Genomic DNA, 72,089 nt, shown 5'->3' on the forward strand with positions numbered 1-72,089 from the left:
CATCGATCCGTCCTTCTTTCGAACAAATAATACCGGAGCACCCCAAGGGGAAACACTCGGTCTGATATATCCCTTGGCCAACAAATCTTCAAGTTGGTCCTTCAGTTCTTTCAATTCAATTGGTGCCATTCGGTACGGTGCTTTCGATATCGGTTGTGTACCTGGCATCAATTCAATACCGAAATCTACCTCTCTGTATGGTGGCAATCCTGGAATCTCGTCAGGGAATACATCTGCAAACTCGCTCACCACCGGTATATCATTCAATGTCGGACTAGTCTTCAGTATATCGACTGCATAAATAAGGAATCCTACTGCCCCTTTCTGTAACAAGTCAGTCATAGAAAGAACATATATCAAAGGAATTCTGGCTCGTGATCCCTTACCATAGAATTTCCACTCATCAGTCATATCAGGTCTGAACTTCACAATCTTCTGAAAATAGTCAACTGTTGCTCTGTACTTGGTTAGCATATCGATACCGATTATGCAATCAAAATCAGATAAACCAAGAACAATACAGTCAAGCTCAACTTCATTACCTTTGTATTGTAGTACACAATTTTTAACAGACTTCACTGATACTATACCTTTTCCCAACGGTGAAGATATAGACACTACAGTAGCTAATGACTCAATAAGAAATGAATACAACGTAACAAATTGTTCAGATATGAAGGTATGTGACGCACCAGTATCGAATAAGACATAGGCAGGATAACCAGAAAGAAAAAAGTTTCCTGCAATCACATCGTCCAGTGCTGCTTGTGCTTGCTCTTCTGTCAATGCAAACACTCGTGCTTGTTGCCTGGGAGGTTGATTCACTGTCTGACCTCCTCCTCTACTCGTTGCTGCAGGCTGTGGTTGAAAAGAGTGAACAGAAGATGTAGATTGACCTACTGGTCTCGATGATCCTGCACCCTGTGCACCTTCAGAACCTCGTTGTGGACACACTCGTGCAAAGTGTCCCATCTTGTTGCAAATGTGGCAGCTTCCAAATACACCTCGGCATTGTTCATTGGTATGGCGACCACCACACTTGGTGCAATATACATCAGACTTCTGTCTAGCTCTAGACTGTCGGGAACTACCTGAACTCGAAGAGCTACTACCACCAGATCTCTTGAACTGTTTACTCTTGCCCTTGAAGAAGTTCTTCTTTCCACTACTGCTACCTCCAGCTTCGAATCGAGGTGGCGGTGGAATCTGTGACTATTCTTGGGACTGTCTCACTGGCTGTGGCACAAACTGTGCTCCTCGTTGTTTCAGTATCCCTGCTTCTGCACCCTTTGCTCGATTCAGAGCATCAACAAAAGTATTCGGTCTTCCCGAATTCACAAGTGTAAACACATCAGGATTCAAGCCATTGATGAATTGATCGGCTTGAGCTTCATCACTAACAACGATATGTGGAGCAAAATTCAACAAGCTATTGAATTTGGCAACATATTCCTCGATATTTAACTATCCCTGTTGCAAACTCGCAAACTCTGCTCCTTTGTCCTTGCGATAAGACACAGGAAAGAAACGCTGATAGAAAGCAGTTCGAAATATAGACCAGGTAATAACAGTACCTTGGTTCTCCAATGCTTTCTTCGTCGCTATCCACCAACTCTTGGCAAGGCCATGCAGTTGATGAATAATCAGTCTCACACGACGATCATCTGAATAGTCAATAGACTCAAATAACTGCTCAATATCTTCCAGCCAATTCTCACATTCCACAGCATTCTCAGTTCCTTGCAACTTTGGTGGTTGAAATGACTGGAATCGTTTCAGAAGTTTCTCCATCGGATTAGCATCACTAAACTCATCAGTAGACGTACTACCCTGTCCATGTTCAGACACTGTCACTGGGACCTGTGCAACATTTGTCTGTTCAGGTTGATTTGTAGCCAATGTCTGTCTAACCCTCAGTGCTGGTCGGGGAGGCATATCTGATAATCAAACAGATTAGTGTACAGTTCAATCTCAATTACAACAAGTCTGTTACAGTCCACATTGCCTTAATAAAAGATCGAGTTTCGATTCATCCACATAATACATGCTAGTACTTCAATCAAATAACCAGATAACATGTTACTAAAAACATTGTATAGCATATTCTTCGCAAATTATCACAGCATCATGTGACAATTTAATATCTGAAATCAATCAATCATATACCATACAATTATAAAAGCAATAAATAAATCAGAATAGAAGACTCGTTCTACCCCGCTCATCTAATCTCAGTCCAAGAAACTTATTCTCTGATACCACCTGTTGTTGTTGGAAAACACGGCGATCAGATCAATTAGGATTGATACCCGGTGCAGCGGAAGTTTAAAATTTTTATATGGAACGATTCCATAATGGGTATCAACATTACGATTAAATTGTGTGTGTAAAAATTAAATAACGATTATAAAATTTTTACCTTTAATCTCGAATCGAGATTTTGGACACCAACAGATTTCTCTGCTCTTGTTGTATATCCCTGGAACTGATGGACGAACTGTTCTTCAATCAGGTCCACGAACGGATATTTAATCCCTCTGATAGATTGCACTAGAAAATCTATCAGAAGTTTTCTACGAAGAGATTAACGAATTTGATCCGTTAAACCAGACTGTAATTCAAAATCACAGGCTGGATTTTTCTCGAGTAGAGGGAGAGGGGGGGGGGGGGACGGCCACCTTTAAAAATAGACTAGGGTTTTCGAAAAATCCTTGTGACCTGTTGTGGGTAATTTCTGTACTGCAATAACTTATTTATAATGTAGGCCACTAACAGCTTAGGGCCCATTAGTCATAAGTTCAAGCCCGACAAGCAAAGCCCGCATGTTCAGAAATTAATATAAAATTCATCGTGACTCCGATTGATAAACCAATTTCACCAATGTGCACAGAAACCATTTCTGCACCTTTTAAAGTCAAGATAAATTTTTCTGAATCCGAATTCAGTGATTTCCAAAAATGGCCATCCCTATGTCATTTTAGGAAATCTTACTCCTCTACTCTTAAATAAGAAGTCCAACTTCTTCGTTCATTAAATTTAACTCTCTAAATTTAACTATCTCAACGGGGATTAAAAATCCATTACACTGTGTGACCCTCAATGGTTCAGGGATACAGCTAGCCGTGGGCTCACAACTCCTTGTGACTCGGAACAACAATTTCCGACTTGCCCATCGAATCATGGTATGAGCGCCTAGCAACATCGCCCCATGATTCCCTAGGTATCACTGATAGTGCCTACAAGAACCAGTAGATTTTGGTTAGCGTACAGTACGGTCCCTTCATCCATATATCCCGATCGAATCAACAACCATTGGTATATCGAGAGTCGCTCGAGATTCGATAACTATGCAATGCATCTTGAAGATCAAATAGTGACATCGCATGTGCTACTAAGAAACCATTTTTTAAATCACATCATGTACTCTGGCCAGAGATTCGTCACACTAATATCTCCTCAGATCGCATAGGATATCCACACTCGCAAGTATGTGGTGAATCCTTGACAACAAAGCATTGACTCCTATATGTGTTGTAACTGTACCCAATCCCGACACCTGATGACCCCAATAGAGTCGGTAAACGAGTCAAAGCACAGTACTAGCATATAGAGTCTCAATGATGTCTCAAGTAGTAAGGACTAATGGTGTACAACCAAAACCGCGGACTATATCCACTCGATAAGTGATAACCACTTGGAAAGTCCGGATAGGGTAGTTCGATCATTCATCATATGAATATCCATTTGCATGCTTCGAACATCTCTATGTTCCTTACCAATGAAACGTGGTACTCTGCATCGCAAATGCTAGTCTCAAGCTCGAGCGATCCTTATCCTTATTATCGGACGGCTCAATCGACTAGGAACAGTTTAGAATATATAGTGACTATAAGATGTGTTTCATGATAGACATCTCCATGTTCTACCACATCTTACATACACTATAGTATATTCAAGGTCTTTATCAAAACAACAATAGTATATCACAATATCACAATATGAAGAAAGACAAAGTCATTGCCATTAATAAAAGTGTAAATAATATTAAACAAAAGATTGTTTATACAAAGAGTCATCAAAGCCCTTAGCCACAAGTTGGCTCACCGGGCACCCACTCTTTCAATCTCCCACTTGCCCTATAGCCAACTAGTCATACTACGTAGACCCATTGCTTCGCGATGTTTGTCAAATAATGGTCCTGGCAAGGGCTTAGTAAGTGGATCAGCGATATTGTCTGCAGAGGCCACTCTTTCGACAGTGATGTCTCCTCTTTCCACGATCTCCCGGATGATGTGATATTTCCTCAGTACGTGTTTGGATCTTTGATGAGACCTTGGTTCCTTTGCCTGAGCAACGGCACCCGTGTTGTCACAGTACACAGGACTGGACCAACAACTTCAGGAATGACGCCCAACTCTTGGACGAAATTCCTCATCCAAACAGCCTCTTTAGCAGCAGCTGATGCTGCAATGTATTCTGCTTCAGTGGTGGAATCCGCTGTGGTGTCCTGCTTGGAACTCTTCCAAGAGACAGCACCGCCATTGAGCATGAACACAAATCCAGAGGTTGACTTCGAGTCATCCACGTCACTTTGGAAGCTAGAGTCGGTATAGCCTTCCAATTTTAGTTCTCTTCCTCCATATACCATGAACATATTCTTAGTCCTTCGTAAGTACTTAAGAATGTCCTTCACGGCTTTCCAATGCATTTGACCGGGATTAGCTTGATATCTGCTCGTGACACTCAGAGCAAATGCTACATCCGGTCTGGTAGATATCATCCCATACATGATACTACCTATGGCTGACGCATATGGTACATGTGTCATTTTCTCTATCTCTTCATCTGTCTTGGGACACATAGACTTGGATAGAGAAACTCCATGACACATGGGTAGATGTCCTCTCTTGGACCCATCCATTGAAAACCGTTTCAATATGGTGTCGATGTAGGTTGACTGAGTGAGTCCTATCATTCTCTTAGATCTATCTCTATAGATCTCTATCCCTAGAATATAGGATGCCTCACCCAAATCCTTCATTGAGAATCTACCTGATAACCATATCTTTGTTGACTGCAACATCCCTACATCATTCCCAATGAGTAGGATGTCATCAACATAAAGTACTAAGAATGTCACAGCATCCTTAACTACTTTCTTGTACACGCATGGTTCCTCCGGATTCTTGATGAAACCAAAATCTTTTATTGTTTCATCAAATTTCTGGTTCCAACTTCTTGATGCTTGTTTTAGACCATAAATTGATCTCTGAAGCTTGCATACCTTATGCTCGCTTCCCATGGATGTGAACCCCTCAGGCTGCTTCATATAGATTTCTTCCTTAATGTCTCCATTAAGAAAAGCAGTCTTCACATCCATTTGCCATATCTCATAATCATACCATGCAGCTATGGCAATAAGGATTCTTATGGACTTGAACATTGCAACTGGTGAAAAGGTTTCATCATAGTCAACTCCTTGTCTTTGAGTATAACCTTTTGCCACCAATCGCGCCTTGTAGGTCAATACCTTACCATCAGGCCCAAGCTTTCTTTTGTAGATCCATTTACACCCTATTGGAACAATTCCATCGGGAGGATCTACTAGAGACCAAACTTGGTTTGTATGCATCGAATCTATTTCCGACTGCATAGCTTCAAGCCATAAATTTGAATCCGCATCAGAAATTGCTTCCTTGAAGTTTCTTGGATCACATCCAACATCGGGTTCATCTTGATCCCCTTCAAGAAGAAGACCATATCGAATAGGAGGTCTAGAAGTCCTCTCGGATCTTCTAGGTACAGGCGTGTCTAGCAATGGTTCTTGAGGTGTAGGATCGTTATTTTGTATTTCGGGTTCTTCTCGAATTTCTTCGAGTTCCATCATCTCGCCTTTCTTATCCAATAAGAACTCCTTCTCCAAGAAGGTGGCATTCCTTGAAACAAACACCTTTGTTTCAGCAGGATAATAGAAATAATATCCGATTGAATTCTTCGGATACCCTACAAAATAACATAAGCTGGATCGACTATCCAACTTATCTCCCACTGTCCGCTTCACATAAGCAGGACATCCCCAAATCCTCAAGTACGAATACTTAGGAGCTTTGCCATTCCATAACTCGTATGGTGTTTTGTCCACTGCTTTAGTGTGAACGTTGTTCAACAACAATACCGCTGTTTCAAGCGCATAGCCCCAAAACAAAGGTGGAAGCTCAGTGAAGCTCATCATGGACCGAACCATGTCCAACAAAGTTCGATTACGACGCTCCGATACAACATTAAGCTGTGGTGTCATAGGAGGAGTCCACTGAGAGAGAATCCCATTCTTTTTTAGATAGTCCAAAAACTTGGTACTCAAGTATTCTCCACCTCGATCCGATCGAAGTGCTTTAATACTTTTACCTAGCTTGTTTTCTACTTCAGCCTTGAATTCTTTGAACTTTTCAAATGCTTCAGACTTATATTTCATTAAATATAAATACCCATACCTTGAATAATCATCAGTAAAGGTAATGAAGTAGGTGTGGCCATATTGAGTCCCAACTCTAAATGGACCACAAACATCTGTATGGATCAAATCCAACAGATTTTGACTACGTTCAGGTTTCCCCTTAAAAGGAGATTTAGTCATTTTTCCTTTTAGGCAGGATTCACAAGTAGGTAGAGAGTTAATATCAGACATATCAAACATGCCCTCTCCCACTAGCTTGTTCATCCTCCTTGAGGAAATATGACCTAGCCTAGCGTGCCAAAGGTTTGCCGGGTTTTGGCTATCGATTTTCCTTTTGTTTGTTGTTGCCGGTTTATCAACATAATTTATTGGAACGTCTTTTAGTTTTAAGTTATATAGATCGTTTTCAAGTTGTCCATTTCCAATTAAACATTCATTCTTGTAAATATTGCAAATCTCATTCACAAAATTGCAAGAATAACCATCTCTATCAAGCATAGAAACAGAAATAATGTTTTTAATCAAATCCGAAACAAATAAAACATCTCTTAAAAGTAACTTAAAACCATTCTGCAAAATTAAATAAACATCTCCCACGGCTTTTGCTTCAACTCTGGAACCATTTTCGAGCCTCAGCTGGGTCTCACCCATCCTAAGCCTGCGACTTCTTGTCATCACCTGCAAATCATTGCAAATGTGAGATCCACATCCGGTATCCAATAATCAAGAAGTAGTATTAAGTGAAACATTTATTTCAATATAGAACATACCCTTCGCAGTTCGCAACTGTTCTAGATATTTCTTGCAGTTACGCTTCCAATGACCGGGCTTCTTACAGTAATGGCAAACATCCTTGGATTTTTCCATGTTTGAAGCCTTTGTCTTGTACTTCTTCTCGGGTTCAATTTTCTTGGGTGGGGCAGAACGTTTCTTACCCTTTGTACTTGGCCCCTTCTTAGCAGAAGAAGAGGAGCCCACCAAGAAAGCCGGTTTATCCTTCTTTAATGTGGATTCATATGTCACAAGCATATTGACCATCTCTTCAAGGGAGGCCTCTATCTTGTTCATATTGAAATTTACCACAAATCCGTCAAACGAAGAAGGAAGAGACAGAAGTAGTAAGTCCACGTTGAGTTCATGCTCCAACACCAAATCAAGGGTTACCAACTTCTGTATGAGCCAAATCACTCATACCCCATGATCACGGACCGAAGTCCCTTCACGCATGCGACACGTCATTAGCTCCTTTACAGTAGCGAACCTTTCAGCCCTCGATTGAGCCCCAAAAAGTTCCTTGAGTTGAACGTGAATGTCAGCAGCATTCACGGTGTCCTCAAATCGCCTCTGGAGTTCATCAGACATCGAGGCTTGCATATAGCATTTGGTCTTGATATCATGGTCCCACCATGTATCAAGCTTGGCTAACTCCTCCGGACTTACGTCAGCTGGTGCTTCCTTCGGAGGAGATTTTTCTAACACGTAGAGCATCTTCTCCGAAGTCAAGACAATCTTCAACTTACGGAACCATTCCGTATAGTTTGCGCCAGTCAACTTATTTTGTTCGAGGATCGAGAAAAGTGGATTACGCGAATTCATCTTATGAAATACTGAAAAGAAACAGACAAATATCAGTGATTGTTTAAGCAATTTACTAAGACATAAAATAGGCGAAATTTATTTTATGAATCTCACTCCCACTATTTTAACGATTTCACTACCCTCTAGTGAAAACGGGAAACTGTTTTCCTTAGTGAGAACATGGAGTCCATTTGACAAACTTATAGTCCCGAATAATATCAGCCAACCATAATTTTTAAAAGGTAGAGCCCAATTGCTTCCAAAGCAACCTCCACGTTTTTACCTCATGTCCAATAAGGGCCCAATAATATGACGCCGATTATTGTGACATGTCAAGATGACCCATCAATATTAAGTTGTGATGGACGGTCTCCATGTGGATCCCCCAATAATATGAACCGATCCCATGGGAGTTCCACCCAACTTACAACATGTGTCGATCCAATGTACAGCTTTCCGACGAACGGGCCCCCCCAATAATATGAGCCGGACCGTATCCGCGGGTAGCATCTCATACATTGATCGTTGATGGAAGGTAGGAACATTTAAACAAATTTAAATTTCCTTTATTTATCTTGATATCAATTTTAAATCATATTTAAAATGAGGGATTTTTAATTATAAAAATTTGTCTCATCATTTTTAAAATTTTGTATGCTTGTCGGATTCACACAATTATGTCTAAAACATGCATACAACTATAATATCACATATTATATAGGATGATCGATTCCATTTCTAATCGACCCGTGGTTGCCAATCACGAGTCTTAGTCCAATCCTAGGTAATATGCAGTATGCAATGCAATCCTATTACATTTGCTTCCAATTTACATTTCTTCTGTCTTTATTGTCTGCTGGGCCCACCTCCATCTTCAAATCTTGATCTCCCACTAAATCTAATGTATTTACAATAAATAACAATGACAAGTAGGGGATACATATTTAAGGGGTGGGAACGGGCCATAAACCAAGCCCACTTTTATTACATATGACATTCATATTGGGCTATAAACCAGGCCCATTAATAAAACCAACAACAATAAAAACAAATGTAAATTCCTAACATACACCTACAAAATTGGTCATGACAATCGATCATCCTTATCCAATAACATTTAATTCAAAATTAATTTATTGGATAACATGCAATGGCAATTTAAATTTAAAAGGATAAAATCATATTTCATACATAAAATCTTATTTTACATACAAAATCATATTTTATCTTTTTATCAAATAAAATCATATTTTATCTATAAAATCCAATTTTATACATAAAATCATATTTTACTCAATATATCCATAAGATCATATCTTATCATCAATTGTACCAAAAATAATTAATTTCAAAATTCAATTTAAGGATAAAATATTAAAATTTTCCAAAAATTCAAATTTATCCAAAAATCAATTTTAAAATTTTCGAACTCGAACAATTCGATCCGATGCCTCGTGGACCAATCAAAACAATTTTCGATCGGACCAAAAATAGAATTTTAACATATTAAAATTTAATTTAAAAAATTAAAAATAATTTTTCCCGCGGGCCGCCCGGGACGTTCCCGGGCCGGGCAGCCCGGCTGCCCCTAGGGCAGCGACCATCGCTGCCCGGGTTTTTGCCCGAAATTTTTTTTTTTTAATTTTTAAATATTTATTTTGTTTCAAAAAACCGAGGCCTTAAAATTTTTTTTGTACAATCGATTAATTTAATCGCTTCATCTGAGCAACCTGACTTTGATACCATTGTTGGAAAACACGGCGATCAGATCAATTAGGATTGATACCCGGTGCAGCGGAAGTTTAAAATTTTTATATGGAACGATTCCATAATGGGTATCAACCTTACGATTAAATTGTGTGTGTAAAAATTAAATAACGATTATAAAATTTTTACCTTTAATCTCGAATCGAGATTTTGGACACCAACAGATTTCTCTGCTCTTGTTGTATATCCCTGGAACTGATGGACGAACTGTTCTTCAATCAGGTCCACGAACGGATATTTAATCCCTCTGATAGATTGCACTAGAAAATCTATCAGAAGTTTTCTACGAAGAGATTAATGAATTTGATCCGTTAAACCAGACTGTAATTCAAAATCACAGGCTGGATTTTTCTCGAGTAGAGGGAGAGGGGAGGGGACGGCCACCTTTAAAAATAGACTAGGGTTTTCGAAAAATCCTTGTGACCTGTTGTGTGTAATTTCTGTACTGCAATAACTTATTTATAATGTAGGCCACTAACAGCTTAGGGCCCATTAGTCATAAGTTCAAGCCCGACAAGCAAAGCCCGCATGTTCAGAAATTAATATAAAATTCATCGTGACTCCGATTGATAAACCGATTTCACCAATGTGCACAGAAACCATTTCTGCACCTTTTAAAGTCAAGATAAATTTTTCTGAATCCGAATTCAGTGATTTCCAAAAATGGCCATCCCTATGTCATTTTAGAAAATCTTACTCCTCTACTCTTAAATAAGAAGTCCAACTTCTTCGTTCATTAAATTTAACTCTTTAAATTTAACTATCTCAACGGGGATTAAAAATCCATTGCACTGTGTGACCCTCAATGGTTCAGGGATACAGCTAGCCGTGGGCTCACAACTCCTTGTGACTCGGAACAACAATTTCCGACTTGCCCATCGAATCATGGTATGAGCGCCTAGCAACATCGCCCCATGATTCCCTAGGTATCACTGATAGTGTCTACAAGAACCAGTAGATTTTGGTTAGCGTACAGTACGGTCCCTTCATCCATATATCCCGATCGAATCAACAACCATTGGTATATCGAGAGTCGCTCGAGATTCGATAACTATGCAATGCATCTTGAAGATCAAATAGTGACATCGCATGTGCTACTAAGAAACCATTTCTTAAATCACATCATGTACTCTGGCCAGAGATTCGTCACACTAATATCTCCTCAGATCGCATAGGATATCCACACTCGCAAGTATGTGGTGAATCCTTGACAACAAAGCATCGACTCCTATATGTGTTGTAACTGTACCCAATCCCGACACCTGATGACCCCAATAGAGTCGGTAAACGAGTCAAAGCACAGTACTAGCATATAGAGTCTCAATGATGTCTCAAGTAGTAAGGACTAATGGTCTACAACCAAAACCGCGGACTATATCCACTCGATAAGTGATAACCACTTGGAAAGTCCGGATAGGGTAGTTCGATCATTCATCATATGAATATCCATTTGTATGCTTCGAACATCTCTATGTTCCTTACCAATGAAACGTGGTACTCTGCATCGCAAATGCTAGTCTCAAGCTCGAGCGATCCATATCCTTATTATCGGACGGCTCAATCGACTAGAAACAGTTTAGAATATACAGTGACTATAAGATGTGTTTCATGATAGACATCTCCATGTTCTACCACATCTTACATACACTATAGTATATTCAAGGTCTTTATCAAAACAACAATAGTATATCACAATATCACAATATGAAGAAAGACAAAGTCATTGCCATTAATAAAAGTGTAAATAATATTAAACAAAAGATTGTTTATACAAAGAGTCATCAAAGCCCTTAGCCACAAGTTGGCTCACCGGGCACCCACTCTTTCAGTTGTGGGGACCTCGGGTTGCTAATATCATCTTAGGACAATTAATGAACAATTAACATTCATTAAACATCAATTAAATAAACCAAGAGCCAAGTAAAATTTTTTTTTTTTTTTAAAAATTTCAGTGTCATGCTCGATCGGTGAAAAACACCCAATCGAGCGAGCACAATTTCTCAACTCTCGGTCTGGAAACAATTTGTCCTCGCTCGATCCGTCAACTTATGCGGATCGAGCGAGCCAAAAACTAAATTCTTTGTTTTGCAAAATACAGGGCTCGCTCGATCCGTCAACTTCTGCGGATCGAGCGGGCTTCAAATTCCAGAAATCTGTAGAAATACATTTTGCTGTCAAACTCGAGCACTATCACTTCCAATCACCAAATTCGATCCAAATCATGATATATCAAGTCCAAAACATGCATATACTCATAAACAAGGTCATAAGCATTTATACATGCATTTATTTACATCGAACAAGTCTCTAAAGATCGTAAACAACATCAATTAACTCAAACTTTATACATGAAATTCAAAACCAACTAGACTAAAGTTTCATGCTTCTAAAGTTCAAGACATCATCTACAACCCGAGTTCTCACGTGCTAGACTCTCTCCCAGCTGTCAATGATGTCGATGACTAGCTCCTGCCCCATCTGTTGTCATGCACACATACAAAACAAGACAACAGTCGGATAAACTCCGGTGAGAAAACATTCTCAGTATAACCAACATATAGAAAGCGTTAAATAAATCATCTTGACTCTATTTAAACTCGACTCAACAAATAGAGTACGTAAACGCTTTACAAATGAATTGATTCACATAACTTCAAAGCCATCAAGATTCATAACTGATCTTGACATGGATATCCATCTAACGAGTTCGTAACCGACTCGCAAATAAGTTTAACAGCAATCTTGGCATAGAATCAATTCAATATAGCATCATATCAACTCGAATATAAAGATCCACTACCTGTGATGGATCGACAACATCACAATCAAATCAAAAACATAAACAAGTATGTGGTTTTTGCGGGCCAACTCAAGATTAGTCGTTCTTGAGTTTCAAAGTCCTTACTTCGCGATGTCATCATTATACCTTCATTTATCTCGGTTCTGAACTTTTCAAATCTAAAAGATACAACCAAAATACATATATCAAACTTAATTTCAATCTATCATTTCAGAAACGAGTCAAAACCATCAAGAATTCATCAATCAATCGCATTTCAAACCTCAACTCTTTCTTTGTTAGTTCAAGTCGGCGTCTCGAGTCGTTGGCCTTCCAAACTCAACTGAAACTGAAGAATAAAATTCTATAATATTCACATGATCAAGATAAGTGTTTCAGCTTAGCTATCGAATATCAAAACAGTCCAAAAACTCGATTAAACGGCGTAGCGATTGAAAATCGTTAACCGACGTAATCCCGAAACCATTTCTAACTTCAAACCATATGTACGTGTTCTCAATCAAGAAAACCAGCTGATATATCATTCAAAACTTCATCTCAATAGCTATAACAATCGATGAACATGCTGGAATCAAGATTGGATACAAAAAACACAAACTCATCAATCCGGTTTCGATATAGAATCGTATAAACGTCGATAAACATAATCGAAAACTCAACACTGATATCTGTCCATAATGATTTCGAAATCCAAATAACATAACATAAAACTTACATGAGATCGAAGCCCTGGTCGTAAGGATTCCAGAACAATTTACGGAATCGAAATCGAATAACCGGTTCAAAAGTTACGGCAAATTGAAACTCGAACTTTCAAAGAAAAACGATGAGGGAAAGGCTTTGTTCTAAAAATCTGCATTCATTCCTCAATATACATGTTGCAAGCTGAGTGTTAGAATTAAATCAGATAACTTTCAACCAAAATTGCACTTTAGTCCCTCATCTTTTCAATAATTGCAATTTGGTCCTCGACCCCTATTTTAATTCAATTTCAATCCTAAATAATTTAAGAATATTAGAATTTAAATCAAAACTCTAAATATTCCCAAATTAAATATACTCGGATTAAAATCAAATTAAATTCGGATTAATTTCTAATTAATCCCGGGCCTTACAAGTTCCCTTGTCCACCTTCACCCACTTGAGAAATTTTCCAGTTAATTTCGTCTCATGCTTCCTCTGCTTTGATTTCTTGGGGATTCCTTTTAATCGATCCGAAGGAAGTTTCGGCACAGTTTTAGATGCCTGCAAATCAGAGAAAAATTTCAGCAATAGAATTTTTATCAAGTTTTGCAATAAATTCCTTCAACTTACACTCATTCACATCTTTCGTGTATTCTTGTGACAAGTGATCATTATCATCAATATTATTAACAACACTTTCACAACCATGAATTTTCAGGGTATCAAAAATATGAAACTTAACAATCTTCCCATCAAACTCCATAGTGAGAGTGCCATTGCTAACATCGATAATGGACTTTGAAGTTTTCAAAAATGGACTCCTGAGCAAAGTTGGGCTATTCAAATCATTATTTTTCATATCAAGCACATAGAAATCAGCAGAAAAAATCAAATTACCCACTTGCCCAAGAACATCATCTAACACACCTCTAGGAAAAATAGTAGATCTATAAGCCATTTAAATAGCAATTGCAGTTTTAGTCAAAGACCCAAGATTTAAGGAAGCATAAACAGAGTATGTCATGACATTAATCGATGCTCCTAAATCTAGCATGGCCATATCAAGCTGAACATCTCCTATCTTACAAGGAATTGAAAACATATCTGGGTCCTTGCATTTTGTAGGTACCTTTCTTTGAATGACAGCAGAGACCTGCTCTCCCAATTCAACTTTTTGACACCCCTTCAGTTTTTGTTTTCTCTTCACAATACACAATTCTTTTAAAAATTTAGCATAACGAGGTAATTGTTTAATAGCATGTAATAGTGGAATATTGACCTCACATCTACGAAAAATTTCATACATTCCCTTAATTCCTTCATCCCTCATAGATTCTTTCAATGCTAAGGGAAAAGGGGCTACAGTTTTATATTCAGAGAGGGGAGGGAACTTACCTTTTGGTGCGTCCTTCTGAACTATTTCATTCTCTTCTACCTTGGATTTCTCCTCATCTTCATTCTCTATCGGTTCTTTCACCTCCTTCCCACTCCTCAAAGTGATTGCACTCACATTCTCCTTTGGATTCACCACTGTCTGTGATGGTAAGCTGCTAGAATTTTGTGTCTCCAACCTATTAATTGTTGTTGCCAGCTGCCCCACTTGAGTGTTCAAGTGTTGGATAATTGCTCTCGTTTCCTGTTGAAAGGTTATAATATTAGTAGCAAGATCCTTAACAATGTTTTCTAGATACTCACCAGGCGTAGGAATTTGAGGACGTTGTTTTTGAGGATGATATGGTGGCCTGTAAGCTTGAGTACTCGATTGATTCACTGGAGGGTTTCCATATCTCATATTGGGGTGATCCTTACAACCTGGATTGTATGTGTTAGAGTAAGGATCATACTTCTGCTGTGGTGGTCCAGGAAATCCGCTAGTAGCATTGACCTGTTCAGTAGATCCCTCTTGAAGTGTGGAACACATGTCAGTTGCATGTCCCACTGCAGCACAAATTCCACATGCCTTTGTCATCTGTCTATTCCCTATAGCCATCTGACGCACAAGAGACATCAGTTCAATTAATTGTTGCTCAAGGGAAGAAACATTTACCTTGTTATTCCTTATGGGTGAAGAATCATTCCTGTTGGTGCCAAACTGCTTAGAATTTGCAGCCATGCTCTCAATTAAATTCCTTGCTTGCACTGGAGTTTTATCCACAAATACTCCTCCATTGGCCGCGTCTAGCATGCTCCTGTCATGAGGTAACAAACCTTCATAGCAATATTGGATTAAAAGATTTTCACTTATCTGGTGTTGTGGGCAGCTAGCGCAAAGCTTTTTGAGCCGCTCCCAAGACTCGTGCAGTGATTCCCCTGTAAATTGCTTGCACCCATAGATTTCTTTCCTGATGGTTGCTGCTCTTGAAGCTGGAAAGTTCTTCTCTAGAAATAACCTCCTCAACCCTATCCAGGTGGTGATGGATCCAGAGGGTAAATAGTATAGCCAATCTTTCGCAGCGTTCTTCAATGAAAATGGAAAAGCTCTCAGCTGGATTTGCTTCTCTGTTACTCCATGGGGTTTCATTCTTGTGCATACCACATGGAATTCCATTAAGTGCTTGTGCGGGTCCTCACCTGCAAGACCATGGAACGAAGGTAATAAGTGAATTAGCCCAGATTTTAAGTCAAAAGTAGCATTATTTTCTAAGGTAGGAAAAGTAATGCATAAAAGTTGTTGATTCAAGTCAGGAGTTCCCAGTTGTATCAAACTCAGATTGGCGTTGGCAGCCATCTCTTCCTCAGTAATTTCAGTCTGCAACTCGTCCTCCTCCAATTTATGTCGAGCTTCTGTCTGCCGACGATGGAAATTCCTGTCTATCTCCCCGTCTGAAGAGTCACCTGAAAGCATGAACAAACCAGAGTAGCACAGGGCAAAAAAAAATAGAAATAAAAATAAAAACAAGAACACATATAAATTAAACGCCTTTCCCCGGCAACGGCGACAAAATTTGGTAACGCTAAGTCTTGTCACGCCCAAATTACTCAGATAACAACATATGCAATTGTGTGAGAAGGGATCGTTCCCACGAGGAAAGTGAAATTTAAATAGTGTTCTTAAAATACTGAAAATAATAAAAGAGGTTTTTTGATTTGAAATTAACTACTATGCAATAATTAAATAAGAAAGATCAATAAATTAACGAGACTTGGTATCGTCCGACTACACCCTTGAAATTATTCATTCGATCATCGATTCCCTAAAAATAATTAATTCACATTGAATATTCATCATTGGAAATTTAATTCCTGTTTCACCTTAATTTTATTTAACTAGAAACCAGCGTTCTATGTTAACCCTTACCCCATAAATTAACCAAATACCAGTGATTAGATTTAAATCCACGATAGCATTCAAATGAGTAAAACTGATGAATCTAGACAACACAATATCAGCGATTGTATTTAATCTAGTCTATTGTTGTTCCTACGATTTAACAAATTCAACAGCAGAAAATATTAATCATAGTTGCTTCACAAATCAGATGATTCAAACAATTACGGATTTTAGTTCTAATTTAGCAATAGATTGTATAGCAAAATCCTAAGGTGATCAATCATAAAATCTCACATACAAGCATGACAATCAATCCAAAACAACTCTTGATACGCAATTTGGAATTAAACAATGAGAAATTCGAATCTCACAAATAAAATAACTTAAGGGTTCGTCTTCCTCAACCAAGTACTAAAACTTAGCCAAACATATTCATGAATTTTGTAGAAAAATTCATGAAAGAAAATTAAATCTAAGAAAAGAGAAGAAACCTAGCCGCCAAGAGAGTTCTTCAAGCTTTATACCGTCCAAAGATGATCTATTTTTGAGTTCTAGATGATATTTAAAGTATAGAGTCCTTCCCAAGAAAGTTTCCTATTTAAAATATAAATTCCCGACTTTTCATTTCGCCCGATCTATCGGTTGAAGTTGACGGATCGAGCGAGCATAAAACTGTCCACTTTCTGTCCAGATATTGTTTCTGCTCCCGATCGATCGGTTAAACTTTGCGGATCGAGCGAGCAGCTTTTTTTCCAGCAAGCAGCAATTTTAAAAAATTCATATCCGGAGATCTAGCCATCGGAGTGAGATAAAATTTGGACAGCTGCTTTAAAACATCTTGAACTATATTCCGAACAATGAAGATCGGATTTGGATTTCTCTAAAATTAAAAATGATTTTCTGACCATTGCTGCTTTGTAATTATTTTCTTATCTTTCTCTTTCCTTCCATCTTTAGCTCCATTTCTTCTCTTTTCCTATATCAAATCACATACAATGATTATGAACTATAACATGAATTTAATCAATCAAAACGCACCTAATCCTCACAATTTAACTCAATCAAACATAGGAAAATACCATCACATCACATATACAGTTCTGCTCAATCTGAGATACTTACTTCGTATGAAGCCTACTGTCCTGTTCAGTCTAGGGTGCTTACCTCACCAGAAATAAAACGTTGTTCTATTCAATCTGGGGTGCTTACATCACCCAAGAACACTGTTTTATTCAATAACAAAATTTATAAGAAACTTCAAAATTCATCGGGGAGATACAAAAACAAATAGTAGATCATATTCGCATACAATTCAGCAATTTAAGTAAAGCATTAATCATGCAATACTATAAAAACATGCGACTCGATCTACCCCGCTCACACATTTCTAAATAGTCCAGAACTTACGCTCTGATACCACCTGTTGTGGGGCCTTGGGTTGCTAATCAAATCATGGGGCAATTAATCACTAAACATGATTAAGTAACAAAAGATCAAAGGTAAATACAACAACAAATTTTTTTGTTTTAATTAAAATGGGTCACGCTCGTGCGGTCAAAAACAACCGCTCGGGTGCGCCCCTTGTTACCAAAATAGTAACAAAATTTCAGGCTGCGCGCGGGCTGCAAAAATCAGCGGCGAGGGCGCTTCTCAGGGCAGAGCATACTCTGTTTTTCTACAGCAAAACTTGATCCTTCAACTCCTTTCAATTCGCGGTCTAACAAGTCTAAAACATGCATTGATCTATACAAGAAGTTCTCTTCATGATTCCAATCAATTGTTATGTCTAACAAGTACCTTAAAGTACATCAAATAGCTATAAAAGCATGAATTAATAAGAGTTCTTCAACTACACTTAAGTCTTCTAGTAGGTTCATCAAGGATCTATTCATCATTTGCGCTACAACCCGAGTCCACACATGCTAAGTCTCTCTCTCGAGCTATCAATGTCTTCTTTGACTAGATCTTGCCCCATCTGTTGTCATGCACACATAAAAAACAAGACAACAGCCGGATAACTCCGATGAGAATATAATTCCTAATATAAAAGGCATATACATAACGAAGTCATATCAATTCAAATTCAAACCTAAACATATCAAATTAAATCTTCAAATCAATATATTTATATAGCGCCCTTAAATCAAGAATTGATTAATATCAAATCACTGCCATCAAGATTCGTATACGATCTTGACATGGATTTTCATCTATCGTAGTCACATCTGACTCGAAAATAAGGTTCATCAAACCTTGGCATTAAAATCAATTCATATATCATATCATATCAAAATAAAAGATCCACTACCTGTGATGGATCAAAAACATCAAATTCTAAAGAAAGAACAATACTCAACAAGTATGTGATTTATCGGTATAACACAAGAATCATCATTCTCGAGTTTCAAAATCCCTGACTCTCGATGTCGTCTTATACCTTTAAGTCGTTTTAGCTGCTATCCAATCTGGACAATCAACACAACAAACTAATATCAAAATTCAGCTCATGTTCACTATTCCAGCGTCAAGTGAAATAACTTCAACCTTGAGCTATTCAATCCCGTTTCAACAGCTGAATTATCGAGTCCGAATTTCTTCTTTACAATTCTTACTCAATTCTTGCTCGATTCAAAGTTTAGATTCTCTAGTTCTATAACCTCTTATCAAAGCTGAAAATGAAGTATAACAATCTATAAGTGTTAGCTATAAACTCATATAATATCCAGCTCCATTAAACTCAAACAAATTATTGAACTGTCGGCGTAACAGTACAAACTCGGTAACCAAAACTCAACTCTATCAACTCAAACAATCATATCCAATAAATATCTTCAACATATCAAAAAAATATCATCATTAAACCAACAAATCAGAAGGTGTACATATCGAACACAAGCTGAAAAAGGATATCAAATCAAAATGGTGATCGTTCTTCGATCCGGTTTCAAATATATAAACGCAACTAGTTCAAGAACATAAATTCATATTCCTGATCTAATTTCCCCAACATATAACATCTTGAAACGGTCTGAATCATAAGAAATCTTACATCAAATCGTAGTCCTTCTTGCAAGGATTGCAGTTCTATATTCGGAATTGAAATCGGATAGCCAGATCAAAAGATATCGGAGCTTGAATGATCAAAATTAACCTTGGAGCCCCTTTTCTTCTCCCTCTCGGTCACTTTTTTGATATTGGGACTGAATATACACGTGTAATCTGATAAAATCAAGTGGGTTGAAGATATATATTAGCCCAATTGCACTTTAATCCCTGAACTATTTAGTAATTGCAAATCAATCCTCGGCCAATCTTTTTAATTCAATTTCAATCCCAAATAATTTAAGAATATTAGAATTGAAATCTAAACTCCAAAATTATCAAATTAAATATCATTGGATTAAAATTAAAAAGATAAATTGCATTCTAGCCCTTGAAACTTTGATTTTTGCAATCCAGACTCTGTTCAGGTTTCACCTTCTAAATAAATCCTCTTTAATTCCTAAAACATGGAATTTCCATCTTAAATTCCAAAATATTCAATTCAAATATTCAATCCTTTAATTTAAGAATCTCGAAATTTAAATCTCAAAATCCGTAAATTTTCAAATTAAATATTCTCAACTCGAAAATTAATTCTCTAATTTCCATAAATTCTCCAATCAATATTTCCCAATATTCGGAATTAAAATCTCAAATTCCTTCATTAATAACTTAATATTTTCAGAGTCTTACATATCCTGTAGTAGGTCACTCACCCTACGAGTTTGTGGATGGTTGGATACGTAAGTCTTGTGTCAGGTCACCATGATGGTTGGACACTTATACTAGTATCAGGTCACCATTATTCACTGGGTATATGAGCCACCTCCTGAGGCGACGGCACAACGTGCTATATACCTTGGGCCCGGTCTATGAGCTTGATTCTTGACCTGAGTGTCTTGATACCCAGTTCATTTGCATTCATGCATATATATAATACCGTATACCCATACTCTCGTACTAAGCTTTTCATGCTCACGTCCCGTACCTTGTTGTGTCTGGACACCCTATTCCATGGTTAGGTCTGCGGTTGGATGAGGCTGATGGTTCCAGGAGGGCTTAGGCGACTGATGGCCAGCAGGGATATTTGTCTAATTTCTTTTTTCTGATGTATTTGGTTTAATACACTTGGTTATTTGATATGTTGTAAACAATATTTTAATTCTTGTTTATGGTTTCAGCTGTTTATTTTTTATTATTGATTTTTTAAGTTAAATGCATGCTTAAGCTTCTGATTAGTAGGTGATCACAGTGCGGGTCGCTACATTTATGGTATCAAAGCATTCATAGTAATCATGGGATTTAGTTTGTTGGAAATGGGATTAAACTTTAATCATCATGTAGATGGCAGGTCATGGTGAAGAGTGTAGCAGCGTGGCTGGATGCTGGGGTGATCAGGGCGATCGAGAACATCGTCAGGGCTGTCATCTCCAACGCCATGATGATCGCAGGAATTTCAGTACGCATAGGTTTATGCAGATGGGTCCGAAACCCTTAGTCGAAGGTGAGGCACCGAAGGATGCATAGAACTATCTAATGCATATGGAGGTTTGTTTCCGGGAGTTTCAATGCACTGAGGAACAAAAGATGGATAATCTTGATTTCCTGGTAGAAGGACGAGCTCGGAGGTGGTGGCATTCTGCCTCTGCACCTTTTATTGCAGCCCAAGGAGTTGCTACCTAGGAAAAGTTCCGCACAGCTTTCCATAAGCTGTATTTTCCTCCTGCTCTTCGACAGGCGAAGGAGAGCGAGTTGCTGAGTTTGAGGCAAGGATCGATGACGATCAATGAGTAGCAGCTGAAATTCTTTGAGTTGCTGCCTTATTGTCCCCAGATTTCTGATAGCACGGAGGCGAAGTATAATCTGTTCCTCCAGGGCCTTAATCCGGACATCCATGATCGAGTTGCTGTGGGAGATTACATGACTTACGAGGGATTAGTTAGTTGATGTCACCAGACTGTGGATAGCATCCGCCGTAATAGATTCTTCTTTTCGTCTAGACCCGCAAGTTCTTTGGGTCCCGTGCTTAGTCGTTCAAGATGTCTGGTTCTATTTCTTCTTCCTCAGGATCCGAAGATGTGATGCGCTTTGGCAGGAAGAATCAGGGCCCTTGTAGACATTTTGGTGGGATTCATCCTACTAACAGGTGCCGGAAGGTTTCAGGGGCATGTTTCCATTGCGGGGAGATTGGCCACCTAAATAAGGATTGTCCACAGGGCGGGGGAGCTAGTTCTGGCTCAGGTTCTGGTTCTCAGGATTCAGTGCAGCAGAGATGTAGTATCCCGTAACCAAATAAGGTGATTAAGAAAATAATCTCAATTAAGAATCCTAGGTTCGGACGCCCCGAAGGAAAGGATCGGAGGCTCCGAACAAGATCAGATGATCCAAATCCAGGATCGGGGGATCCGAACATGTTCGGACGCTCCGTCGGCAGGTTTGTATTGTCCGATCGGGATCAAATATTACGTCATTGACTACATCAGCAAAGTGACATCATGGTTGACGTGCGGATGGGACATCGGACGACCCGAAGTCCAGATCGAAAGGTCCAATCATGTTTGGACGCTCCGAAGCCAGTTCGGATGGTCCGAACTCCGTCTATAAATAGAGGTGCCGAGATTCATTTTCATACGCATCAATCACCTCTCTTCTCTCGATTCCTTAGTCTTCTAGCTTAGATCTAGGGCATTATATGCTTCCTTTGGGAAATTCGAAAGTGGCAAAGTGATCTAGGCGTCGTAGCGGAGCTGTGGCCTAGTTTTGAGGCAAGCAACAACAACGGGCTGACGACGGACACAGGTATAGCTTTTGCTTGCTAAAAATATTTATGAGTATGCGATAGCTTAGTTAAGGCTTTTGGAGTAATTTAATGATAGTAGCATCATTTCGCAGTGTAGTGCGGACTATAGGCGTGGACCTAGAGAGCTGGTAGAGCTTGTCTAGTAGTTGAGGCACGAAAGTACTGTTCGAGATATCCTGACTGAGTATGCATGTATTATGTGCTTGCAATATTTTATGTGCATATCTTATGACATGATAGTATGCTGCATGCATATTAAATTTCGAGCTATATTCTTGGAATATTATAGGGTCTTACCCTATCCTGTTAGTGGATGGACATCCATTGATTTGGGTCCGGAGTATCCACTGGTATTCGATATGGGATCCACCTCCTGAGGCAACGGCACAGCGTGCTACATACTAGGGTCCGGTCTGTCTTTGTTATCTGATCTTTGGCCTCTAGTTTTAGTAGGCGGTAAACTTGCATTTATACATTTATATGATACAGCATGCTCATACTCTCGTGCTGAACGTTTTATGCTCACATCTCGTACTTTGTATATTTAGACACCCTATTCCATGGGGCAGGTTTGCATTTGGATGAGGCGGGTGGATCCAGGAGGGATTAGGCAGTGGATGACTAGCTGGGATCTCGCCTAGGGATTTATTTTGATGTATTGGGATTAAATAGTGTTCGATTGGTAGTATAACTATTTGGGTATTTACAGATTTCTTTCCTTGGAATTGTATAATGTTTATTGCTTCCGCAGTTTATTCTGGCTTACTGTTTCAATTAAGTTAATTGCATACTAAAGTTTTTGATTAGTAGGTGATCTCGGTAAGGGTCACTACATTTATGGTATCAGAGCATGCATAGTAATCTTGGGATTTAGATTCCGGATAAGATAACCGTGGGGTAATATTTGTAGATGGCAAATTACGATGACTAGAGTAGCCATGGTAGTGGAGGTGGACGCTGAGGAGATGATGATCATGATCGTTGTCGGGAGCGCCATCATCGTCATCGTGAGGACCATCGTCGTTTCAGTATGCATCGGTTCATGCAGATGGTTCCTAAACCCTTGGTTGGAGGCGAGACTCCAGAGGATGCTGAGAAGTGGCTAGAGCGCATGGAGAGTTGTTTTCAGACATACCGCTGTACCGAGGAGCAAAATATGGAGACGTTTGGTTATCTCTTGGAGGGGCGAGCCCGTAAGTGGTGGAGGTCCACTTTTGCACCATTCATTGCCGCAAGAGGAGTTGCTACTTGGGCCGAGTTCCGCACAGCTTTTCAAAAACCGTATTTTCCTCATGCACTTCGTTAGACGAAGGCGAGTGAGTTGTTGAGTCTAAGTCGATGAGCTATGTCGATTGACAAGTACCGGTAGAAGTTCTTCGACTTGTTTTACTATTGCCCTGAGATTGCTGATAGCTCAGAGATGAAGTATAATCTGTTTCTTCAAGGCCTTAACCCAGAGATTCATGATCGGGTGGCGGTTGGTGATGACATGACTTATGAGGGGCTGGTGAGTCGATGTCACCAGGCGCAGGATAACATTCGGCGTAACAGGTCTTTCTCTCAGTCTGGGCCTGCGAGTTCCTTGGGTCCCCGTGCACAGTCTTTTAACAAGTCTGGATCCTCTTCTTCCTCTAGTTCTGATGGCGTCACCCATTTTGGGAAGAAAGAGAAGTGCGAACATTGCAGGAAGAATCATCCAACGGGCAAATGTCGTAAAGCTTCTGGAGCATTCTTTCGATGTGGAGAGGTTGGTCATCTCCGGAGGGATTGTCCACTTGCTGGAGGAGGTGGTTCTGGTTCTGGTTCAGGATCGGGTTCTCATACTACCGTTCAGCAGATATCGCAGGGACAGTCTGCTGTGAGTTCTCATCTAAAGTCGCGGACATCTAGTCAGGTGTTTGCCTTGAAGCATGATCAGGCAGTGGAGGAGAATGAGAGGGTCATCGCAGGTACATTTCTGTTATATGGCATGCCTGCTTTTGTACTCATTGACACTGGTGCATCTCATTCCTTCATTTCTGCACGTTTTGTTAAGAAGCATAAGTTGCCATGCATTGAACTAGACGTAGTTATTTCTGTTTCTACTCCGACGGGCCAATCTTCATTGGCTAAACGTCTAGTGATGGGTTGCCCTTTAGAGTTTGAAGGGAAAAGTCTGATATCGAATCTCATGGTTCTTGCGATGGAAGATTTTGATTGTATTCTAGGGATCGATGTATTGACTACCTACCGAGCTTCAATGGACTGCTATCAGAGGTTGGTTTGCTTTCATCCGATTGAGGGTGATAGCTGGTTTTTCTATGGTGAGGGAGCGCGAACTCCGATGCCGTTGGTGTCAGCTTTGAGAGTCTGTCGATCTCTAGAGTCTAGCAGGGAAGGATACCTCATCAATGCAGTTGATATTTCCGCTGAGAGCGTTGGTATAGAAAGTATTCCAGTTGTAAATGAATTCCCAGATGTATTTCCTGATGAGATTCTGGGTTTTCCACCTGTTAGAGAAGTCGAGTTTGGCATAGAGTTAATGCCGGGCACATTGCCTATTTCTCGAGCACCGTATCGTCTGGCTCCTTCAGAGATGCGAGAGTTGAAGAATTAGTTGCAGGATCTTTTGGATAAGGGGTACATTCGTCCTTGTGGAGCTCCTGTTCTCTTTGTGAAGAAGAAAGATGGGTCTATGCGGTTGTGCATTGACTATCGGCAGCTGAACCGAGTTACTGTGAAGCACAAGTATCCTTTGCCTCGTATTGATGATATGTTTGATCAGTTGCAGGGTACTTTGGTTTACTCCAAGATTGATTTGAGATCTGGTTATCACCACATGAGGGTCCGAGATCAAGATGTAGCCAAGACTGCATTATGTACTCGCTATGGGCATTACGAGTTTCTAGTGATGCCTTTCGGACTGACTAATGCACCGGCTATATTCATGGATCTGATGAACCGTGTTTTCAGGGAGTTTTTGGATAACTTTGTAGTGGTTTTCATTGATGACATTCTGGTCTATTCGCGAGATGCGGATGAGCATGTTTCTCACCTACGGTTGGTGCTGCAGACTCTTCGGGATGAGCAGTTGTACGCCAAATTGAGTAAGTGCAAGTTTTGGATGGATCGAGTGGTCTTTCTTGGCCATATCATATCCAGGGATGGGATTTCTGTTGATCCGAGCAAAATTAAGGTTGTGTTGAACTGGTCGCGTCCGACGACGGTTGCTGAGATCCGCAGTTTTCTGGGTATAGCAGGATATTATCGTCGCTTCATTGCGAATTTCTCTCAGCTAGCTCGACCTATGACTCAGCTTACTCGCAAGGGTGTTGATTTCGAGTGGTCCTCAGAGTGCAAGGAGAGCTTTTGTGAGATTCGACGTCGGTTGACCTCTGCGCCTGTGTTGACATTATTGTCGGGATCTGGAGGGTATGTGGTTTACACAGATGCTTCTCTTCAGGGTTTAGGTTGTGTCCTGACTCAGAATGGACATGTGATCGCATACGCCTCTAGAAAGTTGAAGTTATACAAAGATAATTATCTCGTCACTACAACAAAAATGCACAAACACAACACTTAAAAGACAACGCTTTTTGTGAAAAGTGTTGTCGTTTTTTAAAAGACAACGCTTTTAGTGAAAAACGTTGTCGTTATATATTTTTTATTCATCAAAGACAACGCTTCTATTAGTATTTTTTTAGGTCAAATACAATGCTTTTAAAAGTGTTTTCTATGAGAGTTTTTTTCCCTATGTATGACAACACTTTTTAAAAAGTGTTGTAGAAGAACTATTATTTTTATTTAAAATAAAAACTTAAAATAAATATTATTGCACATGCCTTTACGTGAGAAATATACCCAAAATCCCCACACTTCTTCTCGATCACCTTCTCCAACCCCTCTCTCTTTTTTCTCTCTTTCAAATCAAAATCTGTTGTCTTGCTCGATTCAATAGAAGATTTTTCAAGTGACCTCTGAGAAGCCCATCTTAGGATAAGAAAAATCATTCTCTCTCGTGCTCTCACGGCTCCACTATGACCCAACCCTAGCCACCCATTTCTTGTCTTCGATTCGCTGCCATGGGCATCGGAAATCTGTTATTGGAGCTAGAATTTGGTTATAGCTCATCCTAAGCTTCGTTTTGATGCCAATCTAGCAAGAAATCATGACCTGAAGCTTCGAATTTGTCGCCCCTATTAGACCATACTTGTGCGAGTTGTTGTTATTCGTTCTTCAGGTGTTATTGCTTCGATAGTTGCGGAAAATAAAGAGTGAGTTTCATATATTAGTGAACGCTTTTAGTGATTTGTTTCTGGTTTTTTTGAATTTTGTGATTTTTTGAATATACAAACCCGTGTCTTCTCATACACTCATTTTGTTGTTTGAGGTAGTTCTGCTGCTCCATCTGTTTTCCCACACAACAATGAATGTTGGATAAAGAACATTGAATATACTCTTAAATGCTGCAATGGATCAATTTCAGTTTTAATTTGAGGTGTAATTTCTACAATACATTTCGTGTGAAGCTATAAGAGCTATTTCATTTGGTTTCGTTGCTAGGATTTTTGTGTTTAGTTTATTCTTTGAATAATTGACAAGAAAATGTCTTTCCTATCATTCCAAACTACTGGCTATCTTGACTTTTGCTTTTGTGAATGTTAAATACTAATGATGCAGTACAATTAATGCGTTCACCTCATTGCTTTTGGCATGGTGTTGATATCATTTTTATTGATGCTTGAGGTAATTGTTACAGATCTACATCATTGATTTTGGTCTTGCCAAAAAATATAGGGATCTACAGACCCATAATTTCACTTGGTTTTTGGTTTTAAGGCTTACAAGGATAGTTTAACATCATTCACTTTCATGCCATGGTTCCATCATACTCGAGATGTGACAAAAGCATGAGTTGAACATTCTTCTTTGTAGCCATTAGACTACTTCCTTTGTGGGTCTATGAATTTTGCAGATCCCATGGAGTTTCATGAGTGTTAACTATGTCAGTCGGTGATGGTTTGCTCTTATAATGTGGTCATGTTCATCTGAGAGTTTCTTGCAATTTAGCTAACTTGGATATAATAATTGATGAATTTCTTCACCTCTTATTTCAGGGAAAACAAGAACCTAACTGGCACTGCTCGCTATGCTAGTGTCAATACACATCTTGGTGTTGGTAAGTGATGCATCATATGAGTGTTCCCTATCCAGAAAGTAGGTTTTCTTAGCGGCTGATACGATTTATTTTCCTTTATCTGTTTCTGATTTAATTATGATTGCAGAACAAAGCCGAAGAGATGATTTGGAATCCCTTGGTTATGTCCTAATGTATTTTCTTAGAGGGGTCGGTTGAACACGTGGGATTTTGGCCATGTATAATTTTATATATCTCTAACATGATCACAAATCTTTTTATCCTGTACTCACTAGGAAATGTTTTCTAGTCTACCCTGGCAGGGACTCAAAGCTAGCACCAAAAAGCAGAAATACGACAAGATTAGTGAAAAGAACTCCTATAGAGGTTAAAAAATTTATGTATAATTTGTATTCTTTGCCATGGTGGTGTCATGTTTGAAACATACGTTCTAGGGTTAAGATTTGACTTGAAAACAGCAGAAACCTTGCTAGTTTTATTTGCATAACCTGTTACCTGATTATAACATTTTGGCCAGTGTCCCTCCTGGATTCTTAGGTTTTCTTCATTATAAAAGTTGCTGCAAGGTCATTCGATTTGCAATTGCTACAGGTGTTATGCAAATCATATCCATCAGAATTCATATCATATTTTCATTATTGCCGATCGTTAAGATTTGAAGACAAACCGGATTATTCTTACTTGAAAAGGCTCTTCCGGGACTTATTTATTCGTGAAGGTACTGAAAGTTTAACTGTCATTTGTTTAGGATTTCCAGTTTTTGGCAATTAAAGTAAGCAATTTTTGTGTAGGTTACCAATTCGACTATGTATTTGATTGGACCGTCTTGAAATATCCTCACATTGGTGTCAGTTCCAGAGCAAGAGTGAGTGCTTGATTATTTTTTAAGCTGGTCGTACCTTTTTTTATTGTAATAATTTTAGTAATGCTTTGCTTGTATTCTTGCAAATCACCACTTTGATCTATTGATTTCCGTTGCAATGCATTTTTTTATTATTCTCAGTGGACCAATAGGTTAAGGATCAAAAAGTGGTCCTTTGATTCTTGATTACTAAATTTTAGGTTGTGCATTACTCTCGAAAATAACAGTGGAAAAATTAGAAAAATTAATGCTATCATGAAGATCTAATCTAAGTTTGATGCAGCCATTGGAGCCAGTGATGGAGAATCAAGATTTCTTGCATTTTGGGGGTTTTCAGACAACATTTTTGCAGAGAAATTAATCTTCTTTTCTCTCGTTTAAGCGCACGATCGAAGACACTTCAGCATGAGATTCATCGATTGAAACTACTGCAGATAACTCTTGGCCTTGCATTGGATTTACTAGATTCAATTGTGTTATGCGGTTATGCATTTTTCTGAATTCCTATTTCTTTTAATGGTTATGGTTTACTCTTGTATAGAAATCTCTCCACTCTTGGTCAGATTTTTCGAGTGAATTTCCGATCTATCTGTGTTCTACGCATGCTTTGGGTTTTGCTTAGGATTTCACTAACCGACCTTCCGATGTTCGGGCAAGTTTCTTCTTCTGTTTTTTTTTTCCTTTTGTTTGCTTCTCACGCTGTACAACGTCATCTGTGCTCTTAGATTTGCGTTTGGTTCTTTGTAAATTGTGATTATGTTTGCAGATTTGAGTTTTGTTTTGTTTTGTTTTGTTTAAAACGGGTTTTCCTTCTAGTTTTCTTCCATTTGTTAACTCTGTGTTATGGTTTTGAGCACAAATCCTTTGGGCAAGTGGAAAGTTAAGGTATCGTTAATTAAATCTATATTAATTAGCAGATTCAGATCTTTATATTACGTGATGTGTTGTAAAGACTAGGTTTGTAGTGTTAAATAGCTCAATTTACTGTGAAATAAGCTTTATCCACTAAGGAACAGTTTCGGGTCTTTTTTCCTTTGTTATCATGGATTTGTGACACAAATCATGGGAGCCAAAAGTCACGTGAATCTGGGGTGCTTTCTATTAAAACCGATCCTATGAACAGATAAATGTAACTATTTTTCAAGTTATTAAAAGCTTACTTACACACAGTGGTGTGGATTTGATTTGGTAAAGAATCTGAAATGATTACATATATAATTATATGAAGATATTTCTTGAAATGTGTGTTTAGGTGGATTGGACACCAGAACTTCACAGAAGATTTGTTCAAGCAGTGGAGCAGCATGGCGTGGATAAGGCTGTTCCTCCGAGGATTTTGGAGCTTATGGGAATCGATTGTCTCACTCGCCACAACATTTCCAGCCATCTTCAAGTATGCATATTCATGATATCTATATCTATATATATATATATATATATATATATATATATATATATATATATATATATATTCCTTCTCATTTATGTGTTTTCCCTGCCAAATTTCGACCTCGGGTTTGAGCAAGAAGAGAACTCAGACAGTGTTCTGAATTAATTCTTAAGGTTAAGTGGTTCGTGTATCATGAGGTAAAAATTGTTCAGAGTGGAGAAATATAATTCACCTGTGTTATTATATTATTCTATTTCGAGCAAGAAGATAACTCTAGTAGAGTTCTGTATTTAAATTTAATGCATGTCCTGGAATACATGAGTTGGTTTAATTTATTTGGTCTCCATTTCTCCTGTTTGTGACATATTTCAGGTTATCATTTATTTTGAAGAAATGGAAATGACAGGGGGTTAAAAGCACTTAGGTTATGGCCTTTTCAGGTACTTTCCTGTTTTGTGTTTGGCTAGTTTTGGATCTAGTGTACCTGATTTTCATTAGGTTTATTTCCTTTTTTTTCTATTTGAAGGATTATTTCCTTTTTGTTTCTTAAGGTACACAGAAAATATGTAAAAGAAATATACTTCCGAAGAGTTGAAATTGGCCACCTTCCTGGTTTGTTCAAAACGACCACTAAAAGTGGCATGGAATTTGAATCTTATTGGATGAAGCATAATAAATCATCGGCCTTAGAAGATCATGAGATCCATTTTGTAACAACTTTCTTGCCTTGGTCTCGTAGAATTCACATCACCGAGGGATTTCATGAATTCCTTTAATTAGTGTCCAAAAATCATTTAGTTGAATTTGTGTTTTTCTTTAAAGAATTTGTCAAGGATAGCGTGGTGTCAAACTAGATAGTCTGTAAATTGAAGAATTTCTGGCCCTTTTTCTGTGAAGAGAGTCAAAGAGTCAGATATATGTTTCTCCTATTTGATGCAACAAGCCCCCCTGGCTGCTAAAAGTGATTCGATCTTAAGAACTTCCAATATAATATAAAGAAAAATCTGTCTTTTTGAAGTGTGTGAGATAATATAAAATATGCTATTGCTCGAAATTTGAATTTATTGGTAAAGAAGTTTCTGGACAATGTCAGCACCATTCTTTGTGAGACTGCAAGTTATTTGATGTTTGATGATATTGCTTAAACATTTAGCCTTGATTTTTTAAACTTTAAATGAATGTTTGAAGTCTGGAGCACCAAAGGAATTTTGATAAGCTGCTTTTTTTTTTTAGAAGATAAAAATGTTGTTGAATTAAACTTGTAATGAATGCTCCTAGTTCTTTCGTTTATGACTAGACTGCCATGTCTAATTTAGTCGTCAGGATAAATGAAGACTGAAATATATTTTGTTCGTCCTTCGTTTTGCCTTTCAATTCATGTTGGTATCCATCAGCAAATTTTGTTTTTATTTTCAGGAGATCTGAAAACTTCTTTGGAACATGGTTATGGCTATCGTGATTGGAGGCACCACAGGGAAGAACTTCGATGGGTTTTTTTGCCTGGGTCAGCTGGCATGCGTGATGTCTTGGATTTCTATGGCAAAAATATATATGTTTTGACTACAGCTCTATGTTCTAACTTTTGTGGGTATCATGCATGTTAAAGTATAATTATGTGAAAAAAATTTGCAAGAACAAGGAACAACTTTATGATGCGAATCCAGCAATCTTAGAAATAAATAATGATCTGGGTAAGAATGAACAACCTCTCTTGTATGTTGTCTTTAGATGAAATCTGATTTCTGCTAAATCCTTGAAGGTTTTTCATACTGTACATTGTTTTATTTTTTATTTTTCTTTCTTTAATCAGAACAATTAAGGTTTGTGGTTTTAATTGAGCAGGAAATTAAAGGTGTAGAGATGCAGCCACCAAGTCCGATGTTTCCAGTCACGACGTCATTTTTTATTTTTCTTGCTTTAATTAGAACAATCATGTCGTCTCCATGTGTTTTTTGTTGTATTTTTATTCTTTTGGCATACTAGTATGTATTATTACCATCTCGAGGGAAAGCAGAAACTGATTTTCATCCCCTCTTCTAGCAAAATATCGTCAAGAATTTACATTCCTTTTTCTGGTGATTTATCTTACCGAGTTTAGTTTCATATTTCCTATGAACAAATCCTACAAGCTAGACTTTGTTCTTTTGGCTGGTTATCTCAAACTTATTCCCACTGAGCTGATCCGAGCTTTTCCAAAATTGATATTGAACATTCATCCATCACTTCTTCCAGCATTTGGTGGCAAAGGATACTATGGTATAAAGGTGCAGGCATTGCTTTTAGGGAGAGGTATGAACCTTCAAAGTCTTTTCGAGTATTGTTATTGTTGTAATCTTGGGGGACATTAATCTCTATGAGTACGATAAAATATTTGATTGTGATTGGTTGGCAGTTTTTCAATTTTCTTATGATCATTAAATTTAGATTTCCACTATGACTTTATATATATATATCTAAGCAATAGTGTTTATCAAGTACTGAGATCATATCGAAGTTGATGGACAGATGAGTTTTAAGAGCAGGTCGATTGACCGTGGTGTTTTGTTCTTGTGGCATGACTTTTCGTTGTTTCCTTTTGGTCATGATTGAGTGTGCCTTTCATGTAAATTCGTTCCATTTGATTTTATTGGTGATTTTATGTAGGACGGGTATCTAATATTAAATGAAAGAGCTTTATATTTGTCTGATAAATTCGTTCCATTTGATTTGCATTTCCTTCTTCGACTAGGTTTATGCATAGTGGCCCACCTAATGCCTTTGCTTGAACCTAAATATATTCGAAGTATCTCGAAGGAATCTTCCTCAATTTCATTTGGTGGAAGCTAAATGCACTCGTTTACTCGTTATCTGTGGCTTTCTTTAATGTTTTAACTATAGATTCATGCTAGCATATTCTTCCAGTTATTTTTTATGTACTCAATTTCAATTTCTTTTATGTTGTTTGCCACTCATCTTTGATTTTCCTACCTTATCAATTATTTCAAATTTTGTTTTCCCCTGTTGTGTTATATATTTAACATGTGTTATCTAATGTCGTATTTCAGAATTCTGGTTCTTACTGGTGGCGGAGATCGTCGCTGACTATGGTGGGAATTCCCTTGGGCCTTTCCTTCTGTAGTAACTTGTTTTGTGCGGAAATCACAATTTTTTTTCATGCTTAAGGATTGGGACAAATATTACATAGATTTTCTGTATGAAATGTGTTTTAGTGTGATTTGGGTACATATCTTGTACTTTTTATGAGAATATTTTGCCCCACGGCTTTGCACTTTCATATATTTTAATGATGTTATTTATATAGAAATTTAAATTTGCAAAAAAAAGAAGTCAAAAACAACGTTTTTTATTGGTTGTTTTCGCCCAAATTAACAACGAAGCGCAACGCTTTTTTAATCCATCTCTAGAAATCATAACGCTTTTTTACATTTAATAAGCGTTGTCGTAGCTTCAATCTACAATGCTTTTTACTCAATCTACAACGCTTTTAAACGTTGTCTTTTCTAAATACCACAACGCTTTTAAAGCGTTGTCCTTTCATAAATCTACAACGCTTTTTAAGCGTTGTGTTTTTCAAATACCAAAACGCTTTTAAAGTGTTGTCATTGCATTAATCTACAACCATTTTTAAAGCGTTGTCTTTGCCAACTACCACAATGCTTTTTAAGCGTTGTCGTTTCCAAATACCACAATGCTTTTTTTGCGTTGTCTTTGACTGCAGTCTTTTACAACACTGCCTATGACAACGCTTTTTCTGGGACAACTACAACGCAAAAAAAGCGTTGTTGTTGGCCTTTTTTCTTGTAGTGCGTTCACGATTTAGAGTTGGCAGCTATTGTGTTCGCTTTGAAGATTTGACGTCATTATTTGTATGGCAAAAGATTTGAGATCTTCACCGACCACAAGAGTCTCAAGTATTTGTTCACTCAGGCGGAGTTGAACATGAGGCAGAGGCATTGGATGGACTTGCTGAAGGACTATGATTGCGAAAAAGTACCATCCGGGAGCTGCTAATCTCACTGCTGATGCCTTGAGTCGCAAGGTGCGATTATCTGCACTTCAAACATGTTCGATGTCTCGAGCGATCGAGGATTGTTGTTCTTCCAGGTATACCTTCAAGCACAAGAAAGGTATGCAGGGTATCCAGATGTTTGCAATATTATCTGAGCCAGCTTTGTATTCGTGGATTCGGGATGCTCAGATGTCTGATTCGAAGACCCACCATTTGGCTCATCTAGCCAACGAGGGTAGTACGTCTAGATTTCACTATTAGTCAGATGGTTTTCTATGTTTATCGGGTCGGCTTGTGATTCCGGAGGATGAGGATCTGCAGGGGAGATTTTGTCTCAGGCACACCGCACTAAGTTGAGTATCCATCCGGGGAACAACAAGATGTATAAGGGTTTGCGTACTCAGTTTTTGTGGAAAGGAATAAAATGCAGCATGTATCAGTATTTTTCGAGATGCTTGGTTTGTCAGCAGGTCAAGGCAGAGCACCGATGACCTGGAGGTTTGCTTCACAGTCTGCCTATTCTGGAGTGGAAATGGGAGCTTATCACGGTGGAATTTGTGACCCATTTGCCGGTATCTTTGAGGAATTGTGACGCTATCTGGGTTGTGGTGGACCGACTTACCAAGTCAGCGCATTTCATTCCCTATAGTCAAGAGTACACCGTTGATCGTATGACAAGGTTGTAAATTCAGGAGATCGTTCGACTTCATGGAGTGCCGGTGAACATTGTCAGCGATCGAGACCCCAGGTTTACTTCCAGATTCTGGGGGAGTGTTCACCGTGCGATGGGCACTACTAACAGTTTGAGTACTGCCTATCACCCGGAGACTGATGGACAGTTTGAGCGCACTATCCGTACCTTAGAGGATATGCTTCGGGCGTGTGCAATGGATTTTGGTTCAGTCTGGCAAATGATTGAGTTTGCATACAACAGTTACCATCATAGCATTGGGATGGCACCTTTTGAGACATTGTACGGACGACGTTGCCGTACTCCACTCTTCTGGGAAGAAGTGGGGGAGAGACAGGCCGAGGGACCAGAGAAATTCAAGCAGGCCGTAGATATTGTTGATCAGATCAAGAAACGGATTAAGACTGCACAGGATCGTCAGGCCAGCTATGCTAATACCAAGCGTAGACCTCTGCAGTTCGATTTTGGGGAAAAAGTGTTTTTGAGAGTCTCACCTTTCCGCAGAATTCTCAGATTTGGTCTCAAGGGTAAGCTGTCTCCCAGATACATTGGTCCGTTTGAAATCTTAGAGAGCATTGGTGATTGGCTTATTGGTTAGCCTTGCACCATATTTTTCCTGTATCCATGACGTGTTCCACGTATCCCTATTGCAACGATATGTGGCAGATCAGTCTCATATTTTGCAGTCGTTTGAACAAAGTTATTCCTGATTTGACTTATGTAGAGAGACCGATTCGTATCCAAGATCATAAGGATAAGGTATTGCGGAACAAAGTTATTCCTTTGGTTCTAGTTCAGTGGCAGCGCTGAGGAACTGAAGAAGCCACTTGGGAGCTTTAGAGCAGGATGCGTTCAGAACTTCTTGAGTTATTTTGATTTTTTTCCAGTGTTGTATTCAGTTTTATGATGTTTTATTTGAATAAAGGATGTTTCAACATATGTTATTTTATTTTGGTACTTAAGATCTGATTTCGAGGACGAAATATCTTAAGTGGGGGAGAAAGTAGTAGCCCGTAACAAAATAAGGTGATTATGAAAATAATCTCAATCAAGAATCCTAGGTTCGGACGCCCCAAAGGGAAGGATCGGAGGCTTCGAAGGAGAACAGATGATCCGAAGCCAGGATCGGGGGCTCCGAACGTTTTTGAACGCTCTGTCGGCAGGTTCGGACGGTCCGATCGGGATCAAATATTACGTTATTGACTACATCAGCAAAGTGACGTCATGGCTAACGTGTGGATGGGACATCGGACGACCCGAATTCCAGATCGGATGCTCCAAAGCCAGTCCGGATGGTCTGAACTCTGTCTATAAATAAAGGTGCTGAGATTCATTTTTAGACGCACCAATCACCTCTCGTCTCTCGATTCCTTAGTCTTCTAGCTTAGATCTAGGGCATTCTAGGCTTCCTTTGGGAAATCCAAAAGTGGCATAGCGATCCAGGTGTCGTAGCGGAGCTATGGCCTAGTTTTGAGGCAAGCGACAACAACGGGCTGACGACGGACGCAGGTATAGCTTTTGCTTCCTAAAAATATTTAGGAGTATGCGATAGCTTATTTAAGGCTTTTGGAGTAATTTAATGATAGTAGCATCATTTTGCAGTGTAGTGCGGACTATAGGCGTGGACCTAGAGAGCTGGTAAAGCTTGCCTAGTAGTTGAGGTACGAAAGTACTGTTCGAGATATCCTAACTGAGTATGCATGTATTATGTGCTTGCTTGATTTTATGTGCATATCTTATGACATGATTGTATGCTGCATGCATATTACATTTCGAGCTATATTATTCGAATATTATAGGGTCGTACCCTATCTTGTTAGTGGATGGACTTCCATCGATTTGGGTCCGGATTATCCACTGGTATTCGGTATGGGAGCCACCTCCTGAGGCGACGGCACAGTGTGCTACATACCAAGGCCCGGTCTGTCTTTGTTATTTGATCTTTGGCCTCTAGTTTCAGTAGGACGTACACTTGCATTCATGCACTTATATGATACAGCATTCTCATACTCTCGTGCTGAGCGTTTTATGCTCACGTCTCGTACTTTGTATATCTGGACACCCTATTCCATGAGGCAGGTTTGCGTTTGGATGAGGCGGGTGGATCCAGGAGGGATTAGGCAGTGGATGACCAGCTGGGATCTCGCCTAGGGATTTATTTTGATGTATTGGGATTAAACAGTGTTCGATTTGGTTGTATAACTATTTAGTTATTTACAGATTTCTTTCCTTGGAATTGTATAAGGTTTATTGCTTCCGCAGTTTATTCTGGCTTACTGTTTTAATTAATTTAATTGCATGCCTAAGTTTTTTATTAGTAGGTGATCTCGGTAAGGGTCACTACAAGAGACCACAGCAACAATCGACAGGGGGTTCTAATCTAAAACCCCATGCTTCCAGCCAAGTGTTTGCCCTGAGGCATGATCAGGCAGTGGATGAGAATGAGAAGGTTTTAGCGGGTACGTTCCTGTTATTTTATATACCTGCTTTAACACTCATTGACACTGGTGCATCTCATTCTTTTATTTCTGCATGTTTTGTTATATCTCACTAGAAACAGTGGTTATTGTCTCTACTCCAACGGGTCAGTCTACGCCGGCTAAGCGTTTAGTATTGGGTTGCCCTTTGGAGTTTGAAGGGAATGCTTTAATGGTGAATCTCATGATATTAGCAATAGAAGATTTCGATTGCATTCTGGGAATTGATGTGTGGACTACATACCAAGCTTCATTGGACTGTTACCAGAGATTGGTAAGATTTCTTCCGGTTGGTAATGATAGTTGGTTCTTCTACGGTGAGGGAGCGCGAAATCAGATTCCTTTGGTATCAGCTTTGAAAGCTTGTAGAGCTTTGGAATCTGGTGCGTAAGGCTACCTTATCTATGCAGTTGATACATCCGTTGGAAGTGTTGGTATTGAGAATATTCCAGTTGTGAATGACTTCCCAGATGTGTTTCCAGATGAGATTCCAAGATTTCCTTCAGTGCGTGAAGTCGATTTAGGCATAGATTTGGTGCCAGGGACTTCTTCTATTTCTCGAGCACCGTATCGTCTGGCTCCATCAGAGATGCATGAGTTGAAGCAGCAGCTTCAGGATCTATTGGACAAGGGCTACATTCGTCCCAGCATTTCACCTTGGGGAACGCCTGTTCTGTTTGTGAAGAATAAGGATGGGTTTATGCGTTTGTGCATTGACTATCGCCAATTGAATAGGGTAACAATCAAGAATAAGTATCCTTTGCCCCGTATAGATTATCTGTTTGATCAGTTGCAGAGTACTTCAGTTTACTTGAAGATTGATTTGAGATCTGGATATCATCAGATGCGAGTCCGAGATCAGGATATAGCCAAGACAACATTTAGGACCAGGTATGGGAATTATGAGTTTTAGTAATGTCATTTGGGTTGACTAATGCACCGGATGTATTTATGGATCTGATGAACCGAGTATTCCGGGAATTTCTCAAAAATTTTGTCATCATGTTCATTGATGATATCTTAGTATATTCACATGATGTGAATGAACACGCTTATCATCTGAGGCTTGTATTGCAGAAACTGAGGGAAAGGCAGTTGTAAGCTAAGTTGAGTAAGTGTGAGTTCTGGCTAGATCGGGTGGTATTTCTTAGCCACATTATATCCAAGGATGGAGTTTCTGTGAATCCGAGCAAGATTGAGGAAGTATTGAACAGGTCGCATCCGACGACGGTTGTTGAGATCCGTAGTTTTTTGGGTCTAGCAGGATATTGTCATCGCTTTATCGCGAATTTCTCGCACCTAGCTCGACCCTTGTCATAACTTACTTGGAAGGGCGTGAATTTTGAGTGGTCCTCATAATGTGAAGAGAATTTCTGTGAGCTTCGTAGACGGTTGACTTCTGCGCCTGTGTTGGCTTTACCGTCTGGATCTAGAGGATATGTGATGTACACAGATGCTTCTCTTCAGGGACTGGGATGTGTCCTGACTCAGAGTGGGCATGTGATTGCATACGCCTATAGATAGTTGAAAGTTCACGAGAATAACTACCCAGTGCATGATCTTGAGTTAGAAGCCATTGTTTTTGCGTTGAAGATCTGGCATCATTATCTCTATGCCGAGAGATTTGAGATCTTCACAGACCACAAGAGTCTCAAGTATTTGTTCACTCAGGCAGAGTTGAACATGAGAAAGAGACATTGGATGGATTTTCTTAAGGATTATGACTGTGAAATTAAGTATCATCCAGGGACTGGTAATCTCACTGCTGATGCCTTAAGCCGCAAGGTGATAGTGTCCGCACTTCAGACCTGTTCTGTGGTAAGTGCAATTGAATATTGATGTTCTTTAGGATATACCTTCAAGAATAAGAAAGGTATGAAGAGTATCCAGATGTTTGCGATCTTTTCTGAGCCAGCTTTGTATTCTCGGATTAGAGATGCTCAGATGTCTGATCCTAAGATCCAACATTTGGCTCGTTTAGCCAGAGATGATAGTACATATGGATTCCACTATCAGTCAGATGGTTTTCTCTATTTGTCAGGCCGTATTGTTGTTCCAGAGGATGATACTCTGAGGGCGGAGATTTTATCCCAGGCTCATCATTCAAAGTTGAGTATTCATCCGAGAAGCAACAAGATGTACAAGGATTTGCGTACAAGGTTCTGGTGGAAGGGAATGAAGAGAAGTGTGTATCAGTATGTTTCTAGATGTTTGGTGTTACGCCCTCAAATCTATGAGAACATTACTCAACTAACATGACTTCAAGTTAAGCGGAAGTGATAAAAAAAAATTCTTTTCACACAAATACACTTAATCCTCTTGACATAATACAAAAGGTTACAACCAAATTCAAACCTTATAAATTATAAAACTTGTCTTCAACATTTAAAATATATCATAAAGTTTCAAATCACTCAACACATAGCACACTCATGCATCGCCCGTCGGTCCGACTCCTTGCTCTTCTTCATGTCCGGCATTGAACTCGTCGACATATGCATAAATGTCATCCTCATTGCTTGCATCATTCAAGTATAGTGAGTCTAAAGGCTCGGCAAGTGTATGCAGTAAAAATCATGAGATTTCAAATATCATTTAAACGTAACATAACATAACATAAACTTATTATTTGGTGACGAATTATGCAAAATTTTGGCAACCGTCATAATGGGCACATTCATATTTTCTTTTTGATCAACAATCATATGGAAATAAGCCTCGTAACATTCGTTCATTCATTTTTGGAGGCCCCTCCGGAGCTCATCCCAGAGTACCTAACCCGTACATTGAGCCGTATTTGGGAGGGCCCCTCCGGAGCCCAAACCGGAGTACCGTTCCCATATTGCCATCACAAAGACACATAAGACATCAAAATATTTTACATGCTTCATCGTATCATGTCATCATGCTTCTTCTTACATCATTCATCATATAATTTCATCATCTTATCATCGTATCATTATAACATATCATTCATTATGAAGCATCATTGAAACATTGTAATTTTTGTTTTAACCTTCATTTCATGAACATAAACTTCACTCGATAACTTCATGCATGATTAAAATCATGTTTACATATTGAACATAGTTTTCATGAGTACATCATATCATATAATGCATCACATAATTCAACCGATCAACGTAATCGTTTTTTACTTTAAAACTTGAACTCTATACATAAAAAGGTTTTAAAAATAATTAAAACATCTTCAAAGTGAATTTAGAACATCATTTGTGAAAATAAAATTTCATGAAATCATAAGAGGTCTTTGCACAAGGCATGGGCGCACCAGAATTTAAGAGTAAAAATCAGAAGAGGTTTTTGCACAAGGCGTGGGCACTCCTTGTGACTAGTTTACTTCTGCCCAAGACTTAATGGAGGAACTTGAAAATTACAAAAACTAATCCTTTAAATTTCTTGCATTAAAAACACCTCAATTCCTTAACTAAACTTGAAACATCAACACTCAACACATTAAAAATCATTCCCAACATCAATTATAAAGTTTTACAAAGCGTTGGATTAAAAAAATACTACGACTTGAACAACTTTGCATCAAAACAACTCAACCCAACAATATCTCAACTCTACTTCAATACTTCAAACTTCAAACATAAACTTCCTTTACTCAAAATCCTAACTACATAAATCATCAAAACTCATTTTCTTGCAATTAAACATGGACTAACTAACTTCAAAACAATAAAATCTTAAATTAGTTCACAAAATACTTCAAAACACATATTTTCATAACAAAATAATTATATCTTGAATGATGGTTTCAAAATATTTAAAATACTTGCCTTGAAATGGAGACAAAGTTGATTCGGAGTCTTGGCAACAAGCTAACCACGCAAAGAACGAGATTTGGAATTTTAGCTTACCAAAATCTTGAAGCACCGTGAAGATTCAAGAAGGAAACAAGAAGGAGAATATGAGATAATAGAGAGAAGGGGGAGGAACCGTGTAGATGAGGTGGAATAAAGTGAGAGTCAAGGGAACAAGGGGACATGGGAAGTAATGGGGTGGGGAACCGGGTAGATAGATAGGTTAATGATCATTCAATACGTAGCATGTGTTCATCTCTAAAATGCAGTCAGTTACACGTCCCGACTTATCTGATAAAAATACTATCCCTCCACTCATATATAATAAGCATATCAATATTATCATTAAAACGCTCATAGAAATTTAATCTATCACCTCGTTCATTGGTTAGCCTCGTCCCGTGATTCTAGAATCAAACTCAGCCTGACACCACAGCTTAAACAAAAACGTTAAACATAAAACTCATATCATGAAATCTTATTGTATAATCATAACATAAACAATTTAATGGGATAAGATTTCTAAAGTCATTTTAAATCACCTTGAACGAGTTTAGTGGATTTTGGACCTTACAACTCTACTCTCATTAAAAGAATTTCGTCCTCAAAATTCGATTTACCAAATAATTTTGGGTATCGGCTACGCATATCTTGTTCGGTCTACCAAGTAGCCTCTTCCACAAGTTGATTGTGCCACAAGGCTTTCACCATCTTAATCTCTTTATTTCTCAACTTCTGGACTTGACTATCCAAAATCTGAACAGGTACCTCTTCATACGACAAGTCTGGCTTCCACTGGACTGCTCATGACGAACTACATGGGAAGGATTTGAGATATACTTCCTCAACATCGAGACATGGAAGACGTCGTGTACTCCTTCCAGATTTGGACGCAATACCACTCGGTAAGCTCTTGCTCCAACCTTGTATAGGATGTTGAAAGACCCTATTTATCTCGGGCTCAGCTTCCCTTTCTTTCCAAATCTCAAGATTCCCTTCCAAGGTGACATCTTCAAGAACACGTGGTCACCTACCTGGAATTCCAAATCCCTATGCCTTTGATCGGAATAGCTTTTCTGACAAATCTGTGCTATCAACATCCTGTCCTTGATTTTAGCTATCATGTCAACTGTCTACTACACTATTTCTGGTCCTAAAACAGCTCTTTCTTCCACTTCATCCCAATGCAATGGAGTCCTACATTTCCTCCCATACAAAGCCTCATAAGGAGTCAGCCCAATAGTGTTTTGATAACTATTATTGTAGGTGAACTCCACTAAAGGCAACTTCGATTCCCAATTTCCTCCGAAATCAATCATGCAAGCCCTGAGTAAATCCTCCAGTATCTGAATCACTCGCTTCGATTGTCCATCTATCTACGGATGAAAGAAATTCGAAGTAAACCTATGATCTTTGTCAGATACTATCCTTTTTTGCTCCATGCAATCTAACTATTTCTCAAATATACAACTCTGCATACTGATTCATCGAGAAATTGTTTCTGACTGGTAGGAAATGAGCTGAATTTTTCAACCTATCAACTATCACCCATATTGAATTCATTTTCCGAGGTGTAATTGGCAATCCAACTACGAATTCCATAGTGACATCTTCCCATTTACATGTTGAAATAGGCAATGGTTTCAGAAATCCTGCTGGCCTTTGATGTTCAGCTTTTACCTGCTGACACGTCAAACATTCGTTAAGGAATTTAACGATGTCTTTATTCATACCTGGCCACCAGTAGAAAATTTGCTAATCCTTGAACATCTTTGTACTCCTCGGATTAATGGAATACGGTACTGTGTGAGCTTCAGTCATCACATCTTCCCTTAGTGAATTTACTGCTGGCACCCACATTCGCCTTTTATGAAGCACAATTCCATCCTTATCGGTATACAAGACACCACCCTTGGTTTCATATTTTTGTTTCCAAGTTAATAATTGCTGGTCTGAAGCCTGACCTGTTCGAATCTTGTCGAGCAAACTTGGAACCATTATTAAAGATGATATGGTACAAACCTCCATCGGTTCAATTACTTCCAATCTGAGTCGTTCAAAATCTGCAATCAACTCCTGTTGAGTTGTCATTATGTTCAAATTCGTAGAATTATGACTCAAAGCATCAGCTACTACATTAGCTTTACCCGGGTGGTAGCTAATGTCACAGTCATAATCTTTCACCAATTCGAGCCATCTTCTCTGCCTCATGTTCAACTCTTTTTGGGTGAAGAAGTAATTCAGATTCTTATGATCGGTGAAAATCTGACACTTCTCACCATAAAGTTAATGTATCCATAGTTTTATTGCGAAGAAAACTGCTTCCAATTCGAGGTCATGGGTAGGGTAATTCTTTTCATGAATCTTCAGTTGTCGTAAAGCATATGCTATTACTTTTCCATCTTGCATCAAAACAGCCCCTAATCCACACTTGGAAGCATCTGTATAAATTACGAATCAACCTGAGCCTTCTGGTATGGATAGCACTAGTGTTGTCATCAACTTTTCCTTCAACTCTAGAAAGCTTTTCTCACACTGATCAAACCATTCAAACTTCGCACTTTTGCGAGTTAATGGCGTTAGTGGCAGCGCTATATTGGAGAAATCCTGAATGAATCTCCTATAGTAGCCCGCTAATCCCAAGAAACTCGTATATCTGTAGCATTCTTTGGAGTAACCCGATTTTTAATTGCTTCTATTTTTGACAGATCAAACTCTATTCCCTTCGCTGAAACTAAGTTTTCCAAAAATGCAATCTGTTCAAGCCAAAATTCACACTTACTGAACTTGGATAGTGGCTCCAGTTTTATGCACCTCGAAGAGACTCAGTTTACTTGGGCCAACAGATCTAAATGACACATCATGGTAAATCTTCCCCTTGAACACCCATGCTCTCAGATAGGTCCACCTTTTCACCTCTTTTGGTGTTTTCAGAAAACCAATGAATGATCCATAGATATTATTTTACACATCATCGGATTTTACATCCGGTAATTCTTAATCCCATTTGTTCCAAAAATTTAGCTTAAAGAAATTAGGATTTCAATCCCTAATAAATCCCGGATGGAATTATTAAAAAAAATAAATTCATACCCCATTTAATCGGCAAACTTAGTTATAACTTTGATAGGATTCGAATTTCAATCCCCTCGTCTATATCACGGATGGAGTACCGTAATTCAAATGATTGGATCTCTTTTTGCAAGAAATATGGTTTTTTACCACATTTAATCCGCAAACTTAGCTTAGATTCAGGAATTAAGATTTCAATTCCTAATCAAGCCCGGATGGAACATCATGAAATAAAATTTTTTGAGTGCGCTGTGAATCATTCATTTTTTCCAAATATTAGTGCATTAGTAGCGTTAACTAAAATCACAAAGTATCAATTCGAGTTCGAAAAACCCTTAGTATCGTGCAATGATCAAGCCACTGAAACTTTATCTTTCTTAGTGCACTTCACCGGTTGAACTATAGTGCAATGAGATATTCACAATCAATCCAAAGGTTATAATTTCACAAAACTTTTTCCTAATATCATCATCATAGGATTTTCTGAAATCCTCCATATTCAACAAGACGAAACGAAAACTAAATTCAAGAGCTAACATTATGCGCACAAACAGAAAATATACCCTCCCCAAACTTAAAACGAGCAGTGTCTCCAATCCTAAACAGACAACAACTAACTCCTAAAAGCAACACCGAACACAAACAATGAAAAGAAAATAAAGACACAGAAAATAAAACAAAAACTCCCCTGAATAGTGGTCCTCGTCGTCTCCAGCTGGCTCTTCATCTGAATTGTTAGGCATATCACGTATTGGTGCAGCATATTGGAAATAGAATGGAGGTGGATACAATAGTGGTGCTGGAAAGGCGGCGGGGTCCAAACCAGCATTGGCGCACAAACCTAGCATCATGGCATGCATTGAGTCCATATAAGAAAAGGTGATGTGTTGGCACTCATTTTGGTATTGAGCCTAAGCAGATAATTCATTAATCGTCTCAGTGCTGGGGCACCAATTGGGATGTGGTTTGGTACATGCCTCGAAGATTGATCGGCCCCGGAACTCTCCTGTCCGCTCGATGTAAATCTTTTTTTCTGAAAGTCCTTTTGGTCCTCACAAGGGAATTGTGCACCGAATGCATAGGATGTTGCCATTATTCATCATCTCTAACAACAACTCTAGCTTGAACACAAAGTGCGGAAATAATGGATGGGAAGAACATGCCAATGTTTGGTGTGCGTATGGACGTATAAAGCTCCTTGTTGATGAGTTTACCTACATTAATCGGCCATTTCTTGTGCAAGGCAAACAACAACATCGCCCTGCTAGTCACCACGTCATTCGTGTGGGAGACCGTTATCATTCTATGAGTGAGAAAAGCATACCAAAGAGACGGTTCCATCCGCAAATATTTTTCTTTAAATGAAAAAAAAATTACCGGGTCTTTCCACACGTTCCCGTCATAACACAATTCAGTAGTGACAAGATTAAAATCGGGACTAGCCTTGAATGCCTGGAATTGGCTATCATCCACCGCAGGTGTTTGCAATAATGTATTAAGAGTTTTTGGGTCAAAAGGAACCAACTTACCCCAAACAAAAGCTTTGCTGTCGGTTTTCTCCGGGGCATTGGCGTAAAATTCTTGCACCAAGGGCACAATGATTGCTTGAGGTTGACGGCTAAATTCCACCACCCGCGTTGATGGATGCCGAGGGAGATGGTGTGTTCCTCTGATAATTTGATTCCTCTATTGGGGATTGGATTCGTATTGATCTTGGCCGCTTTGTATCTTTCTTTGGCTTCCTCAGAGATGAACTTGCCGTCAATTATGGTGGAGGAAGAAGAAGTAGAAGCCCTAGATGAGGCAATCTTTGCTTTCTTCGAAGGCATATTGTTTCAAATTTGAGAGATGGGTTAGAGCACCTGCGATTTGATGAGTGGAGAAGTACATGCGATTTGGAAGAGAAGAAGCTAGAATTAGGATATAATAGAAAGGGGAGTAGGGTTTGGGAACGAGAAAGGGAAAAAAATGAAGAAGAAAAAAAAAGGGGATCTGGGTTTAAAAACTCGGGTATCACGAAGCGCTCGGGCTACAGTTTTTTACCGCCCGAGCGCACCCCATTTAAAAAAAATTAAACAAAACTTTTGCGCTTGGGCTGCTGTTTTTAACCACCTGAGCACACACCCGTTTGAAAATATTGGCACAGGACAGTGCACTTTGGCGCTCAGGCTGCAAGATTTTACATCCCGAGCGCACCCTATGCTTTTTTTATTGAAAAAGATAAAGATAAAATGAACAAAGAGAAGAACAAAATGTCTCGAGCAAAATAAATTAAATAAAAGAGAGTTGAGAGAGTAGTTCTCAATTTAGAGTCTAGAGCTCGACTATTTTCCTCCCCAAACTAGTCTTTTTCAGTGAGTGTGGTGATGAATGGCATGGAATCGACATCACCCCCACATAGTGTTTTAGCCTCCGAGCATTGACTGTGAAAGACTCGTTTTGTGCATATTTTATCTCAATGGCCCCCGATGGATACACCTTGGTGATTTTGTGAGGGCCAGACCACCTAGACTTCAACTTTCCTGAAAAAAGCCGCAACCGAGAGTTAAATAAAAGGACAACGTCTCCTTCTTTGAATTCTCGGTGGCGAATGCGTCGGTCATGTATTCTCTTGGTCCGCTCCTTGTATGACACCGCTATATCGTATGTGTGATCTCGAAACTCCTCTAGTTGGTTCAGCTCTAGCAATCTCTTCTCACCTGTAGCAACAAATTCAAAATTTAGTGCTTTGATAGCCCAATATTCTCTACGCTCTAATTCAACTGGCAAATGGCATGCCTTACCGAACAACAACCTATACGCTGAAGTACCTATAGGAGTTTTAAATGTTGTTCTATAGGCCCATAAAGCATCATCAAGTCAAAGTGCCCAATCCTTTCTGTTGGTGCTCGCACTATTTTCAAAAATTTGCTTAATTTCAAGATTGGACGGACATGATGTGGTTATAATTTATTATGGTTATTTGGGTTAAATTGATATGATTAGGAGAATTTGAATTGTTTTAATTAATTTTATAGTTCGTAATTATTGTTTTTGGTTGGATTTAGGAGAAGAAGGTGAATGAGCAAAAGGTAGATGAATTTGAGAGGAAAAAATGGAAAAGCTATTGCGCAAGAATGAATTACAAAGCAGCAAAGATCAAAAAATCATTTTTAATTTTGGAGAAATTCAAATCCAATCTTTACTGTTCAAAACAAAATTCAAGATGTTTTGAAGCTGTTGTCCAAATTTCGGCTCGATCCGACGGCTAAAACTCCATATATGAATTTTTAAAAAACGTTGCGCGCTGGACATAAACTTGCTCGCTCGATCCGTAATGTTTTACCGATCGAGCGAGATCTGGGCTGGAAAAATATTTTGTTTTTGGATAGAAAGTTGCTCGCTTGATCCGCAACATTTAACCGATCGAGCGAGGCATTGCACAGACTTGGAAATAGGAATTTTCGGAAATTAAAATCCTTGACTTTTTGGGCTTCATTTTGTGGGCTTTCCAAGCCATATAAATAGAAGATAAAACATTAGATGAGGGGATCTTTGTATGGCAAAATACGTGAGAAGACATCTGGCGGCTAGGATCTTCCTTGTTCTTAGATTCAATCTTTTCTTCAATTTTTCTAAGTTCAAGGTAGAGGAAGACAAACCCTTTGAAGTTTATTCATCTTGTGAGATTCAGATTTTCATTGTTTGATTTTTATTGAGTATCAAAAGTTATTCTGATTTATTTCATGCTTTTATGTGAGATTTTTGGATTTATCACCCTAGGATTTTGCTATACAATCTACTGCTAAATTAGAATTCAAATCCGTAATTGTTTGATCCATCTAATTTGTGAAGCAACTATCATTAATATTTTCCACTTGTGAATTTGTTAATTCGTAGGAACAAAAATTGACTAGATTAAATACAACCGCTTGTGCTTGTGTTGTCTAGATTCATCAGTCTCACTAGTTTGAATGCTACCATAGGTTTAAATCTTGATCGCTTGTATCTTGGTTGATTTATTGGTAATGGTTAATTTAGAAAGCTTGTGTCTAATTAACTAAAATTAAGGTGAGATAGGAATTAAATTTCCAATGGTAAATATTCAATGAGAATTAATTATTTTTAGGAAATCGATGATCGAGTGAATAAATTCAAGGGTGTAGTCGACCGATACCAAGGCTCGTTAATAAATTGCTTTTTCATAATTTTAATTCTTGCATGCCAGTTAATAAAATTTATTTAATTTGCTTTTAATTATTAGTAGTTAATTTCAAAATCCAAAAATACCCTTTTTTTATTAATTTTCAGTATTTTTAAGAACACAATAAATTGCACCTTCCTCGTGGGAATGATCCCTACTCTTGCTACTACATATTTATTTTTTTGAGTTGAGTTGGGTTAATTTGGGCACGATACGACTAAGCATTACAAAATTTTGGCGCCGTTGCCGCGGAAGGCGTTTAATTGATTTGTGTTTTTGTTTTTATTTTATTCACCGTTTTTTTTCTGTTTTTGCAAGAATTTTTTTATGGTGTAACACTTCAAGATGTCAAATCGACAAGTATTCACAAGTTTTATTCAGCAACACGGAGATCCATTCTACGCAGCATGGGAGAGATTCAAGGATTTGGCAACCATCTCCAGGTATCATGATTTTACTAACCATTCTTTCCTTACATTTTTTCTTGAGGGTTTGGATGCAGTTACAAGAAGATGGGTAATTGATGCAGCTTTCACAATGGGTACTCCACTATTTTTCCAAGATGATGATAGTATGATACACCTGTTGGATGATATGGCAGAATTTGACTATCCCCGATATTGGGGTCTTACACCACAGGTATGGAGCCACCAATACCCACAAGATACTCAGTACCCGAATTCTACACACCAACCATTCGATCTTCAAAGAGAGGAGGTAAGTTGTTTGAAATTGATCTTACATCCGTTAGAAGATATAATGAGCAAGTTTGTGGTATCGACTAAGGCAGATATATAAGATCTAATCAATTCTAAATGCTACCTTGTGGAGCAAATGAAGAATATCAAGAGATCAATCCTTCATGAACACCAAGAACAGGAAGTGAAGCAAGATACTCAAGCAGTGACCAACCCAATTTGGTTCAATGATGATGACTCAGAGAACCAGGATTGGGAGTGTGAATCAAATCATGCTGAAGATTTAGAGGTGTTTGAGTCTTCTCTTATTATTGAACCTCAATCGGAAGATGCTTTGGAAGAAATATGGTATGATGGAAATATATTGCTACTCAAGTTTGAGGATGACGGAGTTCAAGATTCTATCGATTTGAGCTCATCAATAGTATTATCATACACATATCCCCAAGATCCTTTCCTTCCATCAATACCAATTTCAAAAGATTTTGGTTTCCGAGGGCCAACGGAGATGTTCTCTTCCCATGTTTACCAACTACTATGGAGTGTTGTTGATGTGACGAGCTTAAACTTTATACATCTAGCTAGCCAAGCTTGAGGGCACATGGAACAAAGACCCATTTGTGGTGTCATATGACACTTATTTTGGGCATCAGCCGCTCTTTGAGAAGTGCTTCTGAGGGTCAAGCTGAAGACTGAAAATTAGGCACTGCTTGGGAGGCAACCCAAGGGGAGTATTTTCTTCCACATATTTTATATATATTTTTTTTCTTTAGTGTTATTTTTACTTACATTGGGGACAATGTAAGATTTTAATTATGGGAGAGAGGACTTAGCCAGTCATTGAGAGAATTTAGCCGTTTTTATGAGAAAAAAAAATTTAGAGCTCATAGTTTGTGATGAATTTGACTGTTGAAATTCACTAGCCCATGATGATATCTAATTTTTGACAAGCATGATTTTGAAAATAGATGATTTTCTAACCTTGGAACACTGATATCCAATGCAAATTAGACTTTGATATGGTTCTTGAATATTCTTTAGCATGCATGAGTCATGACTTGTGAATTGTATATGACATATGACATAGTAAAGGTCGTGTGAACCTTTTGATAGTCTTAGAAAGTCGTTAGCCTATCAACCTCCCTTTTGAGCTTAATCGGAAAAAAAGAGAGAAAATAATGGGGTTAGTAAGGTGAGGGGAGGAATTGGAATGAGGATAGAAATTCTAGTCCTACAAATTCCAAGAGCGAAATATGGAGGAGAATGTACGGAGTTAAGGATAACCGGGTGCAATTACCCGGAAAGGTGAAAAGTCTATAAAACTTCTCAATGGTTTAATTTGATTTGTTGGTGTGCAACTTGACCTATTGTGGGGTTTTACATTGAATGGATTTTTGGATTGTGCATGACACTTGCTAATGACCATATACACACACACGTTTGGGGCTATATCTCTAGTTGAAATGTCTGGATATTGAACTTGTTCCGTTGTTAGCATTTTAACGTCTTTTTTGATCATGAATTGAGTTAATTCTTGAGGCAAAAATGTGTAAATCATGGTTATTCTTCATTATGGATCATGAGCTCGAACTTATTTTTGATTTTGTGTTGCTCGAGGGTGAACAAGGTTTAAGTATGGGGAAGTTTGATGTGGTGATATTTTATTATGATTATTTGGGTTAATTCAATATGATTAGGAGAATTTCCATTGATTTAATTCATTTTTTAATTCTTATTTATTGTTTTTGGTTGGATTTAGGAGAAGGAGAATGAGCAAAACGTAGATGAATTTGAGAGGAAAAGATGGAAAATCTATTGCGCAAGAATGAATTACAAAGCAGCAATGATCAAAATATCATATTTAATTTTAAAAAGCTTCAAATCCGGTCTCCACCATTCAAATTGAAGTTCAAGATGTTTTGAAGCTGCTGTCCAAATTTCGGCTCGATCCGATGCCTAGAACTCCAGATATGAATTTTTAAAAAACGCTACGCGCTGGACAGAAACTTGTTCGCTCGATCCGTAATGTTTTACCAATTGAGCAAGATCTGGGCTGGAAAAATATTTTTTTTGGACAGAAAGTTGCTCGCCCGATCCGCAAAATTTAACCGATCGAGCAAGGCGTCGCACAGACTCAGAAATTGGAATTTTTGGGAATTAAAATCCTTGACTTTTCGGGATTTATTTTGTGGGCTTTCCAAGCCATATAAATAGAAGATAAAACATCGGGGATCTTTGGACGGCCAAAAACGTGAGAAGAAATCTAGCGGTTAGGTTTTATCTTCCTTGTTCTTAGATTCAATCTTTTCTTCAATTTTTCTAAGTTTTAATCCTTGGTAGAGGAAGACAAATCCTTTGAATTTTATTCATCTTGTGAGATTCATATTGTAGTGACCCTACCCGGATCCATTACCTAATCAGAGTTAAGAGCATAATTAAACATGCATTAAATAAATCGCTGCGGAAGACTTAAATAAAAACAGACCGGCAGAATACAACCGGTTAAACCAATTCGATTTATACAACCAAATCAAATAAATAACCTAAAGGCATAACCTACAGCTAATCCTGCTGTCTTCCCTGGTCACTGGCTACTCCAAGCTCCTGGTGCTCAATCCTGCACCTACACCTGCCCCGTCGAATGGGGTGTCCAGAAAGACTGAACATGAGCTCTAAGCTCAATACGAAAGCACTGGGTAAAACATATAAATATGATGCATGCAAATGATAGGGTATCCATATCTGGGATAAATATATATAATTGCTCAGTAATGGCGCCTAGGATATGAGTGGTACAACCCGGGGAGCAAATCCTGTCGACACTGCTCATTCCTATAGGACGTAGACTGTGACCCCCGATGCTAATCACCCATGACCCATCAGTCACTGGGCACTAGACATCACCCGTCCAGATAGGGCTGAGCGGCCCTACATGGCTCATCTCACAAGAAGAACAGGCACAGTATGATATGCACATGCTGCATAATAATATGACACACAAATGCAACATATAAGCTAGCAAACCCGCTGGCTATCTCAGTCAGTACTTACGTACCTTACTACAGGCAGTTCCTAGCAGTCCCACTCTAGGTTCCAAGCCTACATCAGCTCTACAATGCAAATACCCATGCATCAATAATTAAGCTCTAAAAGCCTTAACTAAGCTATTGCATACTCCTAAATAATTTAAGGAGACCATAGCTATACCTGCGTCCGTCGTCAGCCTGCTGATGGCGACTATCTCGCAACTAGAGGTACACCCCTGCTGCAGCTCCACAGCCTTGAGCACTGCTCCGCTACACGAGCACTACTCCGCTACACGAGCACTACTCCGCTACTATGTCAGACACTGTCCGACTATACTAAAATATATTCCTTACTCCAACTATAAAATAAGAGTACCCAAAGCCCTAAAATAAAGCCACGAGGGCTAAGGAGAGGAATTCGGTGCGCTTTGAAATGAAGCCCTCGCACCTATATTTATAGACAATGATCGGAAGCTCCGTTCCTGATCGGAAGCTCCGAACGTGTAGATCGGAAGCTCCGTTCCTCCGATCGGAAGCTCCGATGCCACGTGTCAAACCCAACCACATGCAACCACACACCTGTCACCGACAGCCGATCGGTAGCTCCGATTGCTGATCGGAAGTTCCGATCTCCATGCTTCCGATATGGTTCCGATTTGGTTCCGATGTCAACAAGATCGGAAGCTCCGATCCTGGATCGGTGGTTCCGATCCCACTCGAGTCTTGGGGCCTTCTAAGCCATTTTCGAGTGTCCTGGATCCATTTATGAACTCCGTTTATTCCTTCTGGAATTTCCTTAATCATGTTTTACTTAATCCAAACATGATTACTTGATTAATTACTCATTAATCGCTAATTCTGGATACAGGTTACTACATTCTCCCCCCCTTAAAAGATTTCGTCCTCGAAATCTAGGGTAAAACCTCAAGAACGTACTAGTAACCCTTGCTCGAGTGTCTGGTCGATATATCCTCTGACACACTCAGACTCCCGTCGAATTCTCTGCAAGCTTCATTAATGCTGAACCGCATTAACATTTTCCCAGCTGAAAATTACTTCGCTACTGGTCGACAGTCGAACTCCTCTAGCACTAGTATATCACAACACTGATACGCCTTCCATCCTGACCAAGATCTCCCTGATCACGAAGGATACAAACACCCGTTTGATCGAGATCATTGTCCGAAGGAAAAGTCTTAGGCTGACAAAAACCAAATCATAACCTGATTGGTTTACGACAATCGTTGATTCACTAATCAAATTAACCATCTAATGGTTCCAAAAGTTCTCGGTGCTCAACACCTCTAGTTAGAAAACACTAATCCCAACACTGTGCTGACACAACAAAGCTTGAATTCTCCTCAAGAGAATTTAGTTGACACAAGGTCATACTACAACATAACTGTTTCACATGATTCTAGACTGGTCATCCTTCCCATGCCCTACAGAAGCGAACGAGCTTCCTAAACAATACGGGGAATTCAATACCATGTCCAGTGTAAATCTCAGTTCACGTTTCTCAGTATAACTCAACACTATGCCTTGATGAGAACTATCATCGCTCGTACATAACGACGCGAAGTCATCTCCTAGCCATTGGCCTGGGAAATCACGCATACATTGCAAATGGAAGTCATCACGCCTCTGATGATCTACATTATCTCGATCATAGGTTATTCTCCTCATGAATTCCAATCGTTGGACATCCTCTGGTTAGTTATACATACTCGCAATCACTGTACAAACATCAAGACTAAGGCAAGTTCCCACCAATATGCTCGACTGGGACATTCCACAGTGCACAGACATATGGAAACGTTTCCTATTCTGTCTCGAAACTCGACAATCATTGCACCTGGTATAACTCAACTCAGAGTCTCTGATAAAACCATCAGCTCATACCAATCTCCTAAGGTTGAACATACTGATCCTGGAAACTAAATCCCAACGGATTCTCAATAGTCAAATCGCTCCCTTGCTGAACACATTATCTTTAGCACTGAAAAGATGAAGATTCCTGATGAACACGTCATCCCTGGAATATAGCAATTCTCTTCTTACCAAATTACTTGTCACCTGACGCACATCCAGATATCGATCATTGCTAATGCGCAATATTCTAGACAAAATAATCCGCATAGATGTGACTCACTGACTCGAAAGAACAATTTCGATCTGTCACGATCTTGCGAAATCTTCGATCCCAAAGGCAAACCTCGTTGGCTACTAAGTCGACCTACGACTGCCTCGATCATCACAATGATCTTAAGCACCATACGATGAAAATTTGTGACACACCCTGCCGGATCTCGAGAACTAGGTCTCAGCAAATGTCACACCTCACAATTAAACAACCGATGTCCATACAAGTACACATTCCTCGTTGAATCTCAACCCAATGGTACACATAGATGCCCTCACTTAACCGAAATTTCCGGTCAACAATCTTCACTATTGTTTGTTCAATGGAAAACTCTCACATGAAACAATAACATGATCCTTTCCTGACCTATTGCTATCACTAAGCAATTGATTGGATCAATATCAGTTTCTTTCTTAACAAGAATGCACTATACTGGAAACTACCAACTCCTTTGCTTGTTTTCACTGTCAAGTTAGCACCCAACTTGATCATACAAGTCCACTTGCAATCGTTCCTGATTACAGCAATCCCAGAAGATTCATCTCTGACGATCATTGAGACCAAATAACTCAAATCTCCGATTTCTCTGAGATGGTATTCAGTACTCAACCCATAAGCATTACTCGACAAAATACTATCTCAAGTATTACTTAATTGCTACATCCTGATCAACCCTGATTGGCTCAACCAATCGAATTCGTCGATCTACTTAAGCTCGCACACATCTGGTCAGACGACTACTGATCATTCAACCTGCATGGCTCGGTCAATAACTATGACTCAGCTGCCACAAAGAACCATTTCCAAACGGTGTCAGATCATAGTACATAAGTAGTTTACTTGGCACAAGTTCTGCGCCTTTTCAGCACTACTAACCGCTGCTTCGTATTCTGAACTTAATCATCCTAACTCTGATAGAGTTACCCAATAACCACTAGTAGTCACTAGCACAGATCCCGTGCCACCTTAGCACTACTAATCGTTGTCTGGTTCACCCAAGGCAAACATAAACTAAGCCCATTCCATCCCATGGAAAATCCTACGCTCAATCTCTGATAATATCATACAGTACTTAGCGCAACCACTGGACTCACTATCCTTACCTCGTTCATTCAGAATGAACACCACGGCTCGTCAAGTCCAAGAAGAATAACTAAAGAATCCTAAAGATTTCCACAATCTTCGAACACTCTCCTGATCATATCCCTTGTTAAGATTGTGCAACAGTTCAAGACTAAGGTAGCTTACCTCAATAACCCGCCTGGACAACCACCAAGGTTTCACGGGCATAGGCCATGCTTCCCTCACATCTCAAATAGTCATGTACAATCCTCAACATCTGATATAATCTCTCGCAGATGAAGTCATTCATCATGGAGTAGTCCTCGTATTCGAGTCTAAGTCTTAAAACAAAATTCCATCCAGTATCTTGGATAATTCCTATCACAGGGAAATTCTAACCACAACTCTGATGACAACCCACAGCCATCGCTGGTAGAATCCATCCACCTACTAGATCCACACATCTAGCAGTAATCCAAAGGTTAAAATCTAACTGCTCAGAATACACACTTATCAAGGAAATCCCTCCAAGACTAGTTCCCACAGCAGAACATAATCAATATCTCTGGCACACCAGACGATATCATCAATGTCAAACCTGATATCTAATCCAAGGTCATACCCTGTCGTGACTATCACCAAATCCCTAGACTGAGTAGCCTCCCCACCGCCAATCCCGAAGCACAAGGCTCCCAGGTAACCTCTGAAGTACAAGGACTCCCTGAGTAACACTGGCATAGGGTCGCGCCCCATCACGTCTAGTCCTGGTCATGGTCCACAACTCTCGGCATATACTGGACCTGGCATCCTGATGAAAACCCATCATCACAAGTCTCAACCTAACGAAGGTCAGACAGCCTACTGTTCTAAGGAAACAACCTAGAACAAAGCCCAAATGTTCTAAATCGAACAATACCCTTAATGACTCTAGATGAGTCCACTCATCGCTGGTACTAACATAGTCCACTGACTAACTAGGTCAATCCTAGGAAAACGCCTAGACTAACCACAAGTCAAACCGTCACAGTCGGCCCACTCAAATCCCATGAGCTACAGCAGTTGAACACTAATCAACTAAAACAATGCCAATCCTAGCAAAATCACTTGCAATCATTCACGAATTGCTGGATAAATAAAACATGTATCATTGCTTCCATTTATGTACAATTTCGCAATTACAATCCCATGTAATACATACAGTATTCAAAATACAATGAAATGTACAATCGAACTTAAAATGATACAACCATAGTATGATGATTCATTACAATTGAAATACTGTTTACAACTACATCAATACAGTATTTAAATCATCGTACTAGTCTTCGTTTCTTGAGCATGAAGCTTCTAATCGACACATGCATCGATACAAGCATACTCCCGACCAAGTCTCTCTACATGTCCTCCTACGAAGAACTCTGGAGAAATGGCTCGTGATAGCCAACCAGCTATGCTCTGCGTCAGTGCATGTCCCACCCCTTCTGCTCACGATCTACCATCAGCGTTCTTCATGTAACCAAATCATGCTTTTGAACATGAAGTTTCCCGTGTGCCTATCGAAAGCATCGATACAAGCATACCGGCAAAACCATGTTCTGCATGAGGTTAAAGACCTCACGTTCGAAACCTGTCATGCTTTAGGCACTCAAGGCATTCTCTGGTGAAGGTCTATCTGACAATCTCTCCATCTACGACTGGAGAATTTTTAGAGTAGTGTTATCATGGTATGGATGATACAGATGCAAGCATCAAGTGCGTCCCATCCAATGCTCTGCCACTGCCTCTGGCATCCGGTACTTGATCCAAAACTAGGATCCTCCTGAGTAGAAATCTTGAAAACTCGAACACGATCCATCACTCCTGTCCGCACTTGCTGGAATCCCATAAGCCAAATCTTCAAAAATCCTGCCGATGATGATAGTATTCGGGCAACTTAATTGCCGCATCATCACCTCTTCCAAGGTCTCATCCATCCTACAAGGATAACCCAAAGTCTCATTACTATATCCCAAGTCTCTTGCATGCATATGCTCTGATACCAATAAATGTAGTGACCCTACCCGGATCCATTACCTAATCAGAGTTAAGAGCATAATTAAACATGCATTAAATAAATCATTGCGAAACACTTAAATAAAAATAGACCGGCAGAATACAACCGGTTAAACCAATTCGATTTATACAACCAAATCAAATAAATAACCTAAAGGCATAACCTACAGCTAATCCTGCTGTCTTCCCTGGTCACTGGCTACTCCAAGCTCCTGGTGCTCAATCCTGCACCTACACATGCCCCGTCGAATGGGGTGTCTAGTAAGACTGAACGTGAGCTCTAACCTCAATACGAAAGCACTGGGTAAAACATACAAATATGATGCATTCAAATGATAGGGTATCCATATCTGGGATAACTGTATATAACCGCTCAGTAATGGCGCCTAGGATATGAGTGGTACAACCCGGGGAGCAAACCCTATCGACACTGCTCATTCCTATAAGACATGGACTGTGTCCCCCGATGCTAATCACCCATGACCCGTCAGTCACTGGGCACTATACATCACCCATCCAGACAGGGCTAAGCGGCCCTACATGGCTCATCTCACAAGATGGACAGGCACAATATGATATGCACATGCTGCATAATAATATGACACACAAATGCAACATATAAGCATGCAAACCCGCTGGCTATCTCAGTCAGTACTTACGTACCTTACTATAGGCAGTTCCTAGCAGTCCCACTCTAGGTTCCAAGCCTACATCAGCTCTACAATGAAAATACCCATGCATCAATAATTAAGCTCTAAAAGCCTTAACTAAGCTATTGCATACTCCTAAATAATTTAAGGAGACCATAGCTATACCTGCGTCCGTCGTCAGCCCGCTGATGGCAACTATCTCGCAACTAGGGGTACACCCCTGCTGCAGCTCCACAGCCTTGAGCACTGCTCCGCTACACGAGCACTACTCCGCTACTATGTCAGACACTGTCCAACTATACTAAAATATATTCCTTACTCCAACTCTAAAATAAGAGTACCCAAAGCCCTAAAATAGAGCCACGAGGGCGAAGGAGAGGAATTCGGTGCGCTTTGAAATGAAGCCCTCGCACCTATATTTATAGACAACGATCGGAAGCTCCGTTCCTGATCGGAAGCTCCGAACGTGTAGATCGAAAGCTCCGTTCCTCCGATCGGAAGCTCCGATGCCACGTGTCAAACCCAACCACATGCAACCACACACCTGTCACCGACAGCCGATCGGAAGCTCCGATTGCTGATCGGAAGTTCCGATCTCCATGCTTCCGATATAGTTCCGATTTGGTTCCGATGTCACCAAGATCGGAAGCTCCGATCCCACTCGAGTCTTGGGGCCTTCTAAGCCATTTTCGAGTGTCCTGGATCCATTTATGAACTCTGTTAACCCTTCTGGAATTTCCTTAATCATGTTTTACTTAATCCAAACATGATTACTTGATTAATTACTCATTAATCGCTAATTCTGGATACGGGTTACTACACATATTTTCATTGTTTGATTTTTATTGAGTATCAAAAGTTGTTCTGATTTATTTCATGCTTGTATGTGAAATTTTGGATTGATCACCCTAGGATTTCGCTATACAATCTACTGCTAAATTAGAATTTAAATCTGTAATTATTTGATCCATCTAATTTTTGAAGCAACTATGATTAATATTTTCCGCTTGTGAATTTGTTAATTCGTATGAACAACAATTGACTAGATTAAATACAACCGTTTGTGCTTGTGTTGTCTAGATTCTTAAGTCTCACTAATTTGAATGCTACCATAGGTTTAAATCTTGATCACTTGTATCTTGGTTGATTTATTGGTAAGGGTTAATTTAGAACGCTTGCGTCTAATTAACTAAAATTAAGGTGAGATAGGAATTAAATTTCCAATGGTAAATATTCAATGAGAATTAATTATTTTTAGGGAATCGATGATCGAGTGAATAACTTCAAGGGTGTAGTCGACCGATACCAAGGCTCGTTAATAAATTGATTTTTCATAATTTTAATTCTTGCATGCTAGTTAATAAAATTTATTTAATTTGATTTTAATTATTAGTAGTTAATTTTAGAATCCAAAAATCACCTTTCTATTTATTTTCACTATTTTTAAGAACACAATAAATTGCACCTTCTTCGTGGGAATGATCCCTACTCTTGCTACTTTATATTTATTTGTTTGAGTTGAGTTGGGTTAATTTGAGCGCGATACGACTAAGCGATACCAGGACACTTCTACTTGGCCACTTGTTTGGGGATGATAGGGTGTAAAAATTTTGTGCTTGGCACCATATTTCTTCAAAAAGTTTTAAAAAAGTTTGTTGAAAAAATGGCTGCCACCATCACTAATGATAGCACGAGGTGTACCAAACCGGTTAAATAAATTTTTCTTCAAAAATTTCGTAACTACCCGTGCATAATTAGTTGCACAAGCTTCAGCCTCCACCCATTTAGAAATATAATCAACGGCGACCAAAATGTATTTTTTTGTAAAATAATTTGAAAATGGTCCCATAAAGTCGATTCCCCAATCATCAAATATCTCACTTTTAATGATATTATTCAAAGGCATTTCATGACGGTTTGAGATATTAATTGTACGCTGACATCTATCGCAAGCAATGACATAAGCACGAGCATCCTTAAAAATATTTGGCCAATAAAAGCCACATTCAAGTACCTTCTCTGTTGTCTTGATTGGCACATTGTGGCCTCCTACCTCACGGTCATGACAGTGACTGAGGATACTTCTCATCTCTCCTTCCGCCACACATCTCCGTATCATCGAGTCAGCACAAATTTTGAACTAAAAAGTTTCTTCCCAAAAATAATTCTTAACATCTGACAGAAACGTTTTCTTTTGATGAAAAGACAAGTTATGTGGAAGTGTGCCTTGGACCAAGTAATTTGCAAAATTTGCATACCAAGGAAAATTTTCTATTGCAAACAATTTTTCATCTGGAAAACAACCATCTATTTCCTCAGTATTATTCTGTGAACAATCAAGAATGCATTCTAACCTAGACAAGTGATCAGCTACAACATTTTCTACCCCTTTCTTATCCTTAATCTCTAAATCAAATTCTTGTAAGAGCAGGATCCACCTAATCAATATTAGTTTTGCATCTTTCTTTGCTAACAAATGTCTTATCTCAGAGTGATCAGTGTATACAGTGACTTTAGAGAGCACAAGGTATGAATGAAACTTGTCAAAAGCAAAAATTATAGCTAGCAATTCCTTTTCAGTGGTAGCATAATTCAATTGAGCTTCATTCAAGGTTTTGCTAGCATAGTAGATAGTACGAAATACCTTGTCTATTCTTTGGCCAAGTACAGCGCCAACGACTGAATCGCTTGCATCACACATTACCTCAAAGGGAAGATCCCAATTTGGTGATGTTAGCACTGGTGCAGTTACCAATTTCTCTTTCAGGGTCTCGAACGCCTGCAAACAATGTGAGTCTTATTCAAATGGTGCATCTTTCATGAATAAGGAAGAAAGAGGTTTTGCAATTTTTGAAAAATCTTGGATGAACCGCCGATAAAACCCGGCATGGCCTAGAAAACTTCTGACTCCCTTAATTGTCGTCGGTGGAGGAAAATTCTGAATAAATCGCACCTTGGCCCTGTCCACCTAGATTCCCTGTTCAAAAATTCGATGCCTAACACAATTCTTTCTCTAACCATAAAATGACATTTCTACCAATTCAGCACCAAATTTGTTTCCTCATATCTCACCAAAATAGTATTCAGGTTATTCAGACAAGAATCAAAATATTGACCAAAGATTGAAAAATCATCCACAAATATTTCTAAAAAAATTTCAACCATGTCATGAAAGATTGAAGTCATGCATTTGTGAAAGGTTGCAGGAGCATTACAAAGACCAAAGGGCATACGTCTATAAGAAAAAGTACCATATGGGCAAGTGAAAGTGGTCTTATCATGGTCTTCAGGTGCAATCAAAATCTAATTATAACCTGAGTACCCATCTAAAAAACAATAAAATTCATACCCAGCAAGTCTTTCTAGCATTTGGTCAATGAAGGGGAGGGGAAAATGGTCCTTACAGGTTGCGTCATTTAGTTTCCTATTATATATGCACACGCCAACAAGTAACTGTCCTAGTAGGTATTAATTCATTTTGCTCATTTTTAATCATAGTTATCCCGCCTTTTTCGGCACACACTGAACAGGACTCACCCATGCACTATCAAAAATTGGATAAATAATACCTGCATCTAGAAGTTTAATCATTTCGGCCTTCACTACCCCTTGCATCTTGGGATTCAATCTTCTCTGTGGCTGGACCAGAGGATTGATGTTATCTTCCATTAGGATCTTATGCATGAAGATTGATGGATTGATCCCTTTGATATCTGCCACCTTCCAGGCAAACACACTCTTGTGATTTTTGAGAACATCCAGCAGTTTGACTTCCATGGAATCTGTCAAAGAAGAAGACATTATGACAGGTAAATTGTTATTCTCACCAAGAAATACATATTTCAAATGAGTTGGTAGTGGTTTCAATTCAACAGTCGGTGGTTCCTCAAGGCTCGGTTTCTAGAGGACTAAATCCTTCCGGTCACCTAGATTTTCAAGTATAATCTTGCCACCTTTTCGCCATAGCTGATTATCGTTCAAGAACGTAGTCATCTCTTTTTTTCCTATATGGATTTTGTACTCATGGGAAGGGGATGCAAGTGCAGCTTCTAAAGGTTCCTAGAACGTCTCCTGCACATAATTATAAACAATTGAGTCAACAACATCAATTTGAAAACATTCCTCATCAAGTTGTGAACATTTGAGTGCATTAAAAACATCAAAGGAAATTTTCTATCAGTGCTTTTCTTGTTGCCAGGAAAGGTCATCCTAGAATAAGTGGCATATCCAAATCTTATTCCATGTCGAGTACGACAAAATCCACCGAGAAGATGAATTTGTCTACTTTCACCAGGACATCCTCTATTATCCCTTTTGGATATTTTATAGACCTGTCAGCTAATTGCAACGAAATCCTGGTGGGTTTTGGCTCCCCCAAACCCAGTTTCCTGAAAACAGAATATTGCATTAGATTTATACTAGCACCTAAATCACACAAAGCTTTTTGAAAATTTACATCACTAATCATGCAAGGGATAGAGAAACTCCCTGGATCTTTTTGCTTTGGTGGAATCTGATTTTGAACCAGTGCAGAACAGTTTTCTGTTAAGCTAACCAACACATGTTCCTCCAATTTCCTCTTGTTGGAGAGAATGTAACGCCCCGTTTTTATCTTAAATGAGTTTATTTGAGTTAATCAGAGATTACAGAGTTCTCGAGCCAGTTTGATTTTGATCAGGGTCCTTTTTGCAAATTTTGGAAATTTCAGGGACTAAAACGCAATTATTGAGTTTTATATATTATCTACACTTGTGTTGACTATTAAAAGCATCCTCCTTCCTCCTCCAACCGAGAGCCTCCATTGTAGATGCCTTCTTGAGCTTTTGAGCTTTGGGATTTTAGTCCGAGCTCGATCCAGCCGTTGGAAATTAATTCTGAAGGCAGATTAGTGATCACAGCAGTGAGAGCTCCGTTATATCGTAATTTATTCTTCGATCCGATACATTCTAGTTTTTGGATGTTGTTAGAATCGATCTAGATTCTAGTATGTTGTTCTTGGCAGAGTTCTGATCGTTTATTATCTGTCGGTTTTGAAATAGAGCGACGTTCGGAATTGTTATGATTTTTGGAAGCTATTTTCGAAAATGTGAGTTTTGAGATGTGTTGGGTTTGCCTTGTTGTTGTTGTATTAGCATTGAGTTGAGTTGATATCGGTATTGAACTGCTGTCTGCGTTGCCGTTGGTTTAGTTTATAGCCGTTATGCCGTCGGTTTGAGTTTTGGGGATTTCGAACCGTATTTGAGTTGTTGGAACTTGGCTTATAAGTTGATCTTGGTTATTGATCATTCATTTGTCTCCGTACAGATTCGTTTGGAGGTATCAAGCCCAGAGTTAGCAGCTGTTTGATCGTTTCCGAGATTTGAACAAAGAACGGTATAGAGCATTTCCTTGAACCGTTGTCTTGCTGTTGTTAGATTGTATAGTTGTTGATATAGTCTCTTTTGTAGCGTATCCAGAGCTGGAAGCTACTGCATTGAAAGGTAAAAGCAGTCATCGTAGCGGGATAGCATACTCGGGACTGTGGTTCTCGAGTTTTCCCTTTGAAATCACATACTTGCATTTACACTTGTTCTAGCATGAGGAACTTGTGTCTTGTTTGATTGTATTGGCTTTTGTTAAATGACTTATGTGTTATATTTATGTTATGCATTCATCTTGAGCCAATCTTGTTTTCAGCGGGCAGAACCTCCCTTTTTGTTTAGACGTTTGGGAACTATGATTGAGTGGCCTAGGTTGTAGTATTTCTCCTAGTGCTAGCATACTCATTATAGTTGCTCAAAGTCTAGAGGAGTGGGATATGTGGCACCACCTCGATTGGGAGGGTCGGTGAGTTGTTACGTGATCTTATCCTCGGGATCCCAAAAGCACAACAGCAATCCCTCGTTTATCAGATTGATATCCTGGTTTAAAAGACATGCATTCATTACGTTGTTATTAATTTAATTGTTGTATTGAAAGCATGTTGATTGTTGTATAAATTGTTATGTTGATTTTACTGGGAATGTTGTTCTCACCGGTTTTCCGGCTGTTGCTTTGTTTTGTATGTGTACTTGGCAACAGGTGGGGCAGGATCAAGTCAGAAGAGGCATGGTTAGCTCCAAGAGAAAGTTATAGCAGTGAGACTCGGTTTAGAAGTCGTGTCAGCATGTCTACCTAGTGTTGTTAGAACATGTTTAGATATCGAACTTCGTTTTTATGTTGTATTGACATGCAAGCTTTGCCGTGTTGTTATCATGGCATGTTCTATTTTGGAGTAGTTGTTAAACTCTAGAACTTCATGTATTAATCGGAGGAATTGCATTTATAATGTATGTGTTGATTTGGATTGAATTGGAATAGTTTTAGATGGAGTGGCAAGCATGTTTTTCTGCTGTTCTGTTTCTGCTGTAGGGGGCGCCCGAGCGCACCCCACTCTGAGATCACTAGCGCCTCTATCCAGGGCGCGCTCGAGCGGTGGTTTTTGGCCGCTCGAGCGCGGCCCTCTTTTAAATTTTTTTTTTTTTTTCCTTTGCTTTGCTTTTAGTTCTTAGATCTTGGTTGCTTAGTTTTTGTTTACTCCTTAATTAGATGTTTAGAACCGAGGTCTCACATTAAGTGGTATCAGAGCGTTAAGATTCTTGGTTGAACTAGAGTGAGCGGGTAGATCAAGTCTGCGTTTATTGGCTCCTCGCATGTGTTTGAATTATTTTAACTGTGTACTTAATTCCATGCGAGCATGCTTTATTATGGAGAGTTATTGAATTACATGGTTTTGTGATTTAATTTATAAAGCATGATCTACTTGAAATATAACTGTTTCTGTTATCGACTGGTATCCGGTATTCCAAGCGGTTGTAAGGGCACTGTTTGTAGCGATTGAAATATCTCGTGTCCTAACCTTTGATTATCAGATGGGTCCTCGTCGAGTAATAAACAGAAACACACCGCCAGTTATCCCTGCGACTGAGCAAGCTAGCACTGAAGTTGATCAGTTGGATGCTTCAGCGACTCCTATGGAAACCTTGCTGAAGAGGTTTCAGTCGTTCAATCCGTCGTTGTTGATGGGTTCAGAAAATCCAGTTGACTGTGAAAGTTGGTTGGATGATATGGATCAGTTGTTTGATTCCATTGACTACACAGATGACCGCCGAATCAGGTTAGTAATTCATCAGCTGCGTGGTGGTGCTAAAAGCTGGTGGGTCATGACAAAGAAAGCATTTGAGAGTAGAGGTACAGAGGTTACTTGGACTCTATTTAAATCTGAGTTTTATAAGCGGTTTTTCCCTATCTCGTATCGTAAGGATAAGGGAGAAGAGTTTGCAAATCTGAAGCAAGGGAATCTGAACATTGAAGAGTACGTGGCTAAGTTCGATAGTTTGTTGTGTTTTGCACTGCTAATTGCCGGAGATGAAGAAGCTAAGGCAGATCAGTTCATCAACGGGTTGAACCCCGATGTCTTCACGTTGGTTAACACCAACAAGCCTAGCAACTTTGCGGATTCCATGAATTACGCAAAGGGAGCAGAAGCAGGCTTGTGGAGGCAAAGAGGTAATCAGGGGGCACCTCAGCAGCAGAGGCAGTATCAGAACCAACCATCTCAGTACCAGAATCAGCCACCTCAACATCAGAACCAGCAGCAGAGGTATGAAGGTGGTAGCAGTGGGGGAAATAGAAAGGATCAGTACAAGGCAAGAGGTAAGCAGTTTAAGAGGCAAGGAAACAGTTCGTCCAGTTCCAGTGGTTCGAAGCAATTCGGTTCAGGACCGAGTTCTGGGTCCTCATCTTTGTACTGCAGCAAGTGTGGAGGAAGACACTCACCGGATCAGTGTGTGGGAGTCTTCGGCAATTGTAACACCTGTCAGTAACCGGGACACTTCTCTAAGGTGTGCCCTAAACGTAACAGAGATAGTGCTCAGAGTGGGAGTTCATCTAGACCTGCAGCTCAGCCTGAGAGGCAGTCTTCTGCAGTGCACTCTTTCCAGCCTCAGCAGCAGAACCAACAGGGAGGTAACTCTAGTGCAAATCAGCCTCCGAGATAGCAAGCACGAGTCTTTGCATTTACAGAGGATCAGGCTCAGGCAGCACCTGACGATGTCATAGTAGGTAACTGTTCGATTTTCGGTTATTCTGCTCATGTCTTGATAGATACGGGTGCTTCCCATTCCTTTATCTCTGAGAAATTTGTGTTATTGCATGTTTTGCCAACTGAATTGTTGCCTACAGTAGTAGCTGTTACTTCACCTTTGGGTGGAGGAATTTTTTCTGTCAGACTAGTCAGGAACTGTGAACTTTGTTTTGAGGGGAATTTGTTAGAATTCGACTGTATTGTGCTTGGGTTGTCAGATTTTGATTGTATTGTCGGTATAGATGCTTTGACCAAGTACAAGGCAACAGTCGATTGTTTTCTGAAGGTTGTCCGGTTCAGACCTGAAATGGCCGACGAGTGGAAATTCTTTGGTAAGGGTTCTCGATCTAGAATTCCTTTGATTTCAGTGTTATCTATGACTCGTTTGTTACAGATAGGTGCAGAAGGATTTTTGGTGTATGCAGTTGATGTACTGAAATCTAGCCCAGCTTTGGTCGATATACCAGTGGTTAGAGATTTTGTGGATGTGTTTCCGGAAGATGTTCCTGGATTGCCGCCTATTCGAGAAATCGAATTCAGCATTGACTTGGTGCCAGGTACTCAACCTATTTCAAAAGCTCCTTATCGTATGGCACTTGTTGAATTGAGAGAGTTGAAGGAGCAACTTGAGGAATTGATTGCCAAGGGATACATCAGACCTAGTGTATCGCCTTGGGGTGCTCTTGTTCTATTCGTTCGGAAGAAGGATGGTTCTATGCGACTCTGTATCGACTACCGCCAATTGAATCAGGCTACAGTCAAGAACAGGTATCCTTTACCCAGAATAGATAACCTTTTTGATCAACTGCAGGGTTCTTCTGTCTATTCTAAGATTGATCTGAGGTCAGGTTATCACCAGTTGAGAATGCGAGAGAAAGACGTTCCTAAGACAGCATTCAGGACGAGGTATGGTCACTTTGAGTTTATAGTCATGCCGTTCGGTTTGACCAACGCCCCAGCAGTTTTTATGGGTTTGATGAACCGTATCTTTCAGCGTTATTTAGATGAGTTCATCATTATCTTTATCGATGATATTCTTATCTACTCAAAGAACCGTACTGACCATGCAGGGCACTTGAGGACCGTACTGCAGATTTTGCGAGTTGAGCAGTTGTTTGCCAAGCTGTCTAAGTGTGAATTCTGGTTAGATCGAGTTGTCTTTCTCGGTCATATTATTTTTGAAGATGGGATTTCTGTCGATCCCAGCAAGATTGAAGCGGTTATGAATTGTCCTAGACCGACATCAGTACCTGAGATCCGAAGCTTCATGGGTTTAGCTGGTTATTACCGTCGTTTCATCGAGGGTTTCTTGTCTATTGCTAAGCCAATTACCCTGCTGACTCAGAAGAATGCGCCTTTTGTTTGGACTCCAGATTGTGAGGCTAGCTTCCTTGATCTGAAGAGGAGACTGACCAGTGCTCCAATCCTTTCTATTCCGAAGGGTACTGGAGGTTTCACAGTCTATTGTGATGCTTCTAACCGAGGCTTGGGTTGTGTTCTTATGCAGCATAAGCATGTGATAGCGTATGCATCGAGGCAGCTGAAACCGCACGAGACTCGTTATCCGGTTCATGATCTTGAACTAGCTGCGATCGTCTTTGCTTTGAAGATCTGGCGTCACTATCTTTATGGTGAGTCCTTCGAGATCTTTTCTGATCATAAGAGTCTTAAGTACTTGTTTTCTCAGGCAGAGCTGAATATGAGACAGAGAAGGTGGTTATATCTGTTGAAAGATTTCGACTGTGAGATCAAGTATTATCCGGGGAAGTCGAATGCAGTTGCAGATGCGTTGAGCCGAAAGCTTTGTTCTTTATCTCTTTCTACTATTGGTGTTTCTCAGTTGATCAATGATTGTTGCACTTCTGGTTTAGAGTTTGAAACAGATAGGGAGACTATCAGAGTGTTTGTTATTCAAGCCGAACCGGAGTTGTTTATTGCAATCAGAGAAGCATAGAAGTCTGAGCCGAGCATTCAGGTTTCAGTAGAGAAAGTCAGATCTGGGCATCAGTCAGAATTCCAGGTTAGAGATGATGTCTTGTTTGTGAATAACTGTATTGTTGTGCCTGATATTTCAGAGTTGAGACAGCGTATTCTCCGAGAGTCTCATTGCAGTCGGTTCAGTGTTCATCCTGGAGGTCGTAAGATGTACAACGATCTGAAGAGTCAGTTCTGGTGGAAGAGAATGAAGGGCGATGTTGCGAGGTTTGTATCTCGGTGTTTGAACTGTCAGCAAGTAAAAGCAGAGCGGAAGCAACCAGGTGGTCTATTGCACAGCTTATCTGTTCCTGAATGGAAATGGGATCACATTTCTATGGATTTCGTCACGAAGCTACCACTATCCGTTCGAGGATGCGATGCCATTTGGGTAGTGATCGACTGATTGACGAAGTCTGCGTGTTTTATTCCGTACAGGATGACGTATCGTCATGATCAGATGACTGAGTTGTATGTTAGCAATGTTGTGAGATTGCATGGTGTGCCGAAGTCGATCGTTTCAGACAGAGATCCTAGATTCACTTCTCACTTTTGGCATAGTCTTCAGGGGGCACTTGGTACTCGATTGCATCTGAGTACATCTTATCATCCTCAGACCGATGGACAGTCAGAGCGGACTATCCAGACGTTAGAGGATATGCTGCGAGCGGTAGTGCTAGATTTTGGCACTAGTTGGCAGGATTCTTTGCCTCTTGTCGAGTTTTCTTACAACAACAGCTTCCAAGCGAGTACCGGTATGGCGCCTTTTGAGGCATTGTATGGTATGAAATGCCGATCTCCGTTGTTTTGGGATGATTTGTCCGAGTCACCAAATTTGGGACCGGATATGCTTAGAGATATGGCAGAGAAGGTTAAGATCATTCAGAACAGAATGAAGTCAGCTCAAGATAGGCAGGCAAAGTATGCAAATGTCAGACGTCGACCTCTGAGTTTTGAGCAGGGAGACCGTGTTTTCCATAAGATTTCTCCTTTCAGAGGCACTGTCAGATTCGGTAAGAGAGGGAAGTTATCTCCGAGATTCATCGGGCCGTACGAGATTCTCGAGAAGATAGGCGATCTTGCCTACAGACTTGCACTTCCTCCGTCTTTATCTGGTATTCACGACGTTTTTCACGTCTCTATGCTGCGAAAGTATCATCCAGATTCTTCTCATATCCTTCAGCCTGACGAAGCCGAGTTAGACGAGACTCTGAGCTATTTTGAACGACCGATCCAGATCCTTGATCGGAAAGAAAAGCAACTCAGAACCAAGTTGATTCCGTTGGTGAAAGTGCAGTGGAGCCATCACGGAGTCGAGGAAGCGACTTGGGAGACAGAGTCTGACATGAGACAGCGTTTTCCAGAGCTATTCGGATGACGTGAGTTCTTCTTACTGTCTTTAGTTCTTTATTCTATCTTATGAGTTGTGGTTCTCATTGATTTCGAGGACGAAATCTCTTCTTAGTGGGGGAGAATTGTAACGCCCCGTTTTTATCTTAAATGAGTTTATTTGAGTTAATCAGAGATTACAGAGTTCTCGAGCCAGTTTGATTTTGATCAGGGTCCTTTTTGAAAATTTTGGAAATTTCAAAGACTAAAACGCAATTATTGAGTTTTATATATTATCTACACTTGTGTTGACTATTCAAAGCATCCTCCTTCCTCCTCCAACCGAGAGCCTCCATTGTAGACGCCTTCTTGAGCTTTTGAGCTTTGGGATTTCAGTCCGAGCTCGATCCAGCCGTTGGAAATTAATTCTGAAGGAAGATTAGTGATCACAGCAGTGAGAGCTCCGTTATATCGTAAGTTCTTCTTCGATCCGATACATTCTAGTTTTTGGATGTTGTTAGAATCGATCTAGATTCTAGTATGTTGTTCTTGGCAGAGTTTTGATCATTTATTATCTGTCGGTTTTGAAATAGAGCGACGTTCGGAATTGTTATGATTTTTGGAAGCTATTTTCGAAAATGTGAGTTTTGAGATGTGTTGGGTTTGCCTTGTTGTTGTTGTATTAGCATTGAGTTGAGTTGATATCGGTATTGAACTGCTGTCTGCATTGCCGTTGGTTCAGTTTATAGCCGTTATGCCGTCGGTTTGAGTTTTGGGGATTCCGAACCATATTTGAGTTGTTGGAACTTGGCTTATAAGTTGATCTTGGTTATTGATCATTCATTTGTCTCCGTACAGATTCGTTTGGAGGTATCAAGCCTAGAGTTAGTAGCTGTTTGATCGTTTCCGAGATGTGAACAAAGAACGGTATAGAGCATTTCCTTGAACCGTTGCCTTGTTGTTGTTAGATTGTATAGTTGTTGATACAGTCTCTTTTGTAGCGTATCCAGAGTTGGAAGCTACTGCATTGAAAGGTAAAAGCAGTCATCGTAGCGGGATAGCATGTCTACCTAGTGTTGTTAGAACATGTTTAGATATCGAACTTCGTTTTTATGTTGTATTGACATGCAAGCTTTGCCGTGTTGTTATCATGGCATGTTCTATTTTGGAGTAGTTGTTAAACTCTAGAACTTCATGTATTAATCGGAGGAACTGCATTTATAATGTATGTGTTGATTTGGATTGCATTGGAATAGTTTTAGATGGAGTGGCAAGCATGTTTTTCTGCTGTTCTGTTTCTGTTGTAGGGGGCGCCCGAGCTGCAATTTTTAGCAGCTCGAGCGCACCCCACTCTGAGATCAGTAGCGCCTCTGCCCAGGGCGCGCTCGAGCGGTGGTTTTTGGCCGCCCGAGCGCGGCCCTCTTTTAAAAAAAAAAATTCTTTTTTCCTTTGCTTTGCTTTTAGTTCTTAGATCTTGGTTGCTTAGTTTTTGTTTACTCCTTAATTAGATGTTTAGAACCGAGGTCTCACAGAGAACCTCCTTCAAGAACTTTGCATAGCTGGGCATTTGCATCAATGCATCTCCGAATTGAATGTTTATATTCAATTTCTTGAATACATCCAAGAATTTGGCAAACTGAGCATCTAACTTGGACTTCTGAAGAGCTGCAGGGAAAGGTGGTGGAATAAAAAAATTTTACTATGATGTGGGTGGAGGTGTAGAATTATAAAACTTACCTACTTCTTTTTCCGGTACAGTGACGACCTTTGTCTTTTGTTGTTTCTGCTGCTCAGTCTCCACTTTCTTCCCACTTCTAAATTTGTTTGCTTTCACTTGCTCTTTTGGGTTCTTTTTAGTGTAGCCTGGCGAAGTACCCGGATCTCTGCTGGACATCGCTTTAGCCAACTGCCCTATTTTATTCTCCAATTATTTATCGACGCATCCTAATTCTTCATTCTGGTTTCAGTGCATGATATGAACTTCTGCATCATCTGCTCCATGCTTGAATTCTCTTCCTGAAGTTGTTTTTTATAATTCTGGTTCCCATACGGCAAGCTGTTCTGTCCTTACCATGAAATATTTGGATGTTGTTTCCACCCTGGATTATATGTATTCGAGAAAGGATCATTCCTAGGGCAATTTTGATTTCCGATATGGTTAGCCATAACTCCCTCCGATTGATGGTGAGGATTTCCAGTCTGACAGTCTTTAGTAAAATGTTCAGCACCACATTTTTCGCACCCCACTTCTTGAATACGCATTGCAGAATTCACCAAACTTAGCTCATAAATATTCTTATTCATTACCTCAAGTTGAGCTGCCACTGAAGTAAACGCGTCTACCTGATGCATTCCTGCGGACTTCCGCAAAATATTCCTTTCAGACTGAGGGTTATAACTGCAAGATGCCATCTCTTCAATCAACTCACATCCTTCTTCTGGTGATTTTCTTAACAAATTTCCAGCTGCAGCTGCATCTAACATAGTGCGATTATCATGAGGAAGGACATAATAAAAAATTTGTACCACAAGCCAATTGGGTAATTTGTGGTGTGCGCATCTCCTTAATAGCTCCTTATAGCGTTCACATGCCTCGTAGAGTGATTCTTGCTCGCCTTGGGCTAACGTAATTATTTCTATCCTCAACTTCATTGACTTTGACGGAGGGAAGTATTTGGTGAGGAAGGCCTTTGCCAGATCATCCCATGTAGTAATTGAACTTGCAGGTAGATTTGTTAGCCACACTTTGGCTTTATCTCTTAGTTAAAAAGGGAATAATCGTGAATGAATGGCATCATCAAAAACTCCTTGTTGCTTGAAAGTGTCACAAATTTCTAGGAAATTTGCAATATGAGTGTTTGGGTCGTCCACTGTTGTCCCTCCGAACTGAACTGAGTTCTAAATCATTTGAATAATAGCTAGCTTTATCTCGAACTGGTATGCTGCTATTGTTGGCCTGATGATTCTCGGTCTAACGTCCTCAATGGATGGCAAGGCTCTATCC

The sequence above is a fragment of the Henckelia pumila genome, chromosome 1, assembly GCF_033568475.1.
Source record: "Henckelia pumila isolate YLH828 chromosome 1, ASM3356847v2, whole genome shotgun sequence".
In the NCBI taxonomy this organism is placed as follows: Eukaryota; Viridiplantae; Streptophyta; class Magnoliopsida; order Lamiales; family Gesneriaceae; genus Henckelia; species Henckelia pumila.